A 72089-nucleotide genomic window follows, 5' to 3' on the forward strand; every position below is an offset into this window, starting at 1 on the left:
GATTAAAAACGGGAAAAATGTTTAATTTTCTCAATGAGCTTTAGAAAATGTTCACAGGCGGTAACTCGGCGGCTTTGAAGCGCCCAATCAGTGTTTGAATAGAGGGGCAAATTACACATTTTAATCGACTTTTTCCGTGTACCATTAAAATGAATGACACTGCTCATCCTTTTTTTTTTTTAAATCAATGGGTACATAACCAAGATAAGACTTTCAATTTCTGATAAGGTGGACCCAGCAATCATTACATTGTCTGTGCTCTAAGTGGCCGAGATGGACTCGGGAGGTCAAATATTCACTGGAGTTAAATGAATGTAATGCTGCAATAAACTTGTTTAATGAAACTTTTCAAGTTATTTAATCTTCTTTATAATACACACTTTGGAAAGTATAACTCAGGTGTAGGTAAAAGTGAACTTGTGAAAAAAAGGGTTTATTTTAAAGCCTCTCACTTGTTGATTGAGAGAAAAGGGACACATGCAGGCATCCCTTTAAGCCAAATCCTGCTGAACGTCTTCCCTCCACACCTCATGTGTGGGTGGCAGATGGTAGCTCGCTGGTTGTCACAGCGATGGAAGATGAAAATACAGGCGACTGATTCAAAGCAAGCAAACGCCCCCTTTGCGAATAACAGAACTATAGTACTATAGCAGCTGTAGAGACCTGTCTATACATTCACACAGCAGCTGTTTTTTCTCTTACAACTTTGAATCCAATTAATATAATTATTAATATTAAAAACTAGTAATGCTTCTCTTCCTTTTTCCCTAAACAGTTTAAGACTGGTGTTGTTATGCGATATATGGAGTTTGTACTTCTCATTGATTCTGTAGCTGAACACCATTCAGCCCATTAAATCTGCTGTAATCAATATGTTTTTGTATCACAATTGATCAAATGACAAAGTGTAATTTGAATGGGGTCGCTCGTGTTGACAAACCTCAGAGAATTTTTTTTTTTCATTTGGGAAAGGGATTATGTAACGTCCTCCTCATAATATTAGGTGAACCCAAACCCAAATGTTGGTGAACCCAAAAGTCCCCACAAAGTGTTTCGGATAACATTGGGTCAGAAAGACTCTAAATCAATTTGTTGAGGCGTTTGTAGTCCGTAGCCCAAAAATCTGGAAATGCAGGTTTGAATGTCATGTTGTAAAACTACTGCATCCGCTCAGTAAACCTCGTAAACAACCTGCATCTGATGATTGGCTTTAAAAATGTGCTCATATGTGACATACATTTTAATTTGAATTACCACTGTATATAATAATGTTTTGTAAATAATTCACATATCAGTTATAAGCCACGAATAAGACGGTTGCCAGGTTGTGGAAATTTCCTTTAATCGGTTGGAGCATTAGTACTTATTTCAGAAAAAGGGCGGCAGGCTGCCATCAACTGAATACATGATGATTAAAATGATTTATTAATTAGCTATTACATTTATAACTGCAGGCTCTGTGGATTACTGTGTGAGAAAAGATGACAAACATGGATCTGCATTATTATCCGCATTATTGCCAATTACCAATGGTTTTTTTCACAACTTGGCAACCTAAACTTTTTCCTTGTTACTGTAACTAATATATAAAGATAATTAATTATTAACCATTAACTATTATCCAATTATTAACACCTTATACGCACATAAAGGTCGCCCTACTAGAAAGTGGTTCGACAATTTTGCAACTTTTTGCACGTTAATGTAATAATAAACATCATCTAGTGCACAGTAGAATGCGGATGATCCATTCTTTCCCTCTCTTCCTCCCCCTCCCGTGACAGCACAACAGCGGTATAACACGCTAGTAAATCACGTCTCCTCCCGGCTGGCTGATGGGCGGCTCGGCTCGGCGCTGCCCGCCCTGTGGGTGTGTTTAAGGCAAACGGGCCTCTGCATCCACCTGCTAGCGCCCTGCCTCCTGACAGTCAGGAGCGCCCAACTTTCCAGAGGAGCACACGCTGCGTGCCTGGACCTCTCTACACCGCAGGGACTTTGTTTCCAACTGCTTTTATTTATTTATTTTCACCCCCCACGAGATGTTGATTGTGCGCGTGTGACGACGATATCTCCTCGCCTCGCGGTCTCGCGCAAGATTGTACTAGAGAAACATTTTCTCTGTCTTTTTTTCATTTTCTATTTTGATTCTCTTATTGTGCTCTGACAAACTCCGGGGCCACGCAGTGTGCACAGGTACAGACCGCCCTCCTGAGCAGGGACTGTCCACCACCAGCAGCAGCAGCAGCAGCAGCAGCAGCACCGGGATTGTCTATTGTTATTATTGATTTCAACTTGGAGACGAAAGTGACCGATCTGTTGGAATTGGTTTTGTTCAATGACTTGCAAGGTTGGATCTGAAGTTGTATTCGGAAAGCTGTAACAACAAGGTAAGCCTGTTTGTGCTGTTGCGTTTTGCGTATTATTTTTCTATTTAGCCTGCTTTATTATTGATGCTTTAAAAAAAGCTTACCTGTCTGCAGCTGCACGCTTCTTTATTTTGTATTTCTTATTGTATTATTTGCAGCATGTTCCAACGACTGTTTTCTCCTTTGAACATTTGAACAGAAATGGCTAATCATGATTATAATTGACATTAGATCAAAGCCTTACATGAATCATTATTACTATCTTTTGAATTGCTATTCAGTTTACCGTGCGCTCTAATACCACACCAGACTGTTTACAGTTCTGTCGTCCATGTGTGGCCAAGGCTGGCAGTCTGTCACACACAGATTACAGTCTCTATCATACAGCAACATTGAACCTATTTCTCGCATTTATTCTTCGCTGCTGAAGAACATTGTGACGGGAATATATTAACACAGCTTGATGTTGTTTTCATTGTCTTTTTTTTCTGAATTCATTCTGGGGGAGGAGGTTTTCTAGTCCTATTGTTGTGAAATATGATGAATGATCTGTGTTTTTGTAAGTTCGTATTTATTGTCCTCTGTGTAAACCAGCAGGATTCAGGGGAGGGTTATGTTGCCACCGACCTGACTTGTGGTTATTAGCTTTTGCCTTTCACTAGAAGTTCAATAGTTGCTTTAGATTTGCCCAACATGTGACGGTTAATAACTTGGATGCAAACAATGAAGAAGCTGAGAGCATCAGTGGAGGGTGGGACATCTTGTGTAGGTATGAAGCAGTTTGGACAAGTGTGATGGATTTAAATGATTCTCCATAAACCGCCCTTTTTTTGCTAAATGTAATTTATTTTCACGACTCAAAATTACTTGAGATATGTTTAAAGTGAGGGGACTCTGTGTCTCTCAGTCTCATCTGGGACATTTTGCGAGCAGTGCCAGTGTTTGATTTCATCTGCGTGTGTGAAGTACTTGGCCTCTGTCTCAGAATAAACAGCTGGATGGTTAACAAATTGTCAGTAAACAACTAGGTTTAAACAGCTGGGCTATGCTCATAAATCCACCTCAGCCGGCCGGTCTGAGGACGCTTTGGCTCTGCGGACGTCTCCAAAAGGTGCGTTTGAGATGGAGACCCGTTTTTAAATGTCCAGTGTTTGTTGTTGAAACATGCGGAGAAGAACTTTGTGTCCAATCAGTGAGGTCAGGTTGCTGTCTGGGGAATAGAGTGTGGTATAAAAAAACAGTGCAACGTGCAGACAAGTGGCAACATGCTAGAGATGATTAAATGGACCAAGAGTGGATTTGATGGAGGATGGCCAAGGGCCAGAGGTGGCCTGTTAGACAAGTCTTTTCTGATGATTTGTGACAGATGTGTGGATCATTGTGGTTGCTCCCTGGTGTCTATCATTCATTAACTGGGGACTTCATTGATGACCACCGCTGCATTGTTTGGAAGACTTGTTAAACTGTTCCAGTGAGCGTTTGAGCCCGTCATCATTTGTAAACCCCTTTTTAGCAACAAGTTAATATTTTATTTTAGATTGCACCAATCACAACTTTTTTTTTTTGTCTCATTCTCCAGTAAGCATGAGGTCGTGGTATACAACTCGCTGTTAGGTGAAGCTATAATTACAGAGCAGCACACACACACACACACACACACATATGGTGTCATGACGTAGGAATGTGTTTTGGGTGCGTGGAGAGCAGCAGAAGAAGAAAAGCTTCTCTTACTAGAGTCAGCGTGCCCTTACCATCAGTTTGTCACACACACGCTCTGAAAAAAAACAAGCATAATTCTTCCCAAATGGAAGTGCGCACACATCTCTAAAAGCTTGGCCCGTCTCCATTAGTTTTGTTGTGAAGCTCCCAGAGATCTGGGTGTAATCCCCACACCTCAGCGCTGCATCGCCAAAACTCACAGGGATCATGGGGCCCCTGGGAGCCATTTATTTGACACGTCACATAAATGAATAAAAGACTGATTGTGGCAGATTGTTTTTTTTTGCACCTTAGAGTTGAGAACGCATCTTCTCTTCTCACGTGTTTGTTTTTGTCCTTGCAGAGATTTAAAAAAGAAAACATAAAAGGCTCTTGGTGTGCCGCTGGAGGTTGGTCGACCATGCAGCTGGACGGTCTGTGGACGCTCCACGCCCTCCTGGCACTGTCCGGCCTCGCTCTCGGGAACCCATTGAGCAATGACCCTTTGGCCGCACCCCGCGTCTTCATCTCCTTCAAAGGTAGGAACCTGAACCTCATCCTCCACTCTTTTATTCCCACCTGCCTCTCTTTCCTGGTGTTCCGACTCTTCTAATTCTGTGCCGGTTTTCTAAACTCTCCTGTGTGTTGGCTCATTGTGTGGCTGATGACTTGACAGTAAATGGAGCGGTTGTGGCTTTGGTAAGTGCTGAGGTTTTTTTGCAGAGGAGGAACTCGCAGCATCCCCAGACTCTCGCGTTACACCGTGCAGCAGACCCGCAAACAAATCATGCAATTCTTATTTGCTGCCCCTTCCTCAGACCTCCAGGCGTTGTAATAACCACCAGATGCTTTCCACTGGCTGATATTGTACAAACAATTAAAAAACACAAGCAGCGGCTGAGCAGATGCCCATATTGAAGATATCGTGCGCTTCTTGTTCGCACTCCACTTGAAACAATATACATGATTATTGTTTTTGTCGATCAAAAGCGACGTCTTTATCTTCAATTATCTTTATTGTGGAATCCCTAAATTGGAGCCGCAGAGGGAGACGGGAAAATAAAGAGCATGTAATAACTCTGTGGACCATTATGTGATTATTCCCCCTGGTGAAGGCAGACGTGAGCTTTAGTGGGTTGTGTTTGTGCGTTCCAATAGCCGCACAGATTGGGTGAGATGGGTTGCCGGGGTTCCAGGGGGTGGGGGGGTGGGGGGGGGGGGGGGGGGGGGGGGGGGAGTGAGAGGACGGTATTATCAAGAGCAAATTGCCAGGATCAGCCAAGCAGAGCGACGTCCCCGAGGCCTGTCCTGCTCGGAGATCAAGCCTTTTGATTAGCATCCAGAGAGAAGGCAAGGGCGGGCGGGCGGGCGGGCGAGCAGCAGCAGCAGCGCCCCTGTTTGCTTTGCTTTCCATTTCCCAGCGCTCCCTAGTGCAAGTTGACTTAATTAAGTGGACTGGCACAGTTCATTGTCGAAGGCGTTTTTCTTGCTTTAATCAAGTAGGATTTACCACATCAGTGAACGCACATCCAGAGCTCAGCAGTTTTTAGATTTTAAAATTTTTTCTAAATATCGTTTTCGTCAGTCCTCTACACAAACGCTGTGTTGTGTTCAGAGAGCTGTGCTGTTTTATTTTCTGTCAGCATAAGATTTTCTGTGAGCTGCTTTTGCATACGTGCATCTTTTGGATGGCTGAACTCACCAGAAATATATTTGAAAGCAGCGGACTACAGCCGCTGTTCTTTGGCTGACAAGCAAAGTGGGGAAAAAAAGAGCTCGGCTCTCCTGCTTACCTGTGTGTGTGTGTGTGTGTGTGTGTGTGTGTGTGTGTGTGTGTGTGTGTGTTTGTGTGTGTTTGCCTCTCCAGTCAATATGAATTTCACAGTCTACTGCTGCTGCCTCTCTCAGAGGAATGCACCCCCCTTCTCCATTCAATATTATGACTCTCTCTCCCTTAATTGCTTTTTGAGAGGCCCATGTAGTCCTTACCTTGGCAAGCCGGCTGCACTTCCCCCGATGCACCATGATGTGTTAAGTTTTTGCTTGAGCTGTTTGGGATTGCAGATTGCCTCCGAGCAGCAACTTCAGCGGAACACAGTTGTGACGACGAGTGTGGACAGAAAATGCAGGGTTTTTATAATGAGGAAAAGAATGCGTTAATTATCAGTCCCCTGTTTGTTATTATGGATTGTTATGGCAGTGAGTCATGCTGTGAAGAAAAAGTTAAATTGCAGCCGTAAAGCCGCATGTTTCTCTCAGTGTCGAGATCAAGACATGCTCCAAACTGATTAACTCGGTAGCTGAGGAGCGAGGTTCAGAACCATGACCTCCATCTGGGAGGCCCTCACTTCCCTATTAAAGCAGGTAGAGTAAATCATGGGACCTAATTGCTTTGCTTGGCTTCATGCAGCGTGCACAGCTTTTATGGCGGGGAGAACACCACCTTCTGTGGTATTGAGTCAAAGTATTCAAATGATACGAGGGGCAAATACCTATACACATTTCAGTAAGATTAGAGTTCGTAATGTCTGAGGGATAAACCGTGGAAGTAGACTTTGTTCAGGCTTATCATGTTTTCTAGTAAGCTGAGTTTGCAAAAAAGAAAGAAGTCTGCCTCCGTTCCGACAGCAGACGCATTATATTGGTAATCAATGTCTCATCTGACAGTGATTACCAATGTCAGATGAGAACTGAGTGGTTGATAGAATGAGGAGTGGGAGCAAAGCAAATCCGCTGTAGGTAATGAGTTGATATTTTAAGGTTAGTTGAGACAAGACTGCTGTCGCCAGCAAACCCCCCCCCCCCCCCCCCCCCCCCCCCCAAGACAGGAGTCGTATCAAATGGTCGAGCTGGAACTGCCGGGAATCTGCTAGTTTGAGTCAACACACACCCAAAGTCCATCACAACTCTTTCTTCTTCTTGAATTTATTGAATGTAGGGCTGCAACTAAAGATTGATTTAAATATAGATTAATGTGCCAGTTGTACTGTTGGCTAATTATTTTCTTGTTTTTCCTGTGAAAAGTCAGAAAATAGTGAAAGATGTCTGTTTAGAATGTCCCACAGATCAAGGCGATGTATTCAGACTGCTTCTTTTATTCAACCAACAGTTCAAAAAACCAACTACTTTAAGTTTAAGATATGCATCAAATCCTTAAATTTGGGAAGCTGGAGCCTGCGTATGTTTGGACGTTTTGCTTGATAAAATCCTAAAATGGTTAATCAACGGTCAAAATACTTTTTGACTCATGGATTAATCAATTAGTCGTTGCGGTAGCTTTTTTTGTTTTTAATCATTTCTGTAAGTTCTCTTGAGCCTTTTAAGTGTTGACATAAGTGAGCTTGATTGTTCTTTGTGTACAGGAGGGAAGTTAAAGTAAAGCCGTTCAAACGCAGTGCCGCCAAATCAGCCCATGTTTTAAAGCTGTCCATCAGTGAAGTGAAATACCGAATTAACATGTGAAAGGGTTGTGCGAGAGCATCGTCTCTCCGTGAGACTCCTAAGTCATGCAAGTGCCTTTGTGGTGTAAATCCATTAAGAGGTCGACTGATTTATGTGTAGGGTCGTTGTTTTTTAGATTCCTGCTTTTGTGTCACACTGTGAGGTACAGTTTCTGAACGGACAAAACACCCTCAGGGGATGTTTTGCCACGCACAGTTTCGCAAAGAGTGCAACATTGCTGCTGTTGGCCCACATCCCCTCCTTGACATATTTGAGTTCATGCACACATAAACCTCTGCCTCATCTGGGCTGCCACGACTTAATTCACTCACAAAAAACATAATTTTACTACAGCCCATTCAAAATCGAATCAAGGGTCGCTGCCCAAGCTTTATATGCAATTGTTTACATGGAAGAGCCAACTTGCAACTGGAAGCCTCTGGTGACATGTTGGAGCTCTTTAGGGGCTTTTCTCAGCCTGCTTAGATAAACAGACAGCAGGTAAACATTGGTTCAGAATAAACAGAGGCTCAGGATCAAACGTCTCCACCACTGTAAATTTGAAAAGCCACGCAGGCGTAATCTACTGCTGAGGGCGGAGCCGTGTGTTTTGCCACGAAGGCCGTGTGAGAATTAACACAGTGCCCCTTTCGCCTTTTACTCACTTGGTGTTAATGAAATTTGAAACGGCTGCTTTGACAACTACAGCAAATGGAATTATCCTTCGTCAGTACAAAGGAAGAGTCCTTTAAATGCCACAACATCATAAGGGTTACAGCTCGCTCGCTCCCCTCCTCCCCACTACGTACGAGGCCAAATCCACACGGACGACACCAGAGTGTGGGTCAACTTTGCCATAATAACATACGAGCTCACCGACCGCCGCCGGGGTAGGTGGCGGTGAAAGGAAGCATCTCTGGCCCGTCATTATTCCAGATATTTCTCATCTGCACGCCCTCCCGTGAAGGGCTAATAGCAGTCTCCTATTTTTACTCCTCAGCAAAGTCTTTAGTCTATATCGGGTGTGTGCGGGTGGGTGTGGGTGGGCGTGTGCGTTTGTGTGAGTGGGTGGCAGCGTAGAGGGTCAGAGACTCTCCTTTGGGGTTAAATGCCAGGCATTCTGGTATGTGTTGGCCCTTGTTATGCAGTAGTTATGTAGTTATGTTATGTAGTTATTTTTATATTTTAATGCCCAGAAATAACAACAGATGAGGATTAAATCTGAAAACTTGTGCTAAAAAGCAGTTTAAAAGTGAGGTAGTTGTTTTGATTAGTCAACAGTTTGCTATCAGTTCATCTCTGGGCTTGCCCCATCACTGCCGTCCTGTCACTTATGCTGGTAAATGTTTAAGCCGTTATTACTGCCGTTCATACAATGCACTCCAGTGGCCACTTTCTTCTGTGCGCTCCAGAGGTACACATTGGTGGTCAGAGGTCAGAGGTCTCTTACGCTGTTATCAGCGCTGACCTGATTGGCTATGACAGCTTGCATTTTCCCAGGTTGGAGTCGAGTGTTTACTCAATATTGACTGTGTGTCTGAGCAACTATAATGTGGTTATAAAGTTGAATGCAGCGTGATCATCACAGATAACTTCCTCTTTAGCCGCCATCTAATTTGCAGGAGACCTCAAACATACTGGCACACCTTCGTCCTAACTTTAATATCGCAGCGTTGGTGAACCACAAGTAGAAGCCGCGAAACCACTGCCCCAGTAGCCTGGCACCGCCGCTGATGTTCGACTGTGATCTCTAATTACTGTTAGTGAGGTCTGAGTCCATATATCCCCGCGGCAGCAAAGTAATGACTGACAAAGCATTGAAAACCACTGTTACTTTGGCCTGGTCCCAGACCTCAGCTTCCCTCCACAGCAGCTAAGCCAGGTTATATTTAGTGTAAAACTCTCCTCTCCCTCAGCAGGGACACAGCAGTCATTTGCAGCACCGTGGTTAACCATTGAACACAGTCGGCAGGGTGGTGACGGCTGCTTAGGTGCAAACGCAGCTTGGTCCGGCACAACGTGCACACTGCTGCGATCCAGCCTTCAGGAGTGTCACTTTATTAGTCGGCTCCGGTTGGCTCGAAGCCATCCGTAAATGTGTATAACATTTGAAATATGACAGTGGCGCAAAACGGAGGCTGTGGTGTTAGGTCTAGTCTGAGTTCCAGGAACAGTGTTAATCCTTCAATGTAGTGCACATGACTTAAGAATTGCGATCCCTTCTACCTAACGTGTGTGTATGTGTTTGTGTCTGGGAGAACCCAATAGCACCTCCCCAAACTATATGGAGAGGAATGTGTGGCACATTTAACTGTGGATCACTGTGGATCAATGTAAAATTCATGCGCGGCACACATGCCTATATTTAGAAATGTCAGAAATTATGTCAGAAATTAATGTAGCCCACTTTGACATGCATTTATCTCTTTGACAAAGCTAGGTTCTGAACGCATAGCTGTATATCTCAAACTTTCAAGGTGCTCCTTATTGCATTTTAATCAAAATCGTGCAACTATTGTGCAAAAATTATATGTGATTGTTAACAGGGGTCCTCGTCCAAACTCGGGGCATGGGTGATTTTCTAGTCAGAGGTAAAAGGTTAAATATCTACATCATTATTAAATGTCGATATGTCCAATGGTTTCAGATTGACAGGTCAGGAATCAGGGATCGATTAGCTATCTGCCTGTGAGCCGCTTTTACATCAATGTCCCCTATTGGGCAGATGACTGATGGGACCATGATTGCATTTTATTTCCGGACCAATTGGTACATTGTTTCCATTAGAATACAAAGAAGATGACAACTGCAGAGAAAAAAAGGCAACAGTGCACTTTGGTATTAAAGCACGGCACCACTGGAATTGAATAAACCTATGTGGATGTTATTTCAAAGTGAGCTTCATACAGTTCTGAAACAAACTCATTGCATTTATTGCTTTTAAAGAAAACTCCACCTATGCTAGGCGGCATAGCAATTAATCCACATCAAAGTTTTGCGTTTCATTTGAGCATATTCCCAACGCAACAATAATACAAAGTATTTGCATTTAAATGGGGCACAAATTCGTCTCCATAAAGCTTCGCAATTCACCCTAGAGTGTCCTAATCTGTCATCCATGTGCATCGATATTATAGAAGGCAGTACTGCGCCTATTCTCACCCCTCTCTCCCTGTCAGGTGTATGTGTGGGACGGACGTGTGATATTCCTCAAAAAAGACGAGCCTGTTGGCACCTTTCAGCACATTGCCCCTGGATCCAGCAGTAATCTCGTGTCCGTTTCTGATGCTGCCAGCTTCCCTTCTGCAAAAAAAAGTCGCGGTCACAGTGTCATCTCATTGCTGTGTCCGCCAACCATCAGTGCTGTCTGCGCCTCCCACCCGGCGCTGATGGAATATCTGTTTTATTCTCTCCTTCCCATGGTTGTTAAACGCACACACACACACACACACAACCCTTTCTTTATGACGGCCGATGAATCGAGTCATTGTGCTTGAGTGTTATAGAATAGGGCCACATTGGCACCTCGCTCAACCTGATTCTCAGGCCATATGGTGGTGAGGTCGTAAAATGTATCGCAGGCGGTTTGGGTGGTCCTAATGTTTGATTAAAAAAGTAAATAGTAGCACTGCTTGTGTCCTAATTCTCCAACATCCGGCCAATCGTTGCTGGATGTATTGTATGTGTTAGCCGGTAACAAGGCTCATGTACACCTCCGGGGGATTATTGTGGGCAAAGGGAAACTGCATCTTTGGATGCTCGGTTTCCTGCCGCGGTTCTGTTTGTCTTCCCTCTCCTGCTCGTTTCTCTTCCCCCTGGCATGGGAACGGCAGTAAATGCACGGGGGCCCGGGGTGGTTGGGATTCCTTGCGTGAAAGGCCTTGCTCTCTTTTAGCGTCTGCAGAAAGAGGGATATGTTGTGTTGAGAGCGGGGTGTTCCCCTCTTTGGTCAGGGTTTCACCTGTGGAACAGCCTCCTGCATCGGGTTACGGGCTCTGTCAGTGTCTGGCCTCCGGTGAAACCAAGATCGTCTCTCGAAAAGACTGAGGACCCAGTGTTGTCTGTCCGTCTTGTCTTTCACAGGCATGTTGTTGCATCTGTTGCCCCCCCCACCTATCTTCACCGGACCGGAAAATACTAGCCGGACAATTTGTCCAGATACCGTGAATCACTTTCTCCCCACCAATGCAACATCTCCAATGTGTGTTTTTATTTATGGAACTACAATTGTATGGTTGCTGTTTTTTTTTTTTTTTTACCAGCTTTACATGAAATGGCCAAAGCTACAGAACAATTACAAGTAGAGCAGAGCTGACGCAATTATGTCCGTGTAGTATATCGTATAACATGTTGGAGCTGTAAACGATTCCACATGGTCAAACCCAACGAATACGACAGTACTTGGTTATTTTTGTGCTATGGTAGCTGGAGACCATGTCATGGGAGCCCTCTCACATGCGATTAAACTCAATGAATCTTTTCAGTGATGTGGAGAAGGCTGTCACTCGCCATCTTTTGTTATTAGACCACCCCTTTGTTCAGGAAACTGTTAACACGTAACGATGCAGCGTTCTCAGGCTCGACATATTGCTCAATCTGAGCCTGCGACTTGGTATCTAGCACACCTGCCAAGCTTCAAGGTTGGTTCCTTTTTTCTAGGTGGCATAATTAAGACTTCCTGTGGGATTTGGTGTCTTTTCTCACCTGTGAAAACAGGGCATTAGTGGGGACTGGATAAACAGGTTGAGGATTCAGACTGGCTTTATCTCTGCAGTGCCGCTGGGCCTGAACACTGTATATTCTTAGCGCTAGTGTTTCCCTTGTGGCAGATTAAGGTGTCAGGTACAATAATGGTCCAGGCGGATTAGACACTTTTGTGGATCCAGCTCACACCTGCACCCAAGTTTCATAAAAGGTTTACGCTTTAGAATGTGATCGACTTCTTTGTCTTCTTGCAGGGGTGATTTGAGCCCCATTGTCCACCATTTAGCTACTCAAAGATAACTTGTATTGTCTTACATCAGAAAAGGAAATGCCTTTAATATTTGGTGCATGACAATGTGAATGGTATTCCAGTTTTAGTCATCTTCCTTCCGGGCTTCGGCAGTTCTCTTGCAGCCCCCCCGTATAAGTACTCCCTACTGTACAACTCCTCCAGAACTGGTCAAACTGCCTTGTCTTCCACCTCTGCAAATTCCCCCAGTATCACCTCCCTCCACTGGCTTCACTGGCTCTACTGGCTGTCCGTAGCTTGCTCGTATCATATTCAAAGCCCAGAGCTGGCATACCAGTCTTTGAAAGGATATGCACCCTCGTACTTCTACTCAACACACCGCCCCCTCCCTGCTCCACATAAGGTACAAGAAGACGCCCGGTTCGCTCTTTGCTACGAAAAGCCAAGTCATCACTTGTTCACTCTCGTTCCTACCTTCCGGCTCCCAAATGGTTACAGCGCTCTGATCTGAGCATGCAGAGTCACTCCCTTTCAGCGGTTGTAGGTTCTCTGAATCACATCGACGGTTTTGCTCACATTAGTTGCTCTCGAAAGACTTTCTTACTATGTCCTTAGATCCGATTATCATGTATCTCACTTTTTTCGGAAATGGACAATCTGTTGTCAAATTGCAAGTTGGCCTTTAATGTACATACAGATCATTTAAAGACCGATGTTGATCCACTGCGGCTGGAAGTTTATGTTATTATTACATAGACCTATTTTATATGGAAGGTGTTCTTCCTAACTAATAAATAAGAGTGCAAGTGCTTAAAGTGTGTCTCCATTCACGTGTGGATCCCTGAAGACGTTAAGTATATGGGAGCTTTTCAGAAAGGTCAAGTGGGGGGGCCACGAGTCTGACTGAAGAGGTCAAGGCCGCTGCCCTCCCCTCTGATCTACAACCTCAACATAATTTCTCACCCTCTGTCAGTGGGGGATTGAGTTTCAGATGCGTCTCGCTGCCTCAAAGACTCTGGCCCTCGAATGTGATCTCTCTTCTTTGAGGTCTACAGTAAATACACCGTGACTGAGACGGTGCACTGTACCGTAACCTCAGAATCAGGCGGAAAATAAACTGTGTGTCATTGGCAGATCACGCACAAATGAAAGGCATTGCATTTTGCAAGCACAGCTGAATGTTTGTTCTGCAGACATATTGCACATACGCATGGACTGTGCATTCACCCTGCAAAAACGTAGACGCAAGTTGTTTGTTTCCAGTTTCCAACATTTGAACATTTTCTTCACTTGAAAAAATGTGTCCAATGGGGATGATTTGGTGTACAAAATGGTACAGTGTAAATTCCATCTCATCAGAATTAGTTGGGCTAAAAAAGTAAGAAGCATATGTTTGGATCAGCTGTTGTGTCACAAGATTTTTAGGAAACCAAAAGGTATAAAAAGTTATTTACAGTTGACTTGCACTAAATCTTTGTTTGCTGAAAGAACTACTGACTACAGAAATTAAGGTAACATTGTGTCGTGCCAATAATTCAAGTCAAGTCAATTTTATTTATAGCCCAATATCACAAATCTTTACAGCGCACAGACACCCTCTGTCCCTTTTGACCCTCATTTTATATCACAAAAAAAACCTTAAAAGGTGCGGTCGCATGCAAAACTTATATTCCCCTCCCATTTACTTCTATTCTATGCGAGCGCAGGGGGCGAAAATAACATTTTGCTCTCTTTGGCGAAGCAAATTCGCATCTTCCCATTCAGAGTCGTGCAGAGATCAACTTTGGTGAACTTTCAGACAAATATCACCTCGGCAGGCGATGGTCACTCGCTCAGTATGGACAACTCTTTTGACAAAATGATACATATAATGTATGAATGATGGTGACATGTGGATTAAGTGAGTATTGAAACAGATATGAATGAATGAATGTGTAAGAATAGACGCCATGCGTGTTCTGCGTGTGTGATATGTCGGGTTAATCAGTAGGTAATCTGTGCAGTTTGCTGCATCGATGAGGGCTCAGGTTACATATCTGATTAAAAATCTAAAACAGAGACTGATCAGAGCCAGACCTGGTGTAGTTTGGCTTTATGTTACGAGCTCAGAAAACTTCAGAACCTCAGTATTTTTCACCAATATGTACTCAATATCAAGCCATATGTTTTGTTAGTTTACAGGCTACACTGACCATTGTTTCAGAGTTCACTGAAGCGTGATGAGAGTAAATTGCAGTCAGCATTTCACACAACCCTCCGATTCCAATCCTTTCAGCACATTTGTCCCCGCTTCCCACCTCCTCATCTCATCAGTGATGAGGTCATATACTATTCCACTTTTGTAAGGAGTGAACGAGGCTGTTTCGAAGACACTCTGAAGAGTTTAGCCCATAAGAGCACTCAGGCATGTCACAATGCATGCACTTTGATGCCTTTGTAGTGGCGTGGTTTTGAAATGCTGATTTGGAGATTTCCAAATCAGCTGCCTGTTGGTGGAGTAGGTGTTAATTGCAATGTGTGGGGATGGACTCTCATTTACATCCATTGAGGCCGGGCCAGGGCCAGCGGTGACCCCCCGACAGGCGTTTTTTTGTCAGCGGCCCATCCTTTCAGGCCCCCTCCTGCGACGGCGACAGCGCCGCCTCTTGATTGGTGGAGGAGTGAAAAAGAGGAACCCTGGCATGCAACTCTCCTTGTTGTTGTTGTTGTTTGGCGTCGCCCACACACTCTTCCCCCTGTGAAGGTCCTTTAGCCGCAGGAGTTTTTGTGTAGGTTTGCCTCTTATTCACAGAAGTTCATACGCATTCTGGGAGACCTGGGGGTGGGCGTCAAACTGGCATTAGGCCTTTTTTTGTCAATGAATGCGGCGCCCAGCGTCCCGCAGGCCTTTCTCTGTGCTGCCTATAGATTTCTCAGTCCAGGTCCAAGGAGCACCACTGTGGAGCTATAAAGGAAGGACAGAGGCCCAGAATGGAGGTGAAAAATGAGGTCCTCGCATTGGAGGGGAAATGAAAGTCAAGAAGAGAATGTTTACATCCTCCGCTCCAGCCCGGCATGCTGCCAAACCAGTAGTGGGCCATGTGTTGCAATGTGAAAGCACAAGGATTACGAATATTAGGGGGTACTGTTCGTGAAACAGTTTCGTAATGCCCAAATGTTGCTTACTTTGTTCAATGACTCACACCCCCCCCCCCCCCCCCACCCGTCTTTGATTCTCTGATCTCCCTGCTTGTCTGAGAAGGACGTACACGCTCTTGAGCTCCTCTCATTGTTTTGTAAATCTTCAGCTGAGATGAGTGCGCTAAGTCTGTGTTTGACTTATTAACTCAGTTGCTTGTTTTCCTGCTCAAGCCTTCAATGGCAGGGGGGGTTAATGAATACTTTATTGCCACTTTACTGTGTGGATCTTAGTGGAGGTATTTAATTTCGTCCCCCGGGGACGTCCTGTGGCGTTTCCCAGAGTTTCGGAGCAGCCTACTTTGCATTTCCTTTCTCCGAGAAGACAAACGGGTCCGGAGTCCAAGATGAACCGCTCTGACAGAGGGAGGGTGAGACCGAGAAAAGGGGGACAGAGAGAGGAAGAGATGCAGGCTTGGATTTCACTCCTACGTCTTTCCCTCCAAGCTCTGAATACATCCAAAGTCTCTCTCATGGGCCACGGTGTGGATCAGGTTCTACCCCCACTTGTCTACCACCTTCCCAGTTTTGACGTGCTTATGTTTTATCTTCCAGGGTGGAAATTGAAGACAGCTAGGGTGCTCGCTGAGGAACGGAGTTGCAGAAAGCGTAGAAGAAGTTTGTTTCCAGGGTAGAAAGTCCCGTCAGTAACTGTACACTGTTGGACGCGCCCATATTCTGTCACTTAGCTGGAGTTCAGCTCCACTGGTGTGTAATCAGGCTGCCATCCATCCATTTGTCACCGTTGCGATTATCTTCCTGCCGCCTTTGCTGCAAGAACAAACTTCCCAACTCCACCTCAGGTAATGACTGATGTCATCAGCCACCTTTGCAGTGTTTCCCCTCATCTGCTCATAACTCTGTCAGACTGAGCTCAGTAATGCAACTCAACTGTGACGAGTGTTTGCTATTTTAAAGGCCTGTAATTAAGCCAGTTAACCTTTTTTTCCGTCATAGTGAGCGACCAGAGAGGGGTTCAAGGGGGTCCCAGCGGCCACCTCTGTCACGTGTTGGACCTCGTAGTGAGGGATGGCTTTTAAATGGAGGCCTCCCTGCTATAACATAAAGGCCCTAGCTAGTGAAACCAACCCGAGGGAATATTTAAAAGACTGGCAAAAGAGCAGTAATGAATAAGCAGGACTTCCTGTTTTCTTAAACATGGAAGCAGCATTGAGTAAAGGTAATTGATCGTAACTAATTAGCGGTGGAGAGACAAATGGTGGTTGTAGGTGAGACGCGGCGCTTTTAATGACACGCTGTGGGGATGGAATGCACTGTGGAATTAACTCTTCAGTGACACCATTGGGGCCGCCAGCCCACGGTAAAGCTCAGTCATGTGTTTGTGTTTGCGGGTTAATCTCCAAGGCACCTTAGGACTCATTGGCTTCGCAGGAGCATGTGGATATAAGTCAAGTGAATTTGAGCCGGTTTTGACCTATTAGTTTCCGAAAGAAACTAGAAATAAGACTTCTGTTGGGCTTGCACCTGTTGGACACTTGTTGCGTGTGACAGTGAGAGATCCGGCTGTTTGCGGTCATCAGGAACAATGCTGCTGTGATGCAAGTTGTCCTCTCACGTGCCCTCTCACCAGCAAGACGTTTTTTTTCAAGGGGATGAACTCTGCATGAAAAAAAAAAAACTACCATAACTTAGACGTATATTTATGATGAGAATTTGCATGGTTGGAAGAAAAAACAGGAGCGTCTTCTTGATGGAGCAGCAGCACAAGAAAGCCCACTGTAATTAAACCAACAAGGAAGCATAAGCCATGTTCTTTTTTAAATGGTGTGCTGTTTGAATTGTGTAATATCAGCTTGCTATTTTCACCCTGTCAAAACATGGCAGGAAGAAAATCCTCCTCCAAGATCCAAGTTGTGTCAAGTTCTAAAATAACTGGCAGACACCAGAATCGCTGATAGATGCAGCGATGAATCTTCTCACAGCTGGGGCTGTTCATCTCTCTTAGTTTAACACATACCCCAGCTCTCTCTCTCTCTCTCTCTCTCTCTCTCTCTCTCTCTCTCTCTCTCTCTCTCTCTCTTAGCAACGTGCTTCCGCTGCTTGGCAATGTTTGTCTCTTGAGATGTGGAGAACGTTCACTTTCATGTGTTAACCAGAGGGGATGCTCTGAAAAGAGCTGTCATGATCCGGGACAATCGTTGACACACCTGATCGTTTACCTGTCAAAAAGTTTCGTCTCCTTTTTAATCCTCCTTTTTAATTTGTTGCGATGAATGCTTTCATGTGATACCAAATGTGTGTTGATAAGCCTGTGGACATGATCATTCTTTTGTCAGCGGTAGGTGTGTCTCACGTAAGATCATAAAATATGGTTCTCAAAGCAAAGCGATCCCATTTGATTAAATGCCATTCCCGCAGGAGATGAAAGATACGAGGGCTAAGTTACTAAGTGTACCATAAGGTCTTTATTTTCTCTAATTTGGCACAGCATTGATTAAATCAGACGTTCGGATTAGCAGAAGAGATAAATGCTATGGAGAGAAGTGCTTCTGTTAAATGCTCCATTTCAGTGGAACCTGAAGCCGCAGCCTCGGCGCAGACTTCATCCTTCACATGCTTGTTAGGAAATAAAAAGGCCTTGATGTTGATTGTGATGAATATCATCTGAAGAAACGTGTCCTTGCCGGCAATACATCATTGTTAACCTCACTGGGCTGTGGAGTGAGCGGATATTTACGACTTATCTCTCCTTTATGTCAGGAAAACCACTTGGAAAACTGTGGCTGTGAAAGCTCTGCATTATCTTCTGATGCAGAGTAAAGTGTGGTTTGTACAAACAGTGATAATATACTGCATGTCTTTTTTGGATCGTTTCAATATTGCATGTCTCACTCACTTAACTACAAATTGCATGCACATTACTGCTGACAATTATCCAAACTATGGTGTGTTTTTTAGATTTCATCCACCGATGTCAGTGTGGGGCGAACATTAACTTGTTTTATGTCATGCAAGCTGTGATTTTTGTCAAAATTATTATAATTTAATTGTTGATATAGTTGGGAGTTATGAATAAAGTCTGTGTTTGTATATATTTGGTCCAGAAGTTGGAGGTTTTATTGAGTATTATCTTCGCTGTAATTGGTTAAGCAAGTACCCAGCTTGTTAGTTATATTTTCAAACAGAAATGAATGAAAACCTGCTTGGAAGTAGACAAAATCTAATAACCTGTAGTGTGTTTTGGTGAAGAAAAAAAGATGCAACGGGCTAAAATAACCCAAAGCACCCTCCAATGGGGATGAACACCAATTAATCTCCCACTGTTCCCAGTGGTGATGTACTGTAGTTAATCACACGTTATTCCCAAATATTTTCTTTGCAGTGAACTCTCTCTGGCTGAGATACAAGCCATACATCTCTGACGAATAGTGGACATTCTCACGATAATCTTGCCCGGGGAAGCAGATTACTCTCTCCTCACACAAGAGCTCTGTTTTGACTTGTCTCGCTTAATTGCCGTGTCAATTAAAATGTGTTTTTTTTCAGAGACATAATGTGGGCAGGGCAGGGCCTGTGAGGATCTTGGGAGGCTCTGACTTGTTCACAGCTGTGGCTGGCGTGCAGTGTTGATGCAGCCAAAGATAGGCTTCAGGTGCGTTTTCCTGTCCAAATGAGGTTAACATATCTTTCTCACATAGTGTAAACAGGGGCACCGTCATCATGATGTAAATGCAGAGTGAGATAACGCTCAGATGGAAGTGCTGTTGATTTAGGGAGTGTAGATCTACTGTCAAGAAAAATGGACGTTTTTTGGAGAATGTCCAAGATGGAGCAATTCTTTGCAAATTGATAGTAAAATTAATGGATGAAGCCACGTACTGACTTACAAGACTTAAAGTTTGCAATTTAACTTTAAGCCTGCTTATTGAAAATGATGTGAAAATGATCACTGTGGTTTACTGTGCATCAATGGGGGCCAATGACAACATGCCATATTAACTGCTAACAAATTGGAGCAGAGTTTTGTTCTGATTGGCAAAGTGTAACAAATCTATCAATGTTGCCTCGTGGGACAAGATGGACTCGAACCGTCTCATTCCAAATTGAGGGTTAATTGCGGAGTGCTTCGGGAATGTGAAACAGTGTGAGAATGAGACAGTTCCCTCCACAGTGTTGGGTCTTTGGTATAAAAAAAATGCCAAATTGGACCAGGGGCGAAAATTGGGGGGGCCAATGGCCCTTCCCCACTTCCTTCCCCCTACTTCTGACGCCCTTGCTCGGACAACATTCATCTCCAAACTCTGCCTTCATGTTGATCTCAACTACACACCTTTAAAATATTGTGACTGCATCTTGCATGTTTGCAACGCTGTCACAGTCACATCTGTCAAAACGGCCTCTGTGGTAGTTCCTGCTAGTGTCTCCAGGACCACATTTTACCATGAAGATAAACACGCACATAAAGCTTCTAAAGTGGAGAATCTCAAGCTTCAGACAAAATTTCTACACGATCATAAATCGTTCCAAAGTAACCTACTGTTTTGTAGAAACTTGTCCAGCGTAGCATTGATGATAGGCTTTTAAGGGTTGAAGCCTTAAGCCTAAAGCTGGATTTAGATTGGTTTGTGAGGGGTTACGGCGCAGCTACGATCCACGTCTACCTGCGTCGTCTCCGTAGAAAGGCCTACAGCTTCCTCAGAAATGTAACTACAGGTTGGGGGCTCCAACCGGAGTTGTAGACATAAAGTATTGATTATGTTCTCCTTTGCAGCAACACACATCTAGCAAAGCCATCTTCTCTGCACGCCTTCTGCGATAACCATTCTCTATCACAATTAATGAAACGGAGGAAAGAAGGAGGATAATATTAATGCCACCTACTTTGGTGGATGACTTTCTAAAGGTATAAGATTCCTCTAGTAGTTAAAACTGTTGTGCAGTGTTTTGACAACTGATAAGCCTTCAAACTCCTGGATGCACTCAGACAGAACTTCCTAGATCATATTTAATCTTCTCCATACCTGTAGCAACACGCCCCCACCAACACTTTTTTCTGTTTGTGTTTACACAATGCTATTTTTGGTCTGAACACACACTAAGGTCTCAGCTCCAAAGAGGAGCCCTCAAGGTCCATCAAACTGGGATAAAGTGGAGATAACGGCAATTATCTCAGTTACTTTTCTCTCGCTGAAAAAAAAAGATTTTGGGCCCAAGAGGCCTCCTCCCCACTGGTTTCTTGTCTTTACCATCTCGGAATTCACTCTGAACAAAAGCTGCATTTTAGCCACTTTGCAATCTATACTTCCGACCTCTCCCGTAACTCATTACCCGCTGCCAGAACTGCTCAAGAGGAGGGCTGCAGGGTCATAGAGTAGGATATCCTGCTTGTCAGTCAAATGTCAGGGCTGTCAGGTGTATGCCGCTGTTACAGATTTAAACCCAAGTAGGGGAAAGACGGACTAGTCATTAAAATCAGAAAAAGGCGCGGAGGCCGAGGTTTTGATTTTTGCCAAAAGCTCAGTATATTTCCACAGCTGTCAAACTGTCTTTATGTCTGCTGCCATGTGTGGATGTCACCTCAGGCACGACGGGTTTCCTCTGGGTTAATGAGGAAGAGGGATGAAGACGGGGGGGTGAGGAGTTGTGGGGGGAGACGTGCTCGGCTCATCTTTTCTAAAAGTGTTTTCTTTATGTAGACCCAGTGCTGACCCCGGGGCTTATGGGATTCATATTGGGACCAGTGGATGGCTGCAAAGGAATTTGATCAAATTAAGAGTTTCTGCACACACACACAGGTTGTTTTTAAGGAAATGCATGCAGGGGCGACACCACTCTTCCTCCCACTCCAGTGACCCTGAAGGAATATAGTATTGAAAATGGGAGAATTAATTAAATGGACGGTGATTGGCATTTATGGCTACTATACGAGGAACTTTCATCTTTTTGTTGATTTTGGCGGTCCCTGTGGACCAAAGCAGTAGTGTTTCTGAGCAGCAGAGTCCCTTTGAGTTGGTTTGTACTTGCCGTACTGACGTTGGCATGAGGTGAATGCGCCAGAAAATGATGTAACCACGACCAGCGCATTGTGAACGAAGTTGTTGCGGCACTTGGTCGTGCACCTCTTATAGGTTTTCAGACATGACTGTCACAAATAGTTCACTGATTAAAGCACTATCAACACGTTGGAGAATTTTACAAAGGTCAACTCGGTTTTAAATGCTTTAGATACCGGAGGTCTTAGTGTATATTTTGCCAGCCAAATCAAATTGTTTACAGGATTTTCAACTTTGTTTTTTTTATAATGCATTTAATACTTGACTCTTTTCTTTACAGGGCTTATGAAGGCCATAAAGTAGTCTGTGAATGTAAGATATGGCTTTTCAGTTAATTCAAATTCCTCCTCGGCTTTGTGGAGGTTGGTTTGTGGCGCTTTGCCGGTTACACTAGTTATCTTCTTGCTTCTTCACAAAATGTTTTGTTTGTATGCCCTCTGGCGTTTCAGACAATAATGCAACGAACGGCGTCTTGAGCGTGAATGCCTTTTTGCGTGCTCGTAGCTCGTGCGCCATCTGCGGGGGGCAGAGTATAAGCGAAGCTTGAAAAGTATAAACGAAACTTGTTGGCTCCAAGTTTCATAAGCAGTTAAAAGTTCCTCATAGTAACTTTAACAGGTTGAAAGCACACCCATCATATAGCCTACTGTGTTCATAGTTACGGTTGTTTGTTAAAAATACTTTCAGACTGTAATCTTTGTAGCACTGACCAATAGTGAAAGTAGCCATGGTCATCAATTGTCATACAGTGAACTTTTTTGCTCCATTTAGACTTTTCATTTACTCTTCTCCTCCCGTCTGCCCTCCCCTCCCACTTGCTGCATTCTGCTGTCATGCCAGCCTCAGAAGTTATAAATGACTTTGGATTTGTGAGCCTTTCATGGGTTTGTGTAAGGGAGTCCCTTTGTAGGCTTCAAATGTTTAGGGTCAAAGCAAGGCTATCATACACCCAGAAGAATTATGGACGTGTGAAGTGCGAGTTTGTTGTTGAAATGATAAAAGGAAGTCCCAGAGGGACGGTATATCATACCACTCCAAAAAACAACAGAAGGGTTGTCAGAGGGAGTGTGGAGCTGTCAAATAAGGAGGGCGAGTGTTCAGAAAGATACATGAAGGTTTTTTTCCCCCACCTGGTTGTATTGCAACACTACTGGGAAGCTGCAGCGCTGACCTCTAAGTGCACTCAGTCTCCCGGAGAGATTGCAGCCTGTGACAGACCATGATGCCGCCCCATTAGCTGAGATAAGGCAGGCAGGGATTGAGAAGCTCAGATCAATGAGTCATTATGGGGAGTGCAGAGCTCCGGCTGCATACGCTGCTAGAGCGGGATGCTTACAGTCGTGGCTTAGCGGCAACGCGGCCCAGCAATCCCTCAGCCGCTTCCCACCAACCTGCGGCGAGGCCATCCTGGAAGAAAAACCCAGCAGGATTTTCTCCGGATTAACGGTTGATTCCATGTCAAATATGCTGTCCAGGAATGACGAGACGTGGGCATCAACCTTTTCACCTGACACATTTCAGATTGCCAGACCAGCTTGTTGGTTTCAGAGAGTTTTGGTTTGCTTTCATTTTTTCTTCCAAAGACGTTTGGCCAGCTATAGAAATATATATATATTTCTTTACAACCTGTCTGATCGACTGATTGTGTTTGTTGCCCGTTTTAGACTTATTTTTTGCGATGAATTTAGCCAAAACTACAGAAATAATGATACACTCAATAGTTGTAATAAATACATGATCCTATGATCTGTATACCGTTTCTTTATCCCTCTCTGGCACAATTTGTGGTAGTGACAAGCTTTTCATAGCAGGGAGGTCGCTGTTGAACTCTTATAATGCCTCTAACAATGTGTTTAGTGTTCATAGTGAATTTAGGATGCACTCTCAACAGCGACGTCACCAAGAGAGTGGACAATGGCCACTTGTTTGTGGTCATCATGGTTGGCCAACGTCATCCTTACCCGCTGGTCTGTTGTGTCGCCCCCTTAAAGATGCAGGAAAGAACTTTTAATACAGATTAAGTGTATGTGTGTATTTTAGAAATACATGTGCCGGTGCAGTTTGATGGGTTGTGGCACAGAGACCCCTCCCTCGTCCCAACCCCCCTGCATAGGCTTCCCAGCTACAATCTTCCCTGGGGCTCAGCGCTCCCCTAATAGCCAGTCCTCTGTGTTACTCTCTGACTACATTTAGGCTGATATTGATCAAACTTGAAAGGGGAGCCCTTAAGTGAATGTGTAAAAAGTCCCGGTAATCAATGATTGACAGTTGGTATTTCGCTCATCAAGGTCACTTTGCCAATTTCAGCGCATAGAAGAGCTGCGAGGCAATCAAGTGACAAGGAGGGTTTGTTTTCTTCTTTGGTTTCTCTTCAGATTTTGCGGTACCAGAGACGGAGGTCGAACTGAGAGAACGACTTTCGATCACTGTCGTACTAAAGCTCCAAGAAGAGCAGGACAGAGCACGGCTGAAAGGGGAAACGGGGAAGATCGATCTTTGTGCCACTAGCATATATGAACCCGGGTAGACATAATGCTGTTTCAGTCCGCCATCACAGCTGGAGCTAATGGAACTGGGACACAGCCACAGTGCTGTTTTTTGTGCATTTCAGAATGAGTAAATCACATCTTGGAGTGTGTTATTCTTAGCCATTCGATTCCTGCACTATATACACGTTGAAAAGAAGACGTATAGCCCTGTAGTCGGAACCCAGCCAAGACAACCTGTGGAGTGGCATTTCACCCCAAAAAGTTACTGTACATTACTGTTTAACTTGGTACCACCTGAAGTCTCTAAATACATTTTGACAAGCACATTTCCTCTTGATGTGTTTCTATAAAAGCTAGTGACTAAATGAGGCCCTGCTGGGCTGTCAGAGAAAAGTCAGACCCATCAGGTTCACCACTTACGAGCACCTTATTTAAGATTGCTGGTGCAGACAGGCAGCAGAGTTTTGTTCGCAAAGGTCCCACCTCTTCGGATTAATTCCGCTTGGCTGGGAATGTGAGAAAACAGGCGAAGCCTCCCCTTGATTTAGAAAACATATTGCCCGAGTTGGGAAACAAATGAAGTGTTTATGGTGAGGTTTTAAAGAGGCCGTACTGAGGGGGGTTTGAAGGAAGAGAACGAGGATGCTTTGGCCGCGCGCCTCTCTTTTTCCTCTCCTTGGGCTGAGGTTTTGGTCAACATTGCCAAAGCAAACGCCTCGGTGTTCCACCTCAGAGGAACCAATATGAACCTTTCACACACTTCTTGCTTTCCGTACCGTCCATCTGGATTTCCCTCATTTCGTTTTAGTTTGCTTGCTGGTTTTGCAATTGCAGAGGAACTGGACACTTTCAATTTGTATCCCTACAGCATTGTTGCATGTCACGATGACATTGTGTTTAAATTCCTCCAGCTGCCTCATGTCTAAACCAGCAGGGTCACACTTGTTGTGTGCGAGATGCTTAACTTGTGTGTGTACGTGTGCATGCTATGCATATTATCTGTGCGTGTGTGTGTGTGTGTGTGAGAGAGACAGAGAGATGAGGTCCACACACACACACACACACACATATCTCTCTCTCACCCACTCTGTCTGCCTCTCATTCCATCCATCCCCTGCAGTTATCGGGCTGATTGTATCACCCTGTTAGCTGCAGGGAGATTACCAGTGACAAACTGGGAAAGCTAAATCGGCTTGGTAAACTCGCTGAACCGGCAACCCCCCCATCCCACTATCTCTTAACACCACCTTACATGGGCATAGAGCCTGGTTGGCCAAAACAGTCTTTAAACAGATAACCCTCTGAGGAACTATCGATGTGAAGTTGGGATTTAAAATCAGACGTATGTAATGTACTCATACTCGTACTCATGTCGTGCATATTGCTTGAATTGAATGAAATGGACTTTGGCGGTAACAATTGCCATTTGGATGAAACTCCAAATGTTCCAAAACTCTGGTTTATAGTTTTAATGTTCTTGTTTTTTTATAAGCTTTAATAAAAAGAAACCACTAAAAAGACCCAGAAACAACCAATTGGTAAATTGGGAACAACCTCTCAGAGTAGATTGATTCCTCACGTCTTAAGGGAACCTATTATCTCGTTCTCGCTCCAAAAGAGGATAAGGTTGCAGAGCCTTAGAAGGCCCGTTAAAACGACCGCAGGTTTACCAGCAGCAGGCTTATAGCAGAGAGAGGGCGATGGAATCCTTGACTTTTGCTCTCTACTGTCTTTTGGTAACCTTTGGACGTGTCTCCTTTAGCGGCCACAGATCTGTGCTGGTTCAGAAGGGCTTAGCGAAGGATTATGTTTGAACAGAGCCAGTTCGAACGACGTGTCGGAAAACGACATGTGTTTATAGCTGTTCCAAACGGCCACACTGGCAGGAGCGAGTCTGTCCTGCTGTTGTGTTAGACAGGAAGACCATTTCTGGTTTCCCCTTGGCTGGTGGACCCAGCAAGGCAGCGGCAGCCGAAAACACAAAGCTGTTTATAAAAGGGCTAATCACCTTAATTTCAGATGAGCGCCCTTTGACTAGAGAGAGTAATTGATGAGGCAAAATGCGATGACTCTGCTGACATACACGTGGAAATATGGGATTTGTCTTCTAATCCCACTTCCTGTCCCCGAGGCCTGGGAATCAGGGGCGCATCGGAACTCGACTGATCGCCTGCCTCTGTTCAAAGAAGAGGGATGAACGAGAGGGATGCCCCATTAGCCTCCTGCTTCCGTCAACATCATCTGCCTCTTGTCAAGTATAACTGATGATAGGCCGGAGAAACTTTACATGGCATATAAAATGGTAAAGGCTTCCATGGCCCAACACACACTCGTTGCTTTGCAGAAAATAGCATGCCAACATGTATTCCTGGTCACTGGGCTGGAGGAACAGGAAGATAAGCGCTGAGGTTACACCACATGCATTTACTCTGGACTGAAGGAGCAGCGGGAGCCTGGTGGGAGGAAGAGACCTGGAGCAGAGCCACAATGGCTGCTGTCACAATCTGTCCTGCCTTCCTGTCATTATAAGGAAAGGGGGCTAGAACAACTGGCCTCCCACACTGTGACCCCACACAGCTCCAACAAATAAGGCTTTCATAGCCACAGGGCACGATAGTGGGCCACTGTTGTCACATACATTAGGTTGCTATATCCTGTGTCTGTTCAATTGTAAATCTCCCACTGGCCTGTCAGGATGCACCTGAGAGACACACAAATCTATTGTCGCATCGCGGCAGTTTTCTCACTGGTGGATTATAGCTGCCAAGAAAGCCTTTTCTTTAAATTCGCTGTTTTCAAGGACAATATGTTGCTCCGTTGTTACAAATAAAACCTTATTTGGATGGAAACTACTTGGACTTTGGAGGATGCAGACATTCTTCACCAGAGCACAGCGTGGAAGACAGTCAACATGAAGTTAATAAGGAAAAAGAGAATAGAAAACCTCATTTTGAAGTCAGCCTGTGGCTGCTTTAAAAAAAAATGCATTTTTGATGCCTTTTGATGCAATTTGTTATGTCTGGCAGTTGACATTAGCAGAAGATATTCTGTGTCAAACCAGAAATGTCAACATTTAATGATATGTATGAGTGTCATTCATGATGAAAAGTACATGTTTTTCCATGGAAACCCCTGAGCAGGTTCTTACAAAAGGAACCTTGCTGAAATGTGACAACAGCTTTCGTAAATTTGGATACAACTAAACTTAGAGACTGAATTTGTGTTATAAAGAGCTACGAGGCCGCAGATCAATCCTGTTTTAATGAACTACTGTCCTTAACTAATTGTTCAGTCTCTCTCCCTTATGTAGTCTAGTTCTTTGTTTGGTACAGCAAAGCAGGGTTTCAGTATTTTTTCCTTCTAACTTTCCCATAGTGTGTAAGACTGCTCCATTTTCACTAGCCTTAACATTTTACAGAGAGAGGGAGACTGAGAGAGATCCATCTTCATTACAACCAGTCTGTTCTGGTCTTGTAGCTGACTGTTTCTCCCAGCTGACCACACGTCCTCTGGAAGCAGACAGCAGAACCAGAGACTCTAGAGTGTGTCCCTGGCCCTGAGTTTGTCCACTATGTGGGGATTATAGTCAGACAGTATGGTTGAGACATGCCAGGTAAAGATAAGGGAGGGTAAAGGTAACAGAGCTCTCTCAGTCGGGGCTTTATGTTTAGTCTTTGTGGCTGCTCCCCCAAAAGTTCTCCTGCTAATTCTGCAGCGCTGCTACGTTTGTTTCTCTGATGCGAACATTTGAGTGCATGCTTGCCTACCTTGCCTCCTCTGGCTTCTGTACTAAATCAGCATTAAAATGGATTTAGCAGGCTAAACAAGGAGGTATGCGCATAGTGTAACTGTGGCTGGACAGATAGCATATACCAGTGATTCATTGGGTATTGTAACTCACATGTGGATCTCCACTGAGCTGGAACTCAGGGCTGGGAATTGTTAGAGTGATGGCAGAGAGGTTGGAACCCTGAGCCCAGTGAGTCAATTCTCAACATACACTCACTCTCTCTCTCTCTCTCTCTCTCTCTCTCTCTCTCTCTCTCTCTCTCTCTCTCTCTCTCTCTCTCTCTCTCTCTCTCTCTCTCCTTCTTTCTTTCCTTTACCCCTGTTGAACACAGGCTCATTGCGATTCTGGACAAGCCATCCAGTAATGCCACTTTACCCCAGGCAATCCCTGTTTCCTGATTCCACACAGGCTGTGGAGAGATAACCCTGACCCTGAGCTAATCCCAGATTAAACCAGAACATAAAGCGTTGCCACTGCTGCCCAGCGGCCTCTGACCTCCTCGAGTCTCCTGGCCCGGGCTGCAGAAGCCCTGCTGACTAGCATTTGCAGAAAGCAGGTTTCATCCAAGCGCAGGTTTCATCCAAGCGCAGGTTTGGGGCGTTTGTATATACCATTTGAAATAATCTAAAGAGCACAGATTGCTTTAGATGGACGCAGTAACTTGTAGTCCCCTTTTGACTGACAGATGCAATCGGTTCACAAAAACAGTCGGTACGAAGAAGTTGCAGAGGGATCGAAGGGATTGACATGTGGGATGGGAACGGGGCAAGATGTGTCACCGCTGAGCTGGAGACTGTTTTTATAAAAACACATGTCAGTTAAAACAGAGACATGTTTGTGCAGATGTGTGCGATTAGATCGAGACTCTCGCGGGAGGATCTCCTTCCCTATTAGTTCTCCACATTTTACATCCTCCTCAGCTGGATCTCCGCCTTCATACGTTTTTGCGAAGATTGAGGGAGAAAGGTGTTCGTTTGTTTGGAGAGGGGTCCGACGGTGCACGTAAGATTTTAAAAGAAGAAACAGGTGAAAGTTTTGGTCAGAGATTCTGAATCTCCTCTTGTTCAACCAGTTCTGTGGCAGAGCACGTCTGTCTGCTGTTACAAGAGTTTACATGAAAATGGAGACAAATGTGTACCTCCTCCCCACAAACCCACCCCCGCCCCCCTCAGCCTCTGCGCCTGTCCGTCAGCGCTCGGGGCTTGGCAGGCAGAGGGAGAGGGGCTTAGGTGATGGGAGCCAGAAGCGATGTGATAAGGCCAGTTCTCCGCATGAGAGCTCATCAGAGCTGACAGTGAATACAAATTGGTGCCATTAGTGAGTGGGGTGGGGGTTGGACAGAGGATGGGCGGGGCACTACAGTGGCTCCTAATTATAGAGTGGGTGAGTCCCCCAGGTCGGCAGGGGAGTGGTAACGAGGTGGTGACAGTGGTGAGCAGTAAGATGTCACGTCCCACTGAGCATCATGCTGCAACTCGTGGATACAGTGAGGTCAGGAGGAGCGGTGGTTAATGATATGTGATACGGCAGCGCTCTTAGTGCGTATCCATTATGACAGATCACATTCGACATGTGTTGAGACAAAAGAGGGTCACACCTTTTCCCTAGCGAGGGCGCTCACAGCAACAGGATACAAACAACTTGCCACGAATAGCCATGTAGCTTCACTTTATTGTGGTTTAACAGCCGGTGGAGCCCAGCGGGGAGTCAAGTCCCCGACCGTGTTTTACCACGATTCTGTTTTCGGGATTCATTTCATGCTGTCAAATTATGTGGGCTTTGAAAACCCTCTCCACCCCGACACCTTACTGACATGGGATTTCGGGCTGCGTCCACCAAAACGTTCCGAAACTAAAAACATTTTGTACGTACCAATGAGTTCAGTTTTATGAAATGCTTACGATGAGGCTGGACAAAAGTCATATCCCGCCTTTGGAATAATAATAATAGTAATTGCTAACGCGTTCTCATTCCCAACTCATCATTGGGTTTAGGCAACTAAACTACTTGGTTAGGTTTCGGAAAAGATCATGGTTTGGGTTTAAATTACATAAGTTCAGTAAATCAGGCAATTAAGAATGTTACGTAAAATGACTGTGTTTTTTTGACCCATCCATCCACCCAGTAACTTGACACCCCGTTTTAGCGTGAACACGCCCCCTTCTGAAATCTCTCTGAACGCGTCTGAACCCTGATGCCCGCAAGGGTCTAGAAGACAGAATTAACACATTTTTTGTGTAAAAAGAAGAATAACACTTTAAAAAAACACCATGATTAATAAATTAACAATGAAAATACAATTTTACCTTTTTAACAAAAAAAAAGTGGATTTAGTGTTAAATTACTCTCTAAACTGAGACAGATAATCCCGACTGGAATCATAATGATGATTGCAGTTTTGCAATGACTTTGTTGAGTGTCGTGAGATACCATTCTGGTTGTCTTGTCTTTTCAATGTCAAGTTTGAAGTAAGATGACAGCGAGCAGAGGTGCTTGTGTTGATGCTTTGTATGTATGAGGCAGGTGTTTGTACAGGCAAGCTGTTATGTCTGCGGTTTTTCTCCTAGCAGCAAGCTAAGTCTTGCCACCAAGATGCACACACACACACACACACACACACACACACACACACACACACACACACACACACACACACACACACACACACACACATACATACACACACACACACACACACACACACACACACAGAGGATTCAGCGAAGCTTGACCACGTCACAAAACATTACCATTCCTTTGTGTTCCAGGCTCTCCGGCATTTACCAGTGGGTCAGATCATATCTCCGGATCCTGTGCCCTTGCATATCTGTTATCTGCTGAGTGACGCGTCCTATCTGATGTGTCACACTGGCCGAGCCTTCTGACCGCTTTTATTATCCCCCGTCCCACAGAGGGACTAAGCCGAGGCGAGCAGCTGCTGCGTTCACATGCTGTTATCGTTCCTTTTCATTTAGCGGCGCAGCTAACCTTATACCCACCCTCCAGTAATCACACAGGCATTCTTTAACGACCGTGCCACTTCTCTACTGGCTTTGAAGCGTGCAGCTTACACAAGCCCAAATAACTCATGTAAATGTTTGACACGAAGACAAGTCGCGTTGAAGAAGAGCTGTTGAAGGAGAGTGAAGGGGAGCCACTGTGTGCCCACAGAGTCCCTGATTAGAAATGACTCTGCTAACAAGCTGGCAGTGCAGGTGCCAGTTCAGAGGCCACACACTTGTTCGTATGCAGAAGAGGGCCATTTAATCTCCATCTCCATGTTCGTGAGCTCAGTGATTGCCCCTATATTAGGCGCTTCCTTATCCTGCAGATACAGGAAATCACTCTGAGAAAGTTTTGCTAGATTAAGATAAGAGAGAGAACCACAGGGGCTCTCAGATACAAGTGTCTGGAAAGAAGCCAACTCCACTCTTACTGTGTAAATTCAGTAAAAATCAGGCAAACTCAACTCAAAGAACTCATCTGAAAACACATTGTCACAGTTTGTGAAACGTACACAAAAAACAAGAAGATGCTTGTACTTTTTTTTGTTTTTTTTACAGTTTTGTCATGACACTTTGTAAGAAAGTGCAAATTAATTTACACCCATCAGTAAAATATTACACAAAGTCAACAGTTAAACATTTAAATTGCAACTTAAAGCTACTACGAGGAACTTTCATTTTGTGCTGATTTCGGTGGTCACTGTGGACAAAAGCTGTCGTGTTTCTGACCACCAGAGTCCTTTTAGAAAGCCTATCATTGTACTGCAGCAGAGTCTGACAGTTTTCCCCGTGCAATCCTGGTTCTGGTTCTGTACCACCTTTCCCTCCAGCGAGCCCAGCAATACGGCCTGGGCTCAAGCAGTGTGCGGTCGGTTTAGAGAGCTTCCGGCATAAAGCGGTGAAGCGCCGCTCCTGCCGCTGCTGGCGCTGCTGGCGCTGCTGGCGCTGCTGCCGCTGCTGGCGCTGCTGCCGCTGCTGCCGTGCACAGAGCTCAACACCTCCTCCCGCAGGAGCTCTGACTGCAGGTCGAAGGCGGCAGCGAAGGCGGATTTGGGTCTGTCCGTGTACGACATGAGGCTGCCTGAGGCATGATTGCATATGGAATCAGACCCGGTGGCACAGATGACAATCTTCTCACTGATGGTCTCGTTTAGTTTACTTACGTAGGTCATATAGAAGCATCGGTATTGAATTGAGACTGACTAATAAACAGTTAAAAGTTACTCATAGTAACTATTTAATTAGCCTTAACTAAGTAGTAATTTCCCCATCTTATTCAAATCAGACCAAAGCACCACTTACAGAATATTTTCCTACTCAGAACAATAGTCATGTTTGCAATAGATAGATCGATAGAAATCTACTACGAAGGCATCGTTACAGTTGGATGGAAACAGACTAACTCAACGCTCCCTCCCTCTGTGCTCAAGAGGGACTAAGACTAAGACTCATACAAATTAATGAGGAAACCTGAGCCTTCCAGAAGAAAAATGCTGGCCGTGTCCAGCAAGACACATTCACCTGTGGCGTCTCAACTCATTACAGCTCCTTGTTAAAAGTGGACCCAACTGCCAACTCGGCAACATTGCAATTTTTCCAAAAAATCAACGCGTCTTCTGTCGCGTAGCTCCATCATTGCTGTTGAAATGAAGCGTGCCTCCTGCAGGGTAATAAGACCGTCTTAAACTGGAGTTTTCCTCCTCTGCGTTGACGGCATTCAAAATATTTGGCCAGGATTCCTGACAAGTGCTGCCTTTGATGTGTGAGAGCACGCCACCCCTCCCGCCCCCCTCTTAAACACCCTAATTATCACTCCTGTCACTCCGGTGCCGTGCGTGTGAACGAACACACCTCTTTCTGACGGCTTGGAAACTGCCTCGGGACGCTGCTCAGGTAGTGCAGAGTTGTTTGTGATGCGCCAGGGGCTAGCGGGGTATTTCTGTCGCTTTATTACACAACCACAGAGGACGGGAGTTTTTTAGTTTAGCTTTGTTTGAGAAGAATGCATCATAGCTTATGTGTTCCAGCTTTAGTGCGTCACTGTTATCTTGCCTTGATCTTTGGACAGTAGGACACCTGGTGCAGCGGTTGCAGTTTTCTAATTATCAACCACACGTTCCACCAGGGGAAAAAACACAGCCCCGTGAATCGAGCTTGTGATTGCTACACCCTCCATATTGCTCATCGCTCCTTTCCTGTTCAGTGTCAAAGCAACAGACCGCAAACTTTTCATCTCTTTCCCATCACCATCCCCATCCCCCATCCTCTTCACCATCGGACGCTCTCAGTAGGCTTCAAGCTGCAACATGCTCTGCACTGTCATTGGCAGCGGCCTGCACTTTTAATTTACCCAATTTGAAAGCAGAGAAATATGCAGTGGGGTGGAACACCCATATCAGTGTCATGCAGCGACTGCGCTGCTCTGTCAAGTGCCAGGATGTGTATTCACTCCCTCTCTCTCTCTTTTCTATGTTTTTGTTTAAACACGCAGTCCGGAGTTTTTCCATGACCCAATCTCTTGCACGATGCTTCTTGCGAACCTGCCAGGAAAGTTACGAGTGGGGTGGGCTAAGTAATGCTAAGTCACGCTGGATGCAGTAATCGTTCCTTAATGAGAGGAAGTTCTGATGTTAGGTGGATGCATTAACAGCTGAATATTATATATAAAATCCAGTCTCCTTTTTCCCTTGTGTGACAGCGTGGTGGGAAATCATGTCGTATAAGACGGCATTCACCAGTGTGCTTCTCTTTATTTCTGGAGATGTGATCTTGAGAGTGCACCGTGTGCCAGGGAACTTTTCCTGTCCCAACGTATTTCCAAAAGTAAACTCGGCCCGTTGGCTATTAATTTAAGATGGAGAGATATGCTATAACATGCAGGCCTGCAGCCCCGGAGATCACCGTCAGCAGCCAAGTATTCTCTCAGGAGGAGGAGGGCTGGCTCAGTCTGACAGTGAGGCATGCCTCTCCTCTGTGTTTCTATACCTCATTTAACCAGGCAAGCTGACAAAAATACTAGTCTTATTTATAATGGTCTGAGGAAAGGGGCTGCGATGGGATGGCGGGACACGTCCAGTGCTTCCCAGCACAACCACTGTATTGTACTAGAAGCTGCTTGCTCACCAGCTCCACTGCTTCAGCTCCGGGTTCAGCAAGAGACACGCCTTCTTGCGCAAGTCTGCCAGCATGCATCTCAGGACGACAGTGTTGCAATTAACCAAACCACAATTTACAGTGACTGAAGAACTCGGGCGCTCACCTCAAGCGGTTTTCAATCTCATGAAATAAGTCTAATGAATGCAATGAAAAATATATTGGCCAATAAATAAAATAAACCATCTGTGTACTTTTTGCTATTTGGCTCCTTGTTTTACTGTTGGCTCCGGCTTCAGCGCTGCTGGAAGGGCTTCCCTGCTCAACAAATCGGTATTTTGTTTTTCATGCAAACACAATATTTCAGCGGTTGAGGTGGCGCAGGTAGTGATGGTGTGTGTGAGACGTTTTAGCCATGGTGTGTGTATGGATACACTGCGTTTTAAAAGGTTTAAGTGCGTAGAGAGTCTTATGATTATCCCCTGGAGGCATCTGGGCATGTATGTTTATGTATGCCAAGGGTGAAGGAAATGATTGGACAGGCTTATTACAGTCCTGCTACAGCAGGACTGTAATAAGCCTGTTTTATTAGAGCATTTGATTTATTGATTGCTGTCCGGATTTGACGAGCATTTCAACAAATATAACGAAAAATATTCTTGAAGAAGATTACCAAATCCAGCTCTAATGGCCAAAACTCAACAAGCATCACTTTAAAAAGGAAAAAAGGAAAATAATCACGTAAAGTAACTCACAACAGTACTTTGCTGCACTCAAGTACAGTACTTGAGTGCTTGAGTACTTGCCTAACCAGAAGCTTCGTCGTAGCGTCTCAATCTGCCTCTCACAACGTGCATCACCTGTAGCTCTGTAGCTCTTTACATCCGTTGGCTCAGATGTTGTTAAACTGACATTAAACTATAGAGTTTTTTTCAGGACTCATCTTACTCACCTCCCTGTTCTCAAACTCCAGCAAAAACCTTTCTGGCTGCAGGATTAGTATGTTGAGATGTGGGAACCGGCAGCAGACTGTCAGCCGGCAGCACCTTGAGATGCTGGGAAAGAGGAGAGGATTGTCTGTGTCCAGCAGACTGAGGAGAGCGGACCGGATCTGGAATGAGAGCTCTCTCCTGTGTAATTGCTTACCTTTTCCGTGTACTACCACACATGCACTACTTGGGTACATGAAAGATTGAAAATGAGACAAAAAAACCCAACTTATTTCTTTGCGACTGCATGGCGTACTGGCATAGAGAAGGAAGTGAATGAGTACAGGGAGAGACGCTGAGTGCTGGGATCAGGTTCCCTCACCGGCTTACTTTCACCTCTAATAGAGCCATTGCCATTCCACAGGGGGGGAAGCGGTGCGTTCCCGAAAAACAAAGCCCCCGCTGTGCGCGTACAGACCCCCCAGAGTGAACCCAAACCGTACACGCAGTAATGGGCTACTTTGAGAGTTGATCTGGCTCTAATAGACACACTTGCTCCCGGCCTCTAAATCTCCAGGATAAGTCTGTGTGTACGGAAAATGCTGTCATGCCCTAATGTGGCTGACAAAGAGCACAGCAGTGCAGCCACTCTGAGCCTTTCCTGTTCAAAATTGTAATCTGCTACTGGGAGTGTGTAGTTGCGTGTCGCAGGGGGAAACAGTGGATTGAGAGCGCAAGTCGAATGTATCTGTGACTGGTTGAGCAGATCAGGGATCTTAAGTATTTCGTCATTTGTAACTTAGCTTGGCCAATTTGTTATTAATATAGCAAAAGTATGCCTCTGCTGCCTTCAGGGAATAACCACACACTCTAACGCAACCTACCAATTCCTCTCCATCTTTTTCAGCGTAGTCCCTCCTCAGCATCCCTCTTGATCTGGCACGCAGCAGCACAGTCTCTCCCTGCATGTCTTTCCAGGCTGGTTGTGACCGGGTGTTTGCCTGGCACCAGCCTCAGTCCAGGGGCCTGCTGGTCTTGTTTTCACAGCCGGCCTGACCCCCAGGGCAGTGTAGCAGCCGAGCTCAGTCCGCTGCCATTATACGTCCTCTATCAACATTTCATTGGAGCACAATGCCATGTGCCTCTGCCTGAGGCTACGGTTGACTTTGGGACTGAGCTCAGAAAGGCTGATAGAAAAGAGAATGATGTCTAATAGCTGAACTTCATTTTTTTCCTTCTTTCATTCTTTATAACATGTTATGCTCTATGTTCGCTAAAATTTGCATGGTTAATGGGTCATTTATGGTGTGAAAGCAAACGGACCAACCAAATTATTTGGTAACAATTATGCACGTGATCAAAGGTATTTGAGCTAAAGTACATACATTTATCACATCACAAACATTTAAGTGCTGCATAAATCAGAATTTGTTTTCCCCACACCGGTTCTGCTGATGCCGGATGACAATCGCCAAAACTGTCCAATCATGTATACAGTATAATCAACTAGTTACCTGTCAGTCTGCATAACTTCATGTTGACTCTTCTCGGTTTGTTTGTAAAAAGTCAACGTGAACAGGAACCGGACCAGAAAATTCAACATTGTATTTTTTATTTCTTCCTTGATGAACCAAACTACGTGTGTGAAAGCACCCTTACACTCACAGTAAGAGGTTGCAGCAGTTCCATTTCTTCTGTTATCAGAAGGCTCAATGGTATTCAAGCTTCAGCCTGAGCTTCATATGTAAAACCTTGCAGCGTCACTCAGCTCTGACTCATTCTTTCATAACAACAGACTGAGGTTTTCTGCATGGTTCGATTTCTGCAATAACACCTTCATCTAATAGGCATAGCTCTGCGTGATGTAGTCTACATTACAATTAGGTATGGAGGATAAGGTGTGAGGAAAGATGTTTTTGCTGGGATGTAGCATTTGGACATGCTGTAGAGTACGCTCAGAACAGAATATGGGAGTTATTGCATGATTACGAGATTAGATGACATATGTGTTTTGTGCGGCTCTCTATGGGGAGTGTTGTTGCACGGCACTGTTCACATTCTCTCGTCAGCTGACGGATGGTCCCGTCCCGCTACTCTCTGACAACAAACACACACGCACACACTGAGGAGTTGCTGACAACCTGCTTCAGGAAGGGCTTCGACTGGCCCTCGGAATGTGCGTGCGTGTACAATGCAAACTTATCCGGTGTGTTTCACTCTATCGGCACGCACACATAAACACAGCTAGCGTGTATGGGGACTCATCATTCAGCTTAAGTCTCCAACACAAATAATCACAGGGTCCGACCACATGTTGCATGTCCTCTGCCGTGGGCTCCGACAGCTGTCAATCACCTGGCTGATCCGTAAACATTCCTCTGGTGGGCACAGTTATTAAATCAAACTGTACAAATATAGCAAATCTAATGCTATTAATCTTTGCTTATTGACATAACCCCGTGTTAAATTTAGATCTGGCAGGAAAGACCGGTAATATCGGATTCAGTAGGGAGTCTGTTTGAAAAGGTCTCGAGATGGTGTTTATTTTAAGTCGCAATGGTGGACATGTTGATGGCCTTGCATGCCTTGGTGTCCAGACCTCTTCCGCAGCACCACCTAACAACCTCACAGGAATGTTTTCCAGCAACTTCATTCAACATACTGAACATGACTGCACATACAGAGCTTGCAAAAAAAACGTGTGGTTATTCATCAACTGCCTCGAAACATTTTCGAATCTTGAGATGATTCTTATTTTTACAAGTCTTGGGTATTGCTTTTTAGGTCTGACGCCTCACATTGATTTCACACGGCCTTCCTTTTATTATACACCGGCACGCCTCTGTTCTGATATATCATTTGTAAATAGTGAAACAAAGCTAACCATATTTGACAGTTTATCATCTGGTTTCCCTTCACCACATTTTTGGCTGCTAAATCAACAGGAAAGAACTTGGGTTAACCTCAAAGTGTGGTTCCCTGTTTCAGCTTTCTGTGGTCTGTTGGTTGTAGAATAAAGCCAAACAGTAAAACGGGACTTTCCTGCTGTTTGAGTGAAACCTCTGTGTTTGTCCAACAATATGTGAGGGCCACCCTCCAATGCCTTTACCCTATAGATTGCGGAGGAGTGTGTGTTTGTCTACGGTGTGGCATGGGGCCTTTGCTGTCTTAGCAGTGGCCTCTCTGCCCTGTCTGTACGTAGTTGCTGAACCAAGGAGAGTATATCAAACAAACACTCCAACACAGAGCTATAGGAAGATCGGGTTACTCTCGACATGAGAGGACTAGTTGACTGCATTGTGTTACCAAAGGCGCTGACCTTCAGGGTGCAGGGTCCAAAAAGGGATGAAGCTGTTTAAACCTAAACTCAGTATATGTGTATTTCCATTTGATGTAATCTGTAGTAAACATATCTATAAGTCAGTCTACCGTGTCTGTCTTTTCTGACTTCCGACTGGTAGTAACAGAAAGCCATCGACGACTTTCTAGGTCCTCTGATCCACTCCGGCGGTATTAAGCCATCAACACAGTGTGACAGACACTCAGTAGCACTTGTCTCTAATGTGCGGTGTTAAGTTACAGCAGTGTTGGTGGAAACCCATCAGATAACTCCACGCCGGGTATGCAGGAGCGGCACGAGGAATGTGCCAGTTGTACACGCATGTGTGTGGGAAAATGTGCATGTGCACCACAGCTGTCATTAATGGGTATATTTGTGTCTCGTCACAGAGCTGAGATCCACCGGTACTGCTCATCACTTCGCCTACCTCCTCAACACATCCGACTACCGGATCCTGCGTATGGACGAGGACCATGACCGTATGTACGTTGGCAGCAAGGACCACATCCTGTCCCTGGACCTCCATGACATCAACAAGGAACCGCATATTGTAAGACTCTGGCTGTTACACTGCAATGAAACAAGCGCCTTTACCTCAGCGCCACAAGGGTAAAATGTTCTGTTCTAGGGTTCCAGCCATGTTGGTTAGCTCACATCTAGTTTTTCTTGGAGTACACATTTTTTCTGGTTTCAGGTCATTAAAACACTGTAATTGGGTTATGACAATCCCAAAAAGTATAATATTGGCCGTTTTACCCTAAAAATCTCATAAAGGCCACTGATACTAGGTACTAGGTACTGTATATTCGGTTGGATTCTAACTGTAAAATGTCCTCTGTTCCCCCATCGCAGATCCACTGGCCGGTGTCCGAACGAAGACGGATGGAGTGCCTTGTGAGTGGGAAGGACGCCAATGTAAGTACGCCTGTTGACAGCGCTCATAAACTCAGCAGGGTCGTTCAGCTCAGGTGATTTCCATCAACTTGATGGGCTAAAAAAAAGAAGAAAGTATGTCGCTTTTTAAAAGCATAGCCTGAAAAGTATACAGCTCCCTTCATTGTTCACAGAGGAAAAATCACCTGCGAGGTTCAAAATTGGCCCAGTAAAAGCGCTCGTTCCCTTCTGTCTCGCCAAGGAGACAGGAATGGATTGAATCTCACCATCCTCCTCTCTGCCAGGCCAGGGTGGTGAGCACAACACTACTGGCAGATAATTTGATATACCCAATATTACTGGTTTATTTTTACCACTTAGACGTGAGCATTCGGTAAATCTGCAGGAGGTGCACCGGTAAAATATGGCTACGAACGGCTTTTCATTTAGATGTTTATTGCAGGTTAATTGACTCTGGTCTTTGTGTCTCCAGGAGGAGTGTGCAAACTTTATCCGTCTGGTGGAGCCATGGAACCGGACTCAGCTGTACATCTGTGGGACAGGAGCCTACAATCCAGTCTGTACCTTTGTCAACCGTGGACGCAAACCTCAGGTTAGTATTAAAGACTTGAGTAATGTACAAGCCAAGCAGGTTATATCTCAGTACATCAACTCAGCAAAAGTAAAACAGCTTTCTCCCTCTGCATCATGAATGGCATAATGTGGCCTATTTTCTTTTTCCTCTTACCCAAGCTCCTGCTCTCCATCCACCTTACGCTAGGTGCCCTTTACGATTTTCCTCCATCATTAAGCCTGCTTGAGGTACCATGTCTCCGCGTCTGGCAAAGCAGCCAGCACAGCTTCACCAGCGCACAGCTGTCATCCCCAGTGAGCTGTTAAAGCTGCTCTGTTTAGTCTCAGCCTTTTAATGGGACCTCTTGAATTTCCTAAACCAAGCCAGGCATCGCCACCTCGCGTTACTCCCCTTTAACACCTCACTCTTCCTTTAAATATCACACTTGTTCCCTAATGATGACCAGGGGAGTTTTTAAAAGGGGATAAATAAAAAGTAAATTTCCCATTGGACTCTCCCTCGAGATATACAGTACGGGGCAGAAAAGTCGCAACGGCAAGCGCGACTTTGCATGAGTCCCCTGTTGCATGCGGTTCCTACATGACCCTTCACTAACGAAGGGCTTCCATCCATTCCCTCACCTATCCATCCACCCCTTCATGCATCCAGGCCACCCGCCAGCCTCTGCCATGTGAGACGTTGGGTAATTGGAAGTGGGAGCTCCCATTATGGGGTGCCAGTGGAATGTTCCAGTTCTAGTCCATTAATGAGAGGGCTGTTTCTTTCTCCGTCACATTGAACGGACAGGTCCGGCTCCCCCCGTGACCACCTTTCCTCTGCTGGGCTGGGGAGTCGACCGTGGTTGCAAAAACATAATATGATGCACTCTACGCCAACGTATGCACACACAAATCCATGTTTTTGTCTTTTTAAGTTCCACATTCAGACAGATTGTTGTCATTTGATTATCCCACTGCAGGGTATATTGTTAAGTTCCCCAGTGCTTAAAGTAGGAGCCGTGTAGCTTTTGTAAACGGTCAAAGCCAAATGTTTAGCTTTGGCAGCAGCTTTGAGGGGAATGTATGTAGCATACTGTGAGAGCCTTTATTGACTCAACCGCAGGATAGGGCACCATCTGGTCAAATAAAGCTACACATGCTCCCTGCAAAATCTTGCACACACACGTCTATATGTTCCTCATGCACTTCCATACTATTATTTTCAGTAGTATTGGTTTGAGGAGTTTCCCACTCTGCCTTGAAGTCAGGAAGGATTCAAGAGATACAAGTTGAGGTCGGGGAGGCCTGACCTCTTCAGTGGCGTAACATCCAGACTGTGCTACTGTCTCCTGTTTTTAGACGTCCATGTATCTGCAGATGGCCCAGGCCAGAGGAAGGGCTAGCCGCGCAGCTGAACCCAGCGCGGTGCACGACACACTTGGACTCAAGGTGCGATGTGGGCCCTGTCTGCACCGCAGCCCTGCACAATGCCTGGGCTCGTGGTCACCGGCAGCATGCTCCCTTCTCTTTGTGTCCGTGCACATTTTGTCACCACCACCATCCTTAACTTGGCCACCACTCGTTTATCTCCGTAACATTTGGCATGCATCTCTTCCAGTCCTTGCACAATCTTAAAGTCTCGTGTAATCTGGGATTGCATTTAATGTCATCTCATTTAGTTTCACCCATTTTCTTTCTTTGTGTAATCGTCATTGTCTGATCACCCTTTTTTCATATCCGTCATTGTCCATTTGTGCTTTGCATTTGTGTTAAATGCCATATTTTGCATGAAAGCGGAGTTTTCAAGTGGCTATTGCTTCTCGGGCTGCTACAAAATTCTGTTGACTTTTGCTCGGCTCAAATTCAATTAAAAACGCTTTCACTGCTGTTCAATGCATGGCATATTCATTTTAATTCAGCATATATTTAGCATCGCCCACGAACAACAGATAAGCGAGTCATTCATCCCGCTTATCTGAGACAATGCAGGATGTCCCACCCATCAGCCTTCACCGCAGCGAGCCCTCCACCTCCTGTAGGAATGTGGTGCAGTCTCTCCCACAGAGGCGGCAGGGCTAGTCAGCATCTGATTCGACCCACTCCCACAGCGGGCTTTGTTAGCCCAGAGCAAACACCAGCCATCTGTAGCCAACTAACTGTGCAGCAAAGGAAATAAAAGAGCCACATACTTGAACATTTATTTGCTGTTTGAGCTCTCCAAGCACTTTGAAACACAGAGAGGGTCTCTTGTAGGACATAAAGGTTTTAGGGGAAGTGTGGCAATTTAAAAAATGTTTGAAAAGTTTTTTTTTTCCCGGTCAAATTTTATTTTAAAATATGTTGCACAACTTTTGTGAAGGGTCATATTTTACAGCAGGGTTGTAAAAACATGCTCAGGCCACAGATTCCCTCTGGTACACATAAATGTTTGTGACCTTTTTACACATCGACATCTGGCATGGCTGGGAGTGAGCTGCCAGCACCTCCTTACTTGCACGAGTGGTGATTTTAATCAAAGATGAGTAGGGAATTGCACAAGGCTGCGTGTATGATCCAATGAAGTGAGTTTGGCCCAGTGCCATGTTCTCTCCCCTGCTTTAGAGCTGATGGACAGTGACAGAGATGTCTCCATCTCTGTACCCATTGGGAGTTAAACATGGGGATTGGTCCGTGAGGCGTGGCTACAGGACATGTCATCGCATGCCACCGATTCATTTCCCCCCCCCCCGCTCTCATACGCAAATTCCTGCCAATCACGTCTCCAGTGCGTGCGTACAGGGATGCCACTAGCAGTGAGCATCAGACATCTGTGCTGGGTTACAGGTGTCAGCAGTAGGCCTGCACAGCCATAGGCGCCACGAAGCTGAGAGATATTTGGCATGCAGCTTATTAGCCGAGAGAAGCAGCCCACGACACATTGTTTTCTGCAGTAGAGTGGTGTAAAGATGGATTAGAAATTCCTTGCTTTGCCCACCGCATGTATTTTTCTGTATGAACGCACGCTCATTATTCTAATACTTCATCTCCCATCAGGCCGTGTAGGTCCCACAGGACTCAGAGGGAGCTCATTCGCTGCCTCATTTTCCCTGCACAAGGGAATCACAGTGACAAGATCAAGAGTGCTGAATTTATTGCTGTCTCCATATGATTTTTCCATTCAGGAAGAAATCTTTCATTTGGAGCCGGGCAAAGTGGAATCTGGGAAAGGAAAGTGCTCCTATGACCCGAATCTCAACAGCGTGTCAGCTTTGATCAGTGAGTATCATCTGGGTTTGGTCACATGAGGGCACGGGTATAGAAAGGGCCAGCGGTCTTCATAGCAATGGCAGTGTCATCCCATATGGATTGTGCATCTTTTAACTCCTGTTTCTTTATATGGCCTTCTCTCTGCTCACCATTTATATTTTTGCAGAAGATATTTATCGTCTGCCATCGAAGAAGTCAAGAATTTCAGGCCGAGTGTCCTTTCCATTCTGTGCCTATTTCCCACAGTGAGCTGCTAAGACGAATCAGCATTATCATTATATCCTCAGGAATATTTTCTTGTTCGGGCAGAGATGGGCACATTAATATGTGCCTATTAATATGTGAATCCCTCACTGGGGAATTAGTGTCTTCCAATCAAAATACGTAGGATATGTTGGGAAAGCTTTTCAACGCTTTTATCACCATTTGAAGAGTAAAATGATCTTTATTCCCACATGTATACAGTTTTCTTTCCCACAGAGCCTCAAGTACTTGCACATGTGGTAAACATGTACTTACATAGTTTAGCATTATATTTACAGACGGGTAACAAATGAAAGGGAAAAAATGCATAAACGAATAATGAATGCAGACTCTTCCCCTGAGGGAACGAGGGGTCGGTGAATGGTCTGATGGGTATGAAAATAATGTGGAAAAAAACATTCAATGAGGAAATATTTTTTGGAAGAATGATGTTCATCCTTCCAAAACCTAAGCGGTTCTGGAGGCTTATAGTGGCCCTACACCTTACAAAGACGCTTGTGTTAGTGTCATGATGTGGGTGTAATATTGGAGTAAAGTCACTGGACCAAAATATTGAAAATAAATATCGTCTACTTTACTTCAGTGATCATTTCAAAGCTTATTGTGTGTTGTAGCATTCACGAAGGCAGTGTCCTCTGTCCCTTTACCCAAGGTCACTTATTCAGCTCCAGACCACACAGTTGCCACCAGTGAAAGGCGATCTCCTCTCTGTGGGGTGAGACAGCGGGTGTAAATCACTGGCAATGCTTTCCCACATTAGCGCCGTGCCAGCTGAACCAGTATGGAACCAGTACTGTCATCCAAGATGGATTTATCTCCCACTTCCACCAGTTAGCATCATACAAGGGCCACTGTAGTTAGTGTTGATAAGGATTAAGACCGCTGTGCCACAACAATAGATTCAGCATTGGCCACTGACTGCTCAGCTCTCCACCACATTAGACATCCCATCATCCGCGGACGTTTTAATGATGCATCATCAATCTTCATATAGCGTTGATGAGGACCATGACATTGAATATAATGGTGGTAGGACAGTGGTTTCTTTTGTTGTTTTCTTCCGCTCTACCTCCTGCTGTCTGCTTACTCCATCTCTGAGGGCTCTGACAGTCACACCTGCTGTCCGGTGGGGCCCTTACAGCAGCTGGAGGACCAACACCTTACTTTCCTGTGGCTTAACAAGGCTGTTGTATACGTTCGTCAGTTTGCACACATGGATGTGCTCATATTTTATGTCTTTATGGAGTGCGTGCGAAGGCTGTTTCAGGAAGTTTGAGCACTGTTTTTGGTAACGCTTTATTTTTTACGTGTGCCTTAAATTCTTAGTGGTTTCCACAGAAGTATCCCGGAAAGAACAATAACATTTAGGAATACAAGACAATAAATATATTTAATTTAGCTTTTAAGAGAAGAACCAGCAAATGTTAGAGTGGTTTAGTAGTTGGGACGGGTTTCCAAGTGGTTTACAATTAACAATTAATTGGATTGCTCAGTAGTTACCTAGCATTATTTCTAAAGGCAATTATTTCTAATTAGCTTACACTAGCTCGTTACAGATAATGATAGTTGTCATTTCAGCTGACAAAACCCATGTTAGTTAGATTGAGAGAAGAAGCCTGAATTTATTGACCTCTGTGTGAAATCGAAGAGAAGATTCCAAAATGATATCCAGTAGTTGTAGTAAATCTACCCCGGTTTTCATTGTAATGCATCATGTGCCATTGCCATTGCCAGAATGTAAAGCCTGATAGAATGTAAAGCCGGCATAGCACTAACTAAGTGTGGCAGGATTAGTGAATATTAAATCTTGGTCAATTGAACACTTCCATTTTTCCTGTAATTAATATTAAATGACATAGTCCTTTCCAAAAACCGTCCTAATAAATTACAGTTGTATTATCAGTTCCTTTTTAGGACATTTTTGGAAACTATTTTGAGGATTGACCGTTTGCATCTTTTGTGTCAGTATCATCCTTACCACTTTGTGTCTAAATGAAATAAATAAGTAGATGAAGAATAGAGTCCTGAGGTTCTAAATATACATTTTGAAATAAAAGCCTTGTTGTTTTGTGCCAAGGGTGGTGCTAGAATGTCAGAGTCAAGGAATTTCACTAAACTGTTTTCTCTCTTTCTCAGATGGTGAACTGTATGCTGGGGTCTATGTTGACTTTATGGGGACAGACTCTGCCATTTTCCGTACTTTGGGGACAAAGACTGCCATGCGAACAGATCAGTACAACTCCAGATGGTTAAACGGTAAATGTCCTATTTAGCCTATGAAAGATACTCGGGGCTTCCATCCAGCTTATGAAGCCTTCCTGCGTGATGTTTCAATATCCAAACATGGTTCCAAATAACCAGCTGAAATGAAAAGATTCTGGTGTTTGCATGTGTTTAGAATCCCTCACCAAGTTATAAACAGGAAATGCTGAGAGTTTATAAAGGATTCTGGCCAGATGTTTCCACAAATTCATCCTCCGCCTGAACATCTCACCATCTCTTCTTCCCACAGACCCCACTTTCATTCACGTTCACCTCATCCCCGACAGCGCAGAGAGAAATGACGACAAGCTGTATTTCTTCTTCCGGGAGAAGTCCACTGAGATGGGCCACAGTCCCGTGACCCAGTCCCGTATAGGACGCATCTGCCTGGTGTGTACACAGTGAGGAGCGTGTTTGTTTTGGGGTGTAAACATAATGAAAAGAAAACCTGCAACAATATGAAAAACAGGCTGGAGGCTCCTGAGGCAAACTAGTGTTTGGCCAACGCTGACATGCTGGAATCCACATGTGTCTTTAACCTTCCTGTCTACAATGCATCCCTCTGTCTGGGAGGTTGCCCTCTGACCTCTGACCCCATGATCGTCTGACCTCTTTTCCCTGGTAGTCCTAAAACACTTGAAGCTTTAAGTGTAAATGGTAGCAAATAACTCACTGCCTTTAAAGTACTCTCTTTTAGAGTCTTTCTCAATTAAACTAGACTTCCTCCACAGAAGCCTGTGCGCCCTACAAATACAAATCGAGCTGAGTTACAAAGAAATAACAACAAATGTCTCTGGAAAGCTTGGGCATCTAATAGTGTTTATACCGTGTGAGTGTATGCATTCCCTTATGGACTTGCGTGCATGTGTGAGCATTGCAGCGGGTGTATGAACACGGGTACAAGTGAGAAAATGTGGCGTACGTGTGTTCGTCACCTCAGCTGTTCCACTGCTGTAATTATTTGAGGGGGTCAGGTGCTGACCCGGCACACAAACACTCATCCCCCTCTCAGTAGGCTCTGCTGGGGCCTCCAGTGAACCGGTCCTGTCATTCTTATTTCACCACACATCTGGATATCCTTACTGCCACTCACTGCACCCTGGACACCACCAGAAATACACTCAGCCGTAAACTGTAAATTACCCTGGAAGACATCTTAACTCCCAAAAATGGGAATTTTCAAAAGTGCATGAGGAATGTGAAACCAACATCCACCATTTAAAATATTAAAATATACATGCATTATGGAGGAGGAATCCAAAGCACATACTGGTCTCAGCTCTTTCTTACTTGGATAGATTCTGGCCTCGCTCCACCACAGATGGAAGAGTCTGAATAGGAGGAGACAGTGTTTACCATCTCAGCACCCTTCCTCTTAGCTTCCCAGCTTTGCAAACCGACATGTACAGTATAGTGTGTGTGGGTGGCTCCACCTGGGTTTGTTTTCAGTAGGAAGACAGAGGAGGATGTGAGTTTGAGTGAGTGATGGAGGAACTGTTCTGTGTCGCCCGCTGCCCTCTCAAATACAGAATGATGATGGAGGCCACTGCTGTCTGGTCAACAAGTGGAGCACCTTCCTGAAGGCCAGGCTCATCTGCTCAGTGCCAGGAGCCGACGGCATGGAGACGCACTTCAATGAGCTCCGTGAGTAGAAAGGCCTTCACTCCTGCAAACTGAGACTGGGCTATGGTTCCTGTTACCATTTTCAGTTGACGTGCTGATCTATAGATTACTTGGTGTGGGTTGGGGGCTGTTGGATAGACTTTGTTGTCAATCAAGCATGCTGTCAGCCAAGTGATGTCTTTTCCCTCAGTTCCACTGCTCCTTTGCCAGATTGCATCCTACACATCTAGCCCTGCAGCTATTTATTGTTATTATCGAATAATCTGCATATTATTTGATCTATTGATTGAGCAATCATTTGGTCTATAAAATGTCAAATTGCTTGCTTTATCTGACCAAAACACAAATATATTTAAGAAGATATTATAAATGTTTTTTGTTTTTTTTATTAGTCAAGAACTTTTTTGAGAGAAACTAAATCTCTTCTTTGTGCAGTTAATCATTCTGACAGTACGTATCGAATGGCAAAGAAAAAAAAACAAAAGTGACATGACTGGACTCATTTCAGACATGTCATGTATGATCACATCTGAAATATTAAGTAGAGAATACTCTACTGCAGGGTCTGTTTCTACTGCAGCACTTGCCAAGTGTGTGCTTGCGCACACACACACACACACACACACACACACACACACACACACACACACACACACAGCAGAACTCAGTCCTTGGCCCATATGGCCAGCAGCCCACTCCCATCCCATGGCCCATACAGCGTACTGTAAATGAGAATGACACACATACTCCCACCACTGTCTTTTTCTTTCGAGATGTCTTAAACAAAAGTGTCTGTTTTTTTTGTGTGTGTAAAGGAGGGTGGCCTGGTGGCGGGCGGATCAGATCGCGTAGCAGGAATGTCTGTGAGTGTGAGACTATTACCAGGGGAAGCTCTTTCCCTTTCTGTCTCAGTGGTTTAAAATAGAGCCAAATAGTGATAGGGGACTGATGCGTGAGACAACTGTTGCTCTTGAACTAATCTCAAGAATGAAAAGAGCCATGCCTGTTGAATCTGATGATAGTTTGTTTTTTGTCTCTTGATGTCTTGACACATTCCTTGCTTTTATCTCAAACTGCCTGCAGTTCTTAAAAGCATGGCTTTGTTTTTACTGGTGACATTTATTTCATCCCGCTTTGAACAAGTGACAAAGTGACAGGATTGAAAACTTTTAATGTGTGCGGCCAATTTGACTAAATGATGTGAGAATGGATCTGAGTGTGAATGGGCTCACTTTGCCTTTACAAATGAGGGTTCTGTCTTTACTGGCCAGGTAAGTGTTGACATGGGCGTGCAGTGCAGAGTGGGTTTTGTGACAGAGTTGGAGAGGCGTCAGTGTTTGGCACTGTTGGGGATTTTGCGGGTAGTGCTCGTATAAGGCTGTAAATGTGTACTAAGGCGGGATGGTGACTGACCAAGGACAGGCATGACAGGGTAGACATGCCCGTAGAGAAGACAGCACATGTCAGTTTGCAGAGCAGCCATTCCTGCCAAGGACTCCTAGAGGGGACAGTACATTTGAAATGATTGAGCTTCATGCTAATGTCTTTACATGTCTCGCTGGAGAGTTTGTGTGTACAGAGGAGATTTTAGAATTCCTCAAGGTCAAATTGGTCTTTAACTATTGCGCATTGAATGCACATTGAATGTTGGTCATTGAAGGAATAGTTGGACAATTCGAGAAATTTGCTTTCTTGCTGAGAGTTAGACAATAAGATTGATACTACTGTAATGACTTCACTGTCTCCTGGAGCTACAGCCAGGAGACAGTTAGCTTAGCTTACTTTAGCTTAAAGACTGGAGACGGGGGAAACAGTTAGCTTGGCCAAATGTAACAAGATCAACCTACCAGCACGTCTAAAGTTCACTAATTAACACGTTATATATGGTTTATTTGATCTACAAACTGTAAAAAGTTACAATGTTTGCCAGGCTTCCAGTGCCAAGAACCACTGTATGCCTGCATATACCTCCCGGGAAAACCACAAATTGTATTTTTGACATACTTATTGGACTTTTATGGTGCCTGAAGCACAAAGTAGCTTTAAAGGAAAGGCAAATGCATTACCGTAAGACAGTGCTAGGCTAGCTATTTTACATTTTTTCCTGTATCTATGCTAAGCTAAGCTAACTGGCTGCTGGCTTTGGCTTCATATTGCCCGTACAGATATAAGAGTGGTAGCAATCTTCACATACTTATGGCAAGTTGTAAGGAGAAACTTGGAAGAGGCATTTTGTTATTGTTTTGTGTTGTTAAACTTCACACCACTTGGGGGCGTAGTGCCGCTGTCAATTAGACAAGAGGTTGATATAATCCAGGGGTTACTTGATACAGCTGTTGCTGACTAGGCAGGAGCAAACCGTTTTTTGACCGTGCGATAATGATTGAAGATGAATGTTATGATTTCTTTTGTCTATGATTTAGGAAATAGACTTATGACAGAGAAAGTGGCTGTGCTCTGGTTATGTTTGAAATGCTGCGATTGTAAGAAATAAATTGCCGTTATGTTGGAAACTGGATTTTTTGCCATTTATTGCACGTGTCTAAACAAAGCAATCACCAACCGTGGTTGCCTTTTTTGATAGGCAACGGGGTCACTACAGCCCTGTAGATGCATTATACTGCACAGCCAGTTCAGAAAGATCAGTTAGCCATGCTGGACGACCAAATAGATGCATAAACCTTCCCCCTTTCTTTAAGAGCTTTATTCAAATGACTCTACAAGTCATTACTGAGAAGTTAAAATAACCAGACCAGCTGTATTCCTGGTGTTGAAGTCTTTTGCAGAAAGGCATTATGGTAAAGTACGCCTGAGACCTGGGGAGTTTCTACAGTTGGAATTTAGCACTTATTGGCTCTACCTGACATGTTGTACCTAAATGACCCACAGTGATTTAAAACACGTGTTCAAATTATTATTTATTTTACTCAATAACATACAAGAATGAAAGAAGCTGCTTTTTGGATGTTAAACTGTTTAAAACAAGTCTATAATCGAGAGCAAGAGAAAAGCGCCAAATGCAGAAATAATGAAAGCAGAAAATAAAATATCTTTTGAGGAAACGGGATGCATGGGGGCTGAGATTGTATTGCCATTCAAACAGGAAAAAAGGCTGTGGAATATGGAACCTTTTTTAGCTGTTATTAACACACGAGGTCCCCTGGAGCTGGTCATCACTGCCCTGTCAGGATAGCTTTTATTGCAAATCACATAGCTCCTTTTTTTCCATGTCTTCACGAAGGCTTGATCTGTTTTCAGGCACTGTATACCGTCGATGATAGCTCTATCTTGGCCTCAGCGGTACCTTGTCTGCATATACGCACACTTACGTGTTCTTGCGTGCAAATCGCTCAATTTTGCAGAACAACAGCTGTATGTCATGACAAGGATCATCTGTTGTGTGACACCCATGGCAGCCCCGTCGTGCTGCTTCCAAGCTAACCCATGACCGTTCCACTGCTCCGGCTGTGGCAGCTGTGGAAGATGGCACGGTGGTGGTGTGTGTGTGTGCATGTGTGTGTGTTTGTGTGACTTTGGGGAATTTTGTAGGTACTGAGAAATAAGCACAATGTGCCTGCTATCTCGGAGCTTTATCCTTTTCTCCTGGAATGAGCTCAAGGCTGTAGACAGTCCCCAGAGGGAAGGCTCAACTGAACAGACTCACTAATGTGGACGGGACCAGAACCCCAGCAGTTCAGATTCAAAGACAATGCTCACCCCCTCCATGTATCATTCTCTCTGCATCGCAGCCTGACAGCTCATTTCTCATGCTGGTCTATATGGGACTGCGAGTGCATAACTCTGAATTGGTATATTCTTTTTTTCTTTTTTCTTTTTGCGTGGATCAGTTCGCCTTCTGTTTCCACACTTCACATGAGCTCTAATAGTCATATTTTTAGCTTGATCCCTCTGTCTCTCGCTTGTTGATTCTCTCACCAATCACGTCTTTACTTCGCTGTCATTTCCCTGCACAACTAGGTTGGGAGCACATTCTTCGTTTCTCGCCGAAGGGCCCTTGTCCTATTGTTGGCAGTGAACATGCCTATTGGGACATGTATTTAGGTCAGGTACCGAATAGGAGAGAGACTTATCACCTATCACATGTTTCGCTCCTCTCCTTTGTTGCTATGGACCTTTCTTCAGTATTTACAAAAGGCTCATCTAATTCAAGAAGTGTCCAATGTCAGAACGTTCGTGATTTAGAGACCTTCAAAAATTGGCTTAGGAGCATATGATGCAGCTGTCTTTTGGGAGAGAAGAAAGATTTTCTTACCGTCCAAGTGGAAGATATGAACTATGGACGCAGGAAGAGGTGAATCCCTGGACATCGTGTTTCAATTTTCTGTCTCCTCGGGAGCAGTCTCAGGTGGTTCAGCGATCACGTTGTTCCCATCTAGACAGAGAACCAGATGGTTCAGCGCTCTGCTGTTAAATAGCATTGCTCTGTGTTTGACACTTTGATTGGATTGCTTTGCTGAGGTGAGGTGATAACGCCTCTCAAGATTCTGTTGTGAGATGTGTCATCTTGCCAATAAAACCTTCATCTTACTAACTTTCCTGAGGCCATAGCTCAGTTTCCTGTTGCACCAAGTCGATTGCTGTGGTTTCACACCTACTGTTTCCGTCATCAGAATATGAGAATGGCAGGAGGGCTGTCTGGATAGAAGGGACTCACTTTTTTTCCCCTCTTGTTGTTTCTATTAGTCATTTTTCCTCATTTAACTCTAGGAATGGCAATGTCAGACTTTGAGTTGAATTGTTTTTTTATGAAATGTGTTGGTACCTGAAATGTGTTACACACATCCTGGCCCCCCTCAGGATGAATTGTAAATATTATTTTAACTTTGGTTAAAAAAACTAAAACAAAAAAGTCCCATGAGTTGCGGCTGTGATTAAACTGTTAACATGCTAACATGCTAAATTAAGATGTTAACCATGGTAACCATGGTAAACGTAATACCTTCTACACAGCATATCATCGCAATTATGAGCGTGTCATGCTGACGTTAGCATTTAGCTCAAGTCCCAGTGAAACCAAAGTTCAAGCGTCTTTAGCTTCTACACTGACATTCCCAGTAAAAACGAAATATTTAACGGGTGTTCAGATACAAGAGGGATTTAAATCAAAGACTTTGCATTTGATTGAATAGCTTAAAAGTGGGCGGGCTTAGAATATAGCTCACACGGAGCTACAGAGGCTCCACAGACACCACCCTCGTCACTAAAAGTTGTAGATTGATAGGTCGTGATATTATTGGTTGAAATTGGTTGGTACTAGTTTACCTTAGAAGAGATTATATTTTGGTTTACAAGAAGATGATTGGATGTTGATATAAAAGTATGAAGAAATTGACTTTCTTTGTAATTGTTATGCATATATTATTTAATAGGTGCACAATATGACCGAGGATTTGATCTATATCTGGTTGTAAAGGTTTTTTTTCTGCTTAATCTCGACTTTAAGTAAAGCTTAATTGAGCTGTAAGCATGCTTGTAGAATGTTGTAGTCTTGTTATGAACTATGATGGCTAAGCTGAAGGCATTTAGTCACCCATATTCACACAGATAAGCAAAACAGAAATTCTCACATGAACCCCTGACCTTTACTCTTTTGATGCAATTATGGATTCATGGGACTCCCACAGAAGCATAAAGACATAACAAAAGATTAGACTTTGCTCATTATCCAAATCTATAGGTGGGTTCCATGTGTTTTCAACAAAGATGAAGTTTCAGCTTCTTTTGTAGTTCATCAGTCCTTGTGGGGAGGTGTAACCTAAAGGTCTCTCTGGCTAAGAGAGGTTGGATTGACTGAAAGCTGTGTAAATATTAGTAAAGAAGAGTGCTTGTGCTGCGGAGCGTGATGTTTCCTTCACCCGGTCTGTTTGCACTGACATGATTTCTCTCTACTCTCTTACAGGAGATGTTTACATACAGCCAACACAGGACACAAAAAATCCTGTGATATACGGCGTCTTCTCTGTCTCTGGGTTAGTGTGCTAGAACGGATACTGTACATGAACAGCACCTGTAATAGGCTCTGTTGTAAGATTTTCCAAGTTGTTTTTTTATTTTTTTTATTTTGCAAGATGCATCTTCCTGACCTTTCTCTGCCCTTACTTTCGGTTCACAGCTCTGTCTTCAAAGGCTCAGCAGTTTGTGTCTACTCTATGGCTGACATCCGCATGGTCTTCAACGGACCCTTCGCCCACAAGGAGGGTCCCAATTACCAGTGGGTGGCCTACAGCGGGAAGATCCCCTACCCTCGACCCGGCACGGTGAGTTTCAAAATCACTCTGACCCCACACATTAATCCCACATCAGCTTTTCTCTGCCACAGACCTCAAATAGAAACCATCTGAACACGTTGCAGGCATCAGCATGACCAAATATGCTTTTTCTTATGTGATAATGTCAATTATTTTTCATGGGTGTGTGTGTGTGAACACTTCTGTTTCTCTTTCAGTGCCCGGGAGGTACGTTCACCCCCAACATGAAGTCCACTAAGGACTATCCAGATGAAGTGATTAACTTCATGAGGAATCACCCTGCCATGTACAACGCTGTGTACCCGGTGCACAAGCGCCCCCTGGTGGTTCGGACCAATGTGGACTATGAGTTCACCACCATCACTGTGGACCAAGTGGCAGCTGCAGACGGCAACTACGAAGTGCTCTTCTTAGGGACTGGTGAGTGGTTTGTAATAAAAGTGATTTTAAAAGAGCCAACAACAGCTTTGTTAGGGTTTGTCTGCCTGAACCCATTGATCAGTGTCAGAAGGATGAATGACAGTGTCAGTGAGAAGCTGAATAATGAAGACAAACCCCCCCCCCCCTATGAAAATAAATCCCATGTAAGTGGAGGGCTTGTCTCCCCTGCAATCATTTATCATTACAAGAAAAGCATTCTTCCCTTTTGTCCTCAAGTGGACATTTAACCAATCAAAGGGTTTGTACCTCACTCTCGTCACGTGAGGTAAACAACAGGAGACTTGTACCTGGAGGGCGGGGGTGGATCAGCAGTGGGAGGGAGAGAAAAGAAACAGGGGGTAAGAAGGACAGAAGTAGGCGTGGGGTGGGGGAGTACAGTTAGGACATCCATCACCTTAATCTCGCTCACTGGTGTAAAAGAGATTATCCATTTGTCTGTCTGCATGCCTTGAACCATTAATAAGGCCCCAGTGTTACAGGAGCAGCCACCACACAGGATGCAGCCCTCACATATCGCATACGACGCCTCTGTACTGGCTTCTTTGTTCATCTGTGCATTACGGGGAGGAGACTAATGGGGTTGTGTGCGATGGAGGGCCACTGTGGAGGAATGTCCGTCCTTTCAGCTGCTGTCAGAGGGCAGCCATTCAGCCCTGCACTGGGGCTCAATGCAGAAGTCATAATAAATCTCAGGTATCCCGCTCAGAGGAATGCCTAACTCTTCGCAGAAATCAAACATGCCAGGGAGGGGCCAGGGGATGTCTTATGACATCCAGATGATTAGGTCATGGCAAGAGGGGAGCTGAGGATGACAGAAGGGGTTTGTCATGGTGGCGGCAGTGAGTATACGCTAAGTGGAACGGAGATTCACGTCATTGAGGAAAGGTTAAAGCAAAGAGAACCACGAAACCGAGGAGAAGAGTACAGTGGAGCCTGTTGATAGGAGGATTATCCCTTGTTGGAGGCAGCTGAGAGAATAAAATGGAAATCCAAGGGGCTGTTGACAGGCGGAGGGGGTGTGAGGTGGTGTGAGGTTGCAGGTATGTAGCTGACGGGTGTGTCTTGTGGTCCACAGACAAGGGAACAGTACAGAAAGTCATCGTTCTGCCCAGAGATGACTTGCAGACTGAGGAGCTGGTCCTTGAGGAGGTAGAGGTTTTCAAGGTGAGCTTCTATTTACCTCGTTTCAATATTTCTATTTCTTCTTCTACTATACATTATCTGGCCTTCTTTGCACTCCCATCTTTGTTTTCAAACCCACACCTTCACCCTTTGTCATAAGTTCCTTGTCCTTTCTGATCATCTGTTTTTTTGCTTATTCCTCTGTACATGCATATATCTAAGATAACACAATGTTCTCACAATGTATTCTTTTCTCTATCAAGGTCCCTACTCCAATTACAACGATGAAGATCTCATCCAAAAGAGTAAGCATGTCTGTGCAACTGATTTTCTTCACCTTTGCTCACTTAAAGAGAAAAGGAACCATCTTCCAAAGAAAGGTCAAAGCCCCATACTGTGTATGCAGCTGTGCTTCACTGTCGCTTCCCTTCATAATTCAGAGTAAAGCTGTAAGTCTGAGGGACACAATGAAGAGAGACATATGGAAAAGACACTTTAGGTGTAGTGTTGTCGTTCAGTGTGATTAAAATACTTGGTCTCTACTATATGCTATGACATCGTTCCACAGACAGAGAGTTTGTGTTTCACACGGGCCTGCCAGACAGATTAAATTATGACGGCAACGTGACAGATCTGAACTCAATATTCTCCCTGGTGACCCAGAGCCTGTTGTTTCAGCACAGTGCAGGATACGTTTTTACACTTATTTCATTACATCCATCTGGCTTTATGAAAGTCTCATAAGCCACTTAAAACTATATTTTCAGGTTTCACAAATTCAAGTACCAAAGCTTGATTGCTCGTCTCTGGTATCCCAGATGTTCAGGTCTGAATCTCATTTTAGTGTCTGAACCTGATTTCTTTGACTTGACTTATAGTTTGAGAACCAAATTGAGCTTCTTGAATTATAACAATTAATCGTAGTTTTTGAAGATTTTGTTTACCCTAAATACACATGTATAGTGGAAATAAAGATTCTGAAATTGCACAACTTGAAACTGACTCTTGATAGTTTCAATAATGACTATTATTACTTTATTCGGCTCTGCTCCGAGCAGCTGTCCTAAAAAACAAAACCAGGCTGTTGTCTCTTCCCCTTATTCTAATTTCTTTATCAAAGCGCCCTCTACGTTGTGTATAACACACTTGTCCATCCTCTTTTTTCTCAACAGCAACAGCTGTATGTGTCATCTGCGACAGGGCTGACCCAGTTGGCTCTTCACCGCTGTGATGTGTACGGCGAGGCCTGCGCTGACTGCTGTCTGGCCAGAGACCCTTACTGCGCCTGGGATGGCAAGTCCTGCTCCCGTTACTCCGCCTCGCAGAAGAGGTGAGCACCAGCAGCAGTGTCTGTATGAGCTACACTAACTTCATAACTAACTGACTCAACTGGCTTGTTGAATGATGATCTGATTAGACTTGCCTGGATGGCTACTTGGCTGTTTTAATGGCAATGTAGTGTGTTTAAATTGTACATGTATCACAGTCTTTGGGTAAAGTGTGGTTTATGCTCCACTAATACATCATACAGTTGTGGTATTTTAAGTGTAACCAGCAAATGACGTAAATTCACATGCTTGTAATAACGTAATGGGCTGGTGGTTTGTTGTTAGACCCATTTAAATGGGATACGTTGATGGCTGTATGTATTGTTGAATGGCTTTGAATGGCTTGCGGTTGCTTTATGATGTTTTTTCTCTCCTTATTCGGCAACACTGGTCTGACCCCTTTAGACGTAGCCGGCGGCAGGACGTCAAGTACGGGAACCCCATCCGTCAATGCCGAGGCTTCAACTCTAACAGTAAGACGCCTGTTCTTCAACAGTTTTCTTCCTATTTGTTTATTAATGCCCTATCAAGGTTGAAAATAATGACACATTCTCTTACTGCTGCCACAAAAAAGTTCAAGGTTTTCATTGTTATGGGCTGTAATGACCATATTCTGGCAGCTTTATGGTAATCTGTGACAGCCGTATTGCTAAAGGGACTTTGATTTGCCACAACTGAGGTTCTGGTTGTAAGGAGCTCATGGTAATGAGTGTTTTGGTTGCCATGGAAATCCACCTCTCTCTCTGCCCCGCAGCCAATAAGAACACTCTGGAGATGGTGCAGTACGGGGTGGAGGGGAGCAGTACCTTCCTGGAGTGTCAGGCCCGCTCTCCACACGCTCTTATCAAATGGCATCTGCAGAGAGACAACAGCGACCGCAGGAAAGAGGTGACACATTGTGTATTTCTTGTGTTTGTGGGTACTTTACTCAAATGAATATTTATCCAATACAAAGCACAAAATAAACTTCCCAAACTCTACCGAGCATTTCCACGGATGAACGTGAAAAATGTGTTTTTGTGTTTACATTTCCATATCGGGTGGGGCCCAGTATTTCATTTCAGTATTTAATTTCAGTTGAGATGACGAGATGGAGATTTAAATGCAGTTTGACACATTTGAAAAATGACCCCAGTGTAATTCTTTTCTGATTCCCCGTTAACAAGATTAAGTGATTCAGGCTCTGATTGAATGATGCTTGATTTCACACACAGACCTCCGACTGTCCTCGGGCCCGAGGGAAGGACACATAAAGGGGAGCTGTGAAAAAAGCCCTCTGCTATGATATATAACCCTGAGGCACTAGTTAAAGTTTTATTGTGAAGCTATGTAGTGTTGCTGCCTCTCTGTTATTGACTATTCTGTTGGATGGTCTCTATTCCCACAGGCAGAGCCGACTTAGCTGCTGCCTCGCACTTCTGATTCTGAGCTGGAAAGCTTGTCCTTATCAGTTTCCTTGCTGTGGCTGCACAGATAGAGTTGATTTGATAGAGTTAATCCTAGAGTTTCTGTTTGATCACATTTGAATTGATTGATTTTTTTTAAGGATATTAATCCACCACACAGACCAAGACAGTTACGGATGTAAATAATGTCACACTAGTCAGAGTCCTAACTCAGTCAGATCATGAATACACAGGTGTCAAGATCTCAGACATCCGACAATGTGTTTAGAAATCAGAGAAAAAGACGCTCCGTGAAACTTCTGATCTTGATACAAGTTTCCGAAAATGTAGTCAAATAGACTTTGGGAGGTGTCGATAGTTTTAAGTTAAATACTCAATCAGCCAGCTTCATTCATAATAACTTTTTATCAGTTTTCAACTGATGTTGCGCAGCTATTATTTATATCTCGTGATCAATATTGAAGCCAGACAGCATGACAATAGATAAACTGAAGTTAGGGACAGTATCTTATTTTTGTCAATAGTTCTTTTTTTTCTTCTTTTTTTACCACCAGATACTTAAAATCAAATGCATTTTTATCTGGACCATTTCTCTTTGCATGCACAGTCACCATTGAAAAAAAAAAACAGTAATGAGATGAGCTATGTTTGACCAATATTTTGTAGCATTCTCATTTTCTAGCATAGAAACACTTCCTGGACCTCCTCCCATTATATGCACAACCCCTTAAAGGCTCCTGCTCTATTATCATTTTTATTTTCCAGCCAGATTGTTGCATAACTTTATATTAATTTAGGTGCATGGTTGGAATATTCTGTAATACATTTTATTTCTTGTGTACAAAAAGTGCGTACATATATACGTATTATTAGTAGAATAAACCATTCAACAAAGAAAATTTAACTATATCGATGTTTCTGCTTTAGCCTCACCCACTTCCAGTATAAACCCATACAAATACAGATTTGTGTGTGACATAAACAGATGCAGATAATAGCTTTGCATTATACACATAATGCACAGGATGTCACTTCACAGGTGTTTCATGAGCTGTTTTTCTCTGCAGATGCGTTCTGATGGTCGTATTTTGAAGACAGAGCAAGGTCTACTGCTGCGGTCTCTGCAGCCCTCTGACTCTGGCATGTACCAATGTACAGCCACGGAGAAGAACTTCAAACACACGCTGGTCAAGCTGCAGTTGGTGGTGCTGTCGAGCCGGGCCGTCAACAACGTGCTGGTGGAGGGCGGAGGAGGGCTGGTGCCGTCTTCTTTACACTCCAGCAGCACCCAGTGGACCCCCAGCGCGGGCCAGTACAAGGACCTGCTGACCATCCTGAGCCAGCCAGAGATGAGCCTGATCAATCAGTACTGCCAGGACTACTGGCAGTTCGGAGACCCGCTGCTGGGCGCCCTCAAGGCCAAAGACCTGAAGGAGCTCAAGGAGCAGAAGAAGCCCCGTAACCGCCGGCATCATGGGAAGGGGGAGGGGGAGGAGGAGAAAGAGGAGCAGGAGGAGGCAGAGACATGAGGAGCCCAGCTTTGTGTCTGAAACACCCTCAACCACCTTCTTCCCCCCCAACCACCCTGTGCAAACTGGGAGAGACTCATTGAGAGTAGCAAATGTGAATAAAAAATCCACAAACCCCCAAAAAAAGCAAACTGAGAAAAAAAAAGGCTTTCAAACACAAAACCCCACATACATCCTCTCAAACAGTAAGATATATGATACACAGTATTTATTGTAGGTTGTATATAGTATCATTCTGTGGATTTCTTTGTACTTATAGAAAAAACATGCTCTTTGTGTATAGGTACCTCTGGGGCAAACATTATTGTTATTGTTGATGTTGTTAATTTTATTGTTGCTGTTACTGTCATTACAGAACTCATCTGTCAGCATCATATGACCTTGGCGACTGTTTGGAATGTGTTATCAGGCATGTAAGCTGTTCGGAGCGAGCTGTGAGAAGCTCTAACGGGGAAATGAGTTGTTGAGAAGGGGTGATGGGATCTCTGCTGTTTCTTGCTTGCTTTGACTCGATGCCAAGGCTCTTTTATTTCTGGACACGCCAGGAACGCCTGTGACGCAGCGGCTACATGCGGACAGAGACTTCATTTTGCAACGGGACCATCGACACATGGTCCCAGTTATTGTGGGGAAACAATCCTTTCTCCATGGGAACCCAGATGTACAGATGAGCATTCAAATATTCCCACTGGTGTTTTTGGGCCTTTTAATAGGAAACTGGTGCTTGCACCCATTCTATGTCCTTCCTCATTGGAGGATTGATTGTAAAATGATCCAGCATCTTTGCTGCTATTCAGCCCAGGTACAAATTTAGATTCTTGAAATACTCTACTTTTATTAACCTGCAGCTTCTTCTGGCCACAAACTCAAGTTTAAAAAAAGATACATAGTTGAAAGAAGCAAAGCATTTTTTAAAATCAAATCTATGAGTAAATATAGTGGTTTGGTTCTTTTTAAATGGAAACATCCTTTGAACTGAGATTGAGGTGCAATAAAGGGTCACGGTTTTGCACAAAGGGCATTATTCTTTTACTTTGACGGGACATTGGCTGGGGCCAAATGCAACAAGCACACTCGGGCAAGTTATAGTTGACTTCTGTAAAAAAAAACGGGAAAAAAAAACATAAAAAAAACAAACACATCCAATTGAAGATGAAAGAGATGCACGGATCAGACAGCAGTCGTTAGCTCCGAGCACTCGAGACATCTATTGTCCTTTCTTCCTTTTACATTCACATGTGAAAAAAAAAAAAAAAAGAATTGCCCGTATACACAACAGAGCATTGTAACAATGTTGTGACACTAACCAAAATATTGGGAAGCTGGCTTTCATTGTGTGCATGAACCTGTATTTGTACTGTAATTCTGATAAGATACTGTGTGGTCTTTTTCTTTCTGTTTTTCATCTCTCTGGGTGTACAGTATGGTCTCTGAGGGACATTCTCAGTACATGTAATGGGGAAAACAAATGCTTTAAAGAAGCCCTCATTACAAATATACCCCGTATAAAGCATGATGCATCTTTTCATTGACATAATATAGATTTTTGATTTTGTGTATTAAGTGAACTTCTCTTGCATATGTGTTTGGATAGCACATAATGAGGTAAAGTCTCATTCAATGGCATATTAATTATGTAAACAAACGCAGTTTTGAATTTGATGAAAGGGTTGTTATTACAGGATGTGGGATGGTTCTATCGATCAGAATTGTTATGCTCTATTAAAAGCAGTACAGCATTTCTCCAGCAAGTGAAATTAATGCCATTTTGATTTATAAGAATATATGATGTGGAAAAAAACAAACATCTGGAACAAGGTGCAAATTCATTTTGATATAATTCTGATATTTCAAGGCTTTTAATACACCATGTCTGGCTCGTATTCAGGCTGTTTTGAATGCCTCTGGGAAGATGCATCTATAATTCATACAGAGGTATCTCTATCTGCTCCTCAATTTGGGATGTCTGTCTGCATTCCCAGAATCAATCACAGTTCCTGGTTGTCTCCTCCAAATGAGACCAGGGGCTATATACAGCAAAAGAAAAAAAAATGCAAAGAAAGGTTGTACAATTTGTTGGTATTTTTAAAAAAACGTGTCTGTAGTTTTTGAGTGTTTTTTGTTTGTTTTTGTATTTTTGCATCATCAGACTTTATGGAAAAAAGAAAAAAACTAAATGCACAAAGGTGATGTTCTTGTAATGACTTGTGTAAATTACTCTCTCTTCCCTTTCCATTGTTGTTGCTGACTAATAAATTAAAGCTCTATATTTTATAAGAATGGAATGCTCCCCCCCCTTCATTGTGATTGGCTTGATACTGGATGTTTTCCATGTTCTGCCCAGAATCCCCTGGATCCTTGGAATAAAGTTGTACCTGTTAAAGAGATATGTATGCACATTTGTATAAAGTATACACATTGCATTTTTATATTTGTAATGAAGCTATTGGAAAGCAAAACACTTCCCATGAAAGGACGCACGAGGAGATGTGCTCTCTGTTTCTATCAGAGTGTCTTTACCTCGATGCCTAAGGTATCGATTATGCAAGTTCCTAATCCCCAATCCGTTAATATGTTCAGATGAAGCTTGATCAGTACTTAAAGGTTCATTAACTCAGATTCTAAGAGTTCAGCAGTGCTAGATAATCAGAATATATCTGTGGGAGATTGATCGGGCTGTAAATCAATACTCATTTCTCAACAAGTTGACCAGAGGCCGACATTCAGGCTTTGAAAAATCACTATAAACACACCATTTTGCCTTTTCAACTTAACAGTGTTTAAAAAATGCCACTGACAAAACAGAGTTATTGTGTATCATGATGCACGCTTACGCTGCCTTTGTTCGACATACTTTATAATATATTTTTCTGTCCTTAACAGACGAGAACTGAGTCACATTGTAGTTAATGGTCTGTTTTAATGGAGGACATCTTCACATGTCATATTAAGGAATGCACAGGTGTAAATAATTTAAGTATAGCTATTTTCCATACAGCTGCTTCAGTGCTGAACTAGAATTTGGACCCGGTCAAAGATCTGGAGCAAAGGTTAGGAAACAATGTTTAGATTAACTGTTTGCCAGGTGAGTTAGTTAGTTACTATGACTTTTTTACAGCTTTTTTGAATAATGTAAAACTTGTCCAACCTCTTCTACCCCCTGAGCGACAGTCACCTACCACAGACACTGGTCTGCCATTTTTATTTTATGTTCATCTATTGACAAATATTTCATGAATCTCCTAGTTTCTGACTATCGAGATCCTTTAGTTCATAGGTTCGCAACCTTTTGTGATTTAAGGCCCACTTCTGATTGTTAAATTTAATCAAATTAAACAGTTGAATCAAAAGGAATGTGTGTCTGGAGTATGTGCAGGCACGTCTGGCTCACAGCACCCAAAGGGAACAGCCTGTTGTAGGGTCAGATAGTGGGCTTGAGTTAAGCCCATGTGGGTTTCTGCACCTCATAAAAGCCTTGATGACCCCTCAACAGCCCAAGAGCCCAGATTCTCACTTATAATTCATGTAAGTTAAAACATAATGAGCAAACCAGAAGAAGCAGTGATGCAAAACATGTTACATTCTTCATTCTGCTTGAACAAAGTATGAATAAAAACTGATCAAAGTGCAGATAACATGTGTTCCTTGTTTGGGTGTATTCTTTGATTTTATTTGACAGCGACTTCACAAATACGTGCGCTACATGGACAACATGCAGATCCTTGTTTTGGGGATCTGAATGTGCTCTTCATGTAATATGTGCGTCACAAAGGTTATCCCACAAAGAGATTTCATCTGCTCAATTTAGCCCGATGACGTATTGTACAAAGTGGAGATGAGAACCCGTCTGGAGAGTCCTTTTCACCCTAGCATGGGTTTGTTTCAGGACAAGGCAGAAAGAGGTCGGATGGTTTGGAAAACCATCACAGGGCATTCCAGGCATCAGATGACATTTTTGGCTTTTGAGAACTCTGTTGTCCCCTTTTCCATTCCTTCCCATAGACGGAGCTCTGTTCCCTTCGCTTATCTGATCCCTACCAAGGAGCAGCAGAGCAGACGAGGGGTATCAGGGTGGGACATGTCTGCATCATCACCATGTCACTTCAAATCCAACGACCTCCACCTCTGAATCAGAAACTGGCTGAAAACCAAAGAGGCTGATCCACATCTAGGAAATTCCAAACGACCCACAACAAAGCTTGGCCCGACCGAATCTGATCAGACGTTTCTGTGCACCATTCTTCACAAACGCAACAGAGATGTGTTTCTGTGGGGCGTTATCGCCACAGTGGCACATCACATGACATAACGCCAAGCTTTGGCATCGCTAACACCATTCAATTGACTTTTTCAGATGTGGGATCCGGCTCTGTCTTATCGTTGAGTCCAATCTGGCGCTCGGTAGCTCAGAGGCAGTGGTGGCATTCTGTGGTTATCTGCTTCGCGTCTCTCTCAGTGCACAGCTGTGGGACACTTACTGCATTGTTGGAGAAGAGAGACTCAGAAGTAGGATAGTGAGAGGCAGAGGTTTGGCATGCCAGAAAAAACTGGTTCACAGGCATCCTTCGGAAAACTTGGCCACTGTTAAATGCCAAACTCCCCTGAAGACATGATGAGCTGACATTCATTTAATGCCTCAACCTGGGATCCGTCACCAACAGGGTTACAGAGTTTAGCTCTTAAAGTGACTGGCTGCTATATTTGATGCATCACTCCAGTTCTCATATTGTCAGACTCTCTCATCCAGTAATTATATACAGATGACATTCTGGGGAAAGTGATGAAAAGCAGGGAAAAGAGGGAACAACACTGCTCTCTGTTGCCTCTGTGCAAGCACAACAGGAGATCTGCTGACAGCTGCATTACACAGTATCAACCAGCAGATGGCAGAATGCAACAGTGTCCACTGTACTGTTCCTTTTACAAATGTGCAGAATAAACAGGCCCATACCTACATACATAATATTTATAGTAGAAGTACTCCTGTGACTGATGAGATTAGTAATTAATTACATTAACACTGATGCAACAATGTGTTCGTAGCATTTTGCTGTTGTAGCTGGTTGAGGTAGTTTTAACCTTTTAACTAATTCTATATATAGTTTAGTAGTTTAATCCAGTGGTTCCCAACCTAAGGGTCGGGCCCCCTCCAAAGGGTCATAAGATAAATTTGGGGGCCATGAGATGATTTTGGTCTCATAATAACAATTATAATAATAGTTTTACCTCTTTGGGGCTGGAACCAGTATATAAAAGAAACCATTGGATAACTTGAGAGGGGAAATGACTCTATGGTGGAACTGCTACCATCTGGCAGACATCTGAAACATGCCGTCACTAACCTTCTAAAACCTCATTGAGCCAATCTGTCTTATAATACAAAACTTAATTACTGTAGGTTGATTTTTTTCCCCTGCTGGACCTCAGTGGCTGAAAGCTGAGACAGTAAAGCTGTTTACAGGGAGTTGTTGTGATTGATTGTTTTTGAATCTCTACATGCCAATGAATCGATGCTACACACTGCACCCATTCACCATTATCATAACTCGTGGAATATTGATAGTTACCTAAGATGGAAACATCAATGGACGTGTGAGGAAACACTTATTACAAGCAGCGCTGTGTTAAACCTAATGAGCTGTGTAGGTAGATTCATTCGTGCTTGCTGTTACTCAAGCATTTCTGTATCGATTTCACAACATACCTTAATGTGCAGCTAATATATTAGCTACTATTTTAGTTTAGTTAGTATGTAAGTTTGTTTTTGTCGGGAAGATGTTATATTTTGGAAAATTCTCTTTCCCTTCCGGCAAGGACACACCGATCAGTAGCCTTTCATCTCTAGATTGCTGGTTGAGAGAAACAGGAAACACTGACACTTCTCCCAGCCAACCTTTCTTAATGAAGTCATCCAACAACACAGAGGCAGAGTTAGGATCCCCCTGAGCCCCGCTGAGTGTATGGATGGCTGCATATCTTTGTACAATGGGCATGAAAAAGAGAAAATCTCCCAAGAGGAAGCCCATTGAACCCCCCCAGAAAGTGAGCTCTCTGCATAATTATTCCAACAAGATGGAATTCAAGTGTCTTGGAAAGTGTCACCAAACGGCACTGCAGGGATTTCTTTCCAAACACGAGTTCACACCCCACCAGGATAGCTGCTAAGTTTGTGCTAATTGAGAGTGTGTAACACAGATGCTCTTCTCCGGGTTAGGGGGGGAAAGCAGAGTGCGATGACGCAGGCTGATTCCTACATTTTCTCGAAAAACAATCCTGCAGATCTAATAGAGCCATCCTTCTTGAAAGACACAAAGCACCCTCCGTCCACTCGGAAGAGAAACGACGACCATTACTGGTGAATAAACAGATGAGTTATAATTTTATTTTTTACCATCAAAGTCATCAACTCAGTCTAGGAGTACAGTACAGAGCTCACAAATGCAAGACAGGACCTACAGGTGACCACTGGTCCTGGCAAACATCATATCTACAACTACACCTGTAAGTGCATGGCGAAAGGAACAGACATGGAATACTAAATACAGTGAGGAATGTAGTGGGCGGGGGGGGAGGGGAAGCATTGCTTTAAACTGTGTAACAGTGTTCAAACTGTATTCATTTGCCATCTAAACAAAGAAAACAGACTACATGAAATAATCTATTCACATAAAAATCTCTGATATTCTTCAGTTTAAGCCTCTACTTAGAATCTAAATATATATATTAAAGAATGTAAGAAAGTATATAGTGGTATATTCTGAATGATTGGCCTGTCTACCAATCTACCCAAGCACAAATTAAAAGTAGATACATGTATGAATAAAAGACTCTGCAACGACAAAGTCAAAATTGATATTCTATGGATTATAAATGTGAACAGTTTTTTCCAAAGCCCCTTTTGATCTAAAATGCACATTTTCATATATATATTCACAGGTGTTCACAGTTGGGTGGAGTCAGACAAAGCGGCCGTGCACGAGCCGTGACATATTATACTTTTGATTATCTAATAATATTGACAATGGGGCTGCTGTCTTTATGTGACCACACCATGAAAACCCATGGTTCAGCGTGTGTTAGCACAGGAAATCCAACACATTCTCACTCCCAACTCGTCAAATACCGACACTTGGTTATTGGCCCTATGAGCTTCAAACTATGACGCTCTAGGTTCCCCTCTAGCGCCAGTTTTGGACGTGGCAGGGACAGCGTGTCAGTTGTTGCTCCTGTACGTGCGGTGTCTTTTCAAAATAACCTTCCAACAAAGGTTCACTTAGTTTCTAGTTTTTTACTTGGTTATGTTTAGGCAACAAAAGTACTTGGTTAGGCTTGGGAAAATGGGTTTGGGTTAAAATAAGTACATATGTTACGTAACTTATATCGGCCTACGTAGCTTTAGTTAAATATGTAAGTTACGTGACAAAAGTAAGGTAAAATATGTCAACGTTGACGGGACACAAACAGTCTCCTGGGTGAAAAGTCTGTCTGTTGGACCCAACTGTCCACCCTGACCTTCTCCCTAATGAACTTTGTCCCTATTTATACTACGTCAAGTTGCTCTGACCGTCTTAATAATGATGCGGATGGGTTTACATTGGAGTTAGTGGAAAGCCTGGTGGGTCCCACACAGACACTAAAAGTGCTTCGTTGCATTATCAGACCCCAAAGGGCACTGACCAAGCGTCGGTATTTGACGAGTTATGACACTTTTCTGATAGCCACCATGTGTTACTTTAAGGGACAGTTCATTCCAAAATCAAAAATACATATTTTTCCTCTTACCTGTAGTGCTATTTAAACTGCTCACAACAAGGTCTGTAGAGTGCCATATAGCGCCATTATATGGAAGAGAAGGCAGACATCTCTACAGCCGATATCTCCAAAACTAGGCAACTCACACCAAAACAATCTAGGTTGATAAATAGAGCTACGTAAGAGGCAAAATGTGTATTTTTGGTTTGGGGTGAACTGTCCCTTTTAAATGGCCCTGCTGGGTCAGACAGCTGGCAAGGACTATAGACTTCTACTTACAGGTACATGGACTTTATCGAAAGGACACCAGGAATCACAGTTTCTGCAGCCGTTCGAATATTGCTCAATTTCCTCTTGAGTGATTACAGAGAACTCCTTCTGTAGCTCATTATTAATGCTCGAGGGGACCAAAGCGTGACAAGAAAGGAAAGATTGTTATTACTGTTTATCAAGTGTAAAGGAGAATATTCTATGGAATAAATACATGACTGAAAGAGAAGATCAACAAAAAGAAAGAAAAAAGAGATATGGCAATAAAAATATATATAAATAGTACGTTCAGAAATTTCAAACAAATGATTCATATATTTCTTTAAGTACAATACAGGTCAGCAAAGCTGAGTTGGTGAAGATGACCGTAGTCACCAAAAAGTCAAAATCGTGCGCGTCTTCCTTTGAAAGCCGCATGTGGTCAGTTAATGCACATTTTGATTTACAGTTACAACAAAAATATTAAGACATATGTGGCATTTTGAGTTAATATCCTAACACAACGGGCAATCAAACCAAAGCACATACAAGTAAACTGAGATCTAGCAAAATAATACACGTTTTTTGTGAAGACGTCATGAAGTTTCTAAAAAAGAAAAGCTACAAATTAATTTGAATGCATAGAGCTCATGTGTAATGAAGACTGCTTTTTTTTCCATATAACTTACATTGACAGCAGGGGTGCTAAATGAACAGTCGCAAGAGACAGCATAATGTATAGTGTGCTTTTGAAAAGAACATAAGCCTCGGCATGGCTTTGTGGCAAGAGGCGAAGGTTCTGCGGCCTGCGACAAGACGGAGTTTGGCGGTAGCGCGTCTTTATCCACCAAGTGGTTGTAAATGTAAAATGAACAGCAAAAAGTGAGAATGCATGCTGTTTTGGCTACTTCTACAAAGGTCTCTATGTACAGGATCTTTACACTTAATAAGGTTCTTTCCTGAGCAGGAAGTTAGCAAAGGAACATAGTGTTTGTGTGTGTGCTTGTGTTTGAAGCTGCCTAGTTCAAAATACAGTACTGGGCATAATAACTCCCAGTCACCAATCGCAGCATTGTTTAACGTACAATGACTGGTTGGTGCAGACAATAACAATTAAGAAAGATAACAATATTGCCCCTGTGACAGGAATATGTGTTCTTCTCCATGTGTGAGGACCAGCACTTACTGAGTATCACGGTACAAGGTCAAAATTTCAGAAGCAATACTTTTCTACCGATTCAAAGAACAAATATTGTAATTGCAAGACTGGCAGAGAAAAGTTTCCCAAGTTGGCTCATTAAAAAAGGAATCAAAGCCGTTTTCAGCATAATTATGTCCTCCAATATTCTCTTATCGCTAAGAGAAGAATAAGAAAGAAGAATTTAGCTGTAAGCCACAGCTTGACAGCAAATCTGTTTGCCACTAAAACTCAAGTGTGCGGAGATGGACAAGATTTACATAATTTGACAAAAACACCGGAGGGTCAGTGAAAAAAGACATAATACGTGTAAAAAGAAAGCCAACGCAACGCAGCACTCGGGAAAGGTAGCACACAGCCTCCATGAGATGATACTAATGCTGCAAGTGAGAGAGAAGCAGAGTCAGTGTCACCATGCTAGCAGCTAATGTACAGTGTGCAGGAGTTGGCGGGGAGAGCCGAGGTCACAAGGGGAGGAGTTCGGGTGGGGTGGGGGGGGTCTAACCCTGCTCGTCCCCGGCCTCAGTGGCTGCATGGAGCGCAGCCGAAGCCTCCCCATTACAACGCGTCGTGGGCTCGGCCTCCTGCGGCGCCGGGCTCGGTTGCTGTGGCTCCGCGGGTGAGGCGGCCACCGCGGCTCCAGCCTCTGGTGCCGGTTGGCTTATCTCCGCTCCAGCAGGGAGCTCTGTGACGGGAGCTCCCTCGGGCGTCGCGGCCGATGAAGGCGCAGAGGGGTCGGTGGCAGCCTGGGGAGCCACGGCGTCTGCCGGGCCGGTTACCCTCGATTCACTCTGCTCGGGTGCTCTCAGTCTCTTCATGATGGTGGTGACCCTCACAGCTTTCTGTGGAAGGAGGGACGACAAGATGAACTCAAATGGGTGCTGTGACCTGAGAACATTGACTCTCAATGTCCTGAACTGTTCTACCATACTGCACTACTGCACTTCCTGGTTCAAGGATCAAACAACCACTGTTGAACGTTGTGAAGAGGACGTTCCTGGAAGAGAGAACAGAAGGGCTTACCTTCCATTTAGCTCTGGCGAAGTTCTTCTCTATTTGTGCGCACACATTTTCCTTGATGTTCTTATCTGAAGCTGCACCGCCAGAGATCCTGTCGTAGAAAATTGGAAAAAACAACAACTTCACAACAGAGCTTTATGCTTCCCCCATATTTGGATGCTTTGGGCTGCTGCGCACACTATTGCTCAATTTATTGTTCATTTTATGGACTGGCAAACGTATGCAGGACCTGTTTATTAGCCTTTAAGGATTATTTTGATTAGGTTTCAGCTCGAGCCTTTTTCTCCTAGTTTTTGTCCCAGTGGCAATCGACTTATGGATGGAGGAAGGGCCTCTATCAGATATATCTAAGTGATCAAAGAAAATTATCAATAGATGCGTTCTTAACACAATAAAATGAAATGTCTGCAAACAGGCGCAATTAAACAACCTCAAAATACATGCAAGACATAATGCACAATGAGGTGTCCCTACACAAGAAAATGTTCTTAGCCAAATGAATGCTTGTCTATACTGAAATGCATTATTGTGGTGACACTTAATGCCATGGAAAACAGAACTGTACAGCTATGTGAGGCTGTACTTAGGAGCTAAATGCAATCATCAGTCTGCTAACATGCTCCCTAAAAGAATAACATTCTAATGTTTACCACTTATAATGCTTGCCATAAATCAGCCATACAGAGAATTGTCAGCTGGATCTTCATATTTCATCAGCTTTACGGAGCTTTATAGCCAGTTTCAGGAGTAGGCAGCTGTTTCCTGCCTGAAAGCTCTATAAACCAACTGTGCACTAAATGCACCAAACGCACCAAACGGCAGACGGACACAGCTAGCAACTAACTTGTGAACATGGCAGAGAATTTAGCTGCTAAAGAGCCAGATATTTCCCTCAGGCGTTGGTAGAGTCCAATAAACAGATCCAAAAAGATTAAATATCAGAGTGAATATCAGACTAACATTCATCAGGTGGACAGAAACACGACTCCGAATGAATGATAATGTTGCTCCGTAACTACTAAATATGTGAATTCGCAACAGTTTGCTGACAAGTTCACCATATCAACTTAAGGTTGATATGTCAATGCTGCGTTCACAACTCACAGCTGCCCCCAAGTGGCCAAAGAAATCTGTTACTGCAGGTTTGTTGTTGTTGTTGTTGCATGTGTGTTAGCATAGTATTATTTGCTAATTAGCACTTAACAGTGAATGCCATGGGCATTTGAATATTTGGTCACAAAGTAAGTACACAAGTATTGGACAAAGTGAAATTTTGACCTGATGATGGCACTTGGTAAAAAGTCAAGGGATCATTTTTCATGATCATTTCAGTTATTCAAAATAACATAATGTCCGCACCAAATATGATGGCAATCTGTCCAATATTTGTCAAGACATTTGAATAGTAATCAAAAAATGTCAACCTGCTGGTGGCACCAAAGTAAAAGTCATAGGATCACCAAAGTCACTAGAATACATTGTCTGGGAACCATGAACCTTTCTGCCATATTTTGTGCCAATCCATCCAATATTTGATTCAGAAATTCCAGGCATTTCCATCACGGGAGCCACACTGCTAATGAGGTAAGCAGCTTTGGCTTGTTGTTGAGTGAAGTATAAATATTGATATATGCTGTGGTAAGTTGCAGCCCAATAAATGCTGAACACTCATTAAGAACAACGATTAGCCTTTTTTTTTAAAAGCCTTTTTCTTCTCAAAGTCATCTCAAGGGACAAACGAGAAAGAAAGTCTGCTCTTTTGCAATCGCATCACACCAACACAGCCTGATCACACCGCTCTGGATTAAATGGTCTGCACAATATATCAAAGCTCTGCCACCTACCACTCGTGGTTTATAGCCTCCTGGGCTGTCAGTCTCAGGTCTTGATCCACCTCCATCAGACGAGTAACCAGACTCTTAGCTGTCAGAGAAACATCAAACAGAAGAATCTCAACAAAAAAGGGTTTGTTCTCCTGATGGACATAAATATGACATGTGTTGAGCCGGTCAAGAAAGGAGAATTTGAAATGTTTACCCAGTGTTTCTTCACAGTGTTAACTTTATCCCAAAAGTACCTGAATCTGAGATTTCATCCCAGTACGGAGAGTCAAACTCATAATCGCCTGCCAGGATCTTTCGGAACAGGTTCTTGTCATGGTTTTCAAAATCATCGTCGTCAGTTTCGTCGTAGAAAGGAGGGTTGCCTGACAGCCTGAGGTGGCACAGAAAAAAAAAAGAGAATCAGGAGTTAAAAAACATCTACATACCATATTTAAACAACCCATATTCTGTAATGTTTCATGATGTACAATCTTTATCAATATCAATCAAGTCTGAAGCCGCCCAGTGACTTTAAATGAGGTGTAGAGCGTCTTGATGTTTTATGTCCCGACTTACAGTATGTACATGATGACACCTGTTGCCCAGCAGTCCACAGGCCGGCCATATCGCTGTCTGCCAACCACCTCTGGAGCTGCACGAGAGTAAAGGAACACCATCAAACGCTCTGTGAGCTTGAAAGCCACAGCAGGCCGCCACATCACATTCTCCACAATGTCTTATTTGCTACTTTGTAAATGTATATCCTCACCCAGGTACTCTGGTGTCCCACAGGGGTCTTTGATTAGTCCGTTCTC

General features: G+C 43.8%; 2 protein-coding genes across 3 annotated transcripts in view; one reads left to right on the plus strand and one right to left on the minus strand.

Annotated features, from left to right (window-relative positions):
* The first annotated feature begins 38756 nt into the window (after nucleotides 1-38756).
* LOC142954639 (semaphorin-3F-like) lies at nucleotides 38757-59232 on the plus strand. 2 transcript variants are annotated; one of them, XM_076095772.1, is made up of 17 exons: nucleotides 38763-38846; nucleotides 39149-39211; nucleotides 39663-39782; nucleotides 41102-41191; nucleotides 42904-42997; nucleotides 45389-45508; nucleotides 45765-45904; nucleotides 47044-47158; nucleotides 53058-53127; nucleotides 53271-53415; nucleotides 53604-53826; nucleotides 54923-55011; nucleotides 55233-55274; nucleotides 56142-56299; nucleotides 56703-56770; nucleotides 57052-57185; nucleotides 58771-59232. In XM_076095772.1, the coding sequence occupies exons 1-17, from the start codon at nucleotides 38778-38780 to the stop codon at nucleotides 59230-59232; spliced, it is 2202 nt and encodes a 733-aa protein (XP_075951887.1). In that variant the 5' UTR covers nucleotides 38763-38777. The 2 variants fall into 2 exon arrangements, with proteins under 2 accessions (XP_075951886.1, XP_075951887.1); XM_076095771.1 differs by lacking the exon at nucleotides 41102-41191 and having other exon boundaries at nucleotides 38757-38846.
* Nucleotides 59233-68931: 9699 nt separating this feature from the next.
* The window catches only part of LOC142954928 (caM kinase-like vesicle-associated protein), a 7403-nt gene continuing 4245 nt past the window's right edge, over nucleotides 68932-72089 (minus strand). The window contains exons 5-10 of the mRNA XM_076096296.1: nucleotides 72044-72089; nucleotides 71851-71926; nucleotides 71529-71665; nucleotides 71296-71374; nucleotides 69455-69542; nucleotides 68932-69273 (exon numbers count right to left, since the gene is read on the minus strand). The exon at nucleotides 72044-72089 is cut by the window's right edge and continues 75 nt beyond it. Coding sequence (XP_075952411.1) covers nucleotides 68932-69273; nucleotides 69455-69542; nucleotides 71296-71374; nucleotides 71529-71665; nucleotides 71851-71926; nucleotides 72044-72089 — 768 coding nt within the window. The remainder of the gene's footprint in view (nucleotides 69274-69454; nucleotides 69543-71295; nucleotides 71375-71528; nucleotides 71666-71850; nucleotides 71927-72043) is intronic.

The sequence above is a fragment of the Anarhichas minor genome, unplaced genomic scaffold, assembly GCF_050575085.1.
Source record: "Anarhichas minor isolate MPS153535 unplaced genomic scaffold, ASM5057508v1 ptg000021l, whole genome shotgun sequence".
In the NCBI taxonomy this organism is placed as follows: Eukaryota; Metazoa; Chordata; class Actinopteri; order Perciformes; family Anarhichadidae; genus Anarhichas; species Anarhichas minor.

What these genes read in the sequence shown, in the direction of transcription:
- LOC142954639 (XM_076095772.1), top strand. Translation starts at nt 38,778, where the DNA reads ATGTACGTTGGCAGCAAGGACCACATCCTGTCCCTGGACCTCCATGAC. An exon ending in ACGACACACTTGGACTCAAG is followed by an intron (nt 41,192 to 42,903) that starts GTGCGATGTGGG and finishes TTTTCCATTCAG; the next exon opens with GAAGAAATCTTTCATTTGGA. An exon ending in GACGCACTTCAATGAGCTCC is followed by an intron (nt 47,159 to 53,057) that starts GTGAGTAGAAAG and finishes ACTCTCTTACAG; the next exon opens with GAGATGTTTACATACAGCCA.